The sequence below is a fragment of the Palaemon carinicauda genome, chromosome 20, assembly GCF_036898095.1.
Source record: "Palaemon carinicauda isolate YSFRI2023 chromosome 20, ASM3689809v2, whole genome shotgun sequence".
NCBI classification, from domain to species: Eukaryota; Metazoa; Arthropoda; class Malacostraca; order Decapoda; family Palaemonidae; genus Palaemon; species Palaemon carinicauda.
In genome coordinates, this window is record NC_090744.1 from 19,786,978 (window position 1) to 19,853,458 (window position 66,481).

The 66,481-nt window shown below is 37.6% G+C and overlaps 2 protein-coding genes across 6 annotated transcripts; one reads left to right on the top strand and one right to left on the bottom strand.

The window, feature by feature from the left end:
- Positions 1-2,090: 2,090 nt before the first annotated feature.
- LOC137660187 (outer mitochondrial transmembrane helix translocase-like) lies at positions 2,091-25,240 on the bottom strand. The gene is made up of 7 exons (XM_068394892.1): positions 24,745-25,240; positions 23,655-23,699; positions 21,748-21,925; positions 19,315-19,515; positions 10,198-10,394; positions 7,807-7,976; positions 2,091-6,185 (listed from the first exon to the last, which is right to left on the bottom strand). Exons 1-7 carry the CDS (start codon positions 24,931-24,933, stop codon positions 6,023-6,025), a joined length of 1,143 nt encoding a protein of 380 aa, XP_068250993.1. The 5' UTR covers positions 24,934-25,240; the 3' UTR covers positions 2,091-6,022.
- A 3,905-nt stretch (positions 25,241-29,145) lies between these two features.
- LOC137660188 (protein RER1) lies at positions 29,146-60,706 on the top strand. Of its 5 annotated transcripts, XR_011047651.1 has the most exons (7): positions 29,511-29,643; positions 42,761-42,848; positions 52,180-52,384; positions 54,362-54,492; positions 58,372-58,455; positions 59,287-59,963; positions 60,056-60,706. XR_011047651.1 is itself a non-coding variant. In XM_068394896.1 (6 exons), the coding sequence occupies exons 2-6, from the start codon at positions 42,768-42,770 to the stop codon at positions 59,374-59,376; spliced, it is 591 nt and encodes a 196-aa protein (XP_068250997.1). In that variant the 5' UTR covers positions 29,146-29,168; positions 42,761-42,767; the 3' UTR covers positions 59,377-60,706. The 5 variants fall into 5 exon arrangements, 4 of the variants coding, with proteins under 4 accessions (XP_068250997.1, XP_068250996.1, XP_068250994.1 ...); XM_068394896.1 differs by lacking the exon at positions 29,511-29,643 and adding an exon at positions 29,146-29,168 and having other exon boundaries at positions 59,287-60,706; XM_068394895.1 differs by lacking the exon at positions 29,511-29,643 and adding an exon at positions 29,175-29,439 and having other exon boundaries at positions 59,287-60,706.
- The last annotated feature ends 5,775 nt before the right edge of the window (positions 60,707-66,481 follow it).

Here is a 66,481-nt window from a genome sequence, read left to right on the forward strand (position 1 = left end):
CGTTTGCAAGACATGGTTAGGAAAGCTCCTCTGTTTACAATAGAAATTGGATGATAGAGAGTTTTACATTTCCCTTCTCTCAATGGCATTGACTTTACACAGACGTTCTCCTTAGTTATTATTGTTGTTTACTTGAATCAGCTGTGAGAAGGCATTGTCGATTGTGGGCTGAGTATGTTGAAGACGAGGGGCTACACCCTGTCCCTCTCCAATCCTACGACAACTGGCAGGATCAACTAGGTAGTTTGCTTAATTTCTTTCTAAAACAAGGCCATGGTCCCCATCCTACTACCACAAGTACACGGACGTACACACTACCTTCTCTCGCAAAGACAGTCGTGGTCTTGCTGCTCCAGCAGTATTGACAATAGTAATAGAAGCATTTACCTCTAAAAGTCTTCCCAGATTTGCCTCATTTCTTTGTGAATGAGATTGTTCAAATTTGCTTTCTCTGGTGCACCACTTTTTACAAACTTTATACCATTTAAAGATATTTGCTCTTAAATCATCTTAATCTTCCTAGTATGACTGAGGCTTAGAATGAACTCTACTAATATCATATAATGAATGCTAAAGGAAAAAAATGCTCCAAATTTCCATAAATTCCATCTACGGATAAAAATTATTTTTCCTCCCCAGAAACTTCCCAGTTGTTTAGGTCGTGGTTTCAACATAGTTCTGGTCTCAAATTTATGATTTTAAATTCGTTTAATGTTTCCTAACTAATTCAAACATTTGTCCATTCCTTTTATATATTTTTAATAAGTTTAGCGCTTTTATTTCAACAATCCAATGTAAATATAAATTTTCACATTTTCTTCTTGGCACTTGCAAAACAGACAGAAAAATTTCTTGTCCTAGTATGGATTTTTCATTGCATATACACAGTATACTACACAATTTTTAAAACAGAACTTTAAATTCATTTCCGCATCACTTGCTGTAGTATACACTTTGCATTGGAATACAACTGAGGCTAGTTTTACAGTATTTTCTTTTAACATGAAGTTTTCTTGTATCTACATTTGAAGGTAAATGGCAGTAAAGTAACGGCAAGCAACCTGGATGGAATGGATATACAAAATAAAATATAGAATAAGCAAAATGGAACAAACAATAACAGACAAGATGATGCTGATAAATGTGCAACAGGTAAAAGTCGCGCGACATTACTGCAAAAAAATTTAACTTAATCAGTACCTCTTTTTTACAATGGCTCCTATACTACTGTCAAAAGATATTCATTGAAATGCATAGGCTATCCTATAAATCATATTTTGTGAACGAGATAAGTTTAATATGCCTTAAAGAGTTGATCACCCGCCCCCACAAAAATATACAAAATAGTTAGAATTAATGTACAGTAATTGAACTATTAAATTTATCTCAATACAATCCTGTACGCCATTTATTGACAGATTAAAGTCAATAATAATTATCCTGAAGTGTCAATACATTTAATGTGATACCCAAGATCAGTTTAAGGAGACTGCAGTCTTCATTCACAAATGGTGTGACGCCCTTTGTAATTGCCGAGGATAAGTGCATGGTTCTCCCTCAGTTGGACAGGTCAATATTCTATAAATCTAAACCTCATGTCATAGTACCTTGAGTTATCAGTCCGTCAACATTGGACCCAACACTAGAAGTGTAGCTCGACATACAAAACTTTACCTCCGACCATTTATGCTACTTGAATTTTACATAATGCTGAAGAATATGGTCCGACGTGACCATCCTTTATGTTCTTGGAACAATCTGGGCAGCATAAGGAGAAAAAGGAGAGTTTAAAAGCCAAGATATCCTTGATGATTTAGCTAAAGAGCATCTTTTTCCAGCCAAGTTACGAATCAACTATAAATTACCATTCTCTGAAGGTCAAAATCAATGAATGGAAGCGTTTAAAATAATATCTGAAGTTCTGCAAGTTCGTACTTAAGACCATCTTTACCAATTCATGATTATGTAAATTCTATACAAAAAGCTAGAATTCATAGTTAAGTAGGAATAACTGGCTTAGTATTACTACCAAACTAAAATGACACATGGTGTAATTCAATGGATTTAAATATCAAGGATACTGAAACAACTTCTGTACAAATACAATAAGTAATTTACAGTAACAATATTTGAGCACACAGTCTAAAGGAATGTACAACAATTACAACAGGGTAAGAGTTGAAATATAAATTAACTAATTCCTTCTTGCTTCCAAATTAGTACAGCACATAACCCAACGTCGGTATTCCCTGTACATTGCGTAGTTATTCATGTGAATTAGGTATCTCCTTGAAAAAGTACTGTAGAACAAGGAACAGTAACCTAAAGCTATGAAATATTCTTTGTAATTCTTAAAGTATTAAATTTACATTATTACATATCGTTAACTTTATGTAATTTCATTCGTAATATGAATACTGTATAAGCTCTTGACTTCTATAATACCATGTAATCACAAAATTATAGACAAACGCCTTAGTATATTTCTTTAAAGATGAAGATTGGCAGAAAAGGTAATGATTCAAGAACTACATAATGTTTCATAGTAATGGACTGTAACGCAACAATCAATAACTTACGCATTAAGGTTTCCAAATGTGCTGACGAGTAATCACTAAATTAAAAAATGAAAACCAATCCACAAACATTTTTCTACTAACTTACTCTCATATCATTTAGTTCTAAGAAAATCTCACAACAGTACTGTACAAATTTACATGACCGACAAGTAAATACAATATTTATGGCAAAGCAGAAAATTAAACATTGGCTGAAACTGATATCAACCTGGATAAAATGAAGAAAAGTGAAATATCTTCTCGAGTAAAGTTGAAAATGGAACAAAAATGTTGCTGACATAAGTCTTTTTATAGTTTATATTGTCATTATTATTATTAACAAAGCTACAACCCTAGTCTAAAAGCAAGATGTTATGAGTCCAATGACTGCAATAGAGAAAAATAGCCCAGTAAGGAATGGAAATAAGGAATAAATAAATGAGAAAAAATTAACAATAAAATATAAAAAGACTTATGTCAGCCTTTTAAACAAAAACATTTGCTGCAACTTTGAACTTCTGCAATATCTGTTTTGATGTATATTTTATTTCAATTGTTCATTACTTCTTATATCGTTTATTTCCTCATTACCTTTCTTCACTGGGCTATTTTTCCGTGTTGGAGCCCTTGGACTTATGGCATCTTGCTTTTCCATCTAGGGTTATAGCTTAGCTATTAATAATAATAATAATAATAATAATAATATAGTCACTCCTTCAGACTCGCATGCTAATCAACTTAACTTCAGCGCTCCTCTGAAAATATATGTACAGTTATGCCCAGATCCACATAAAAGCATGCAGCGGTTTTAATTCAACGTTTACTCGGGGGCAGCATCTTATTTGATTTTTTTGTCATTAAGAGGCACTGTAAATGTAAAAGAAACGTAAAGTTACGGACGATGTCGCAAGAGAAATCTTTACAGAAATTCACTTCTAAAGCAATCTCTGTATTTCCTAGACATGCTGATCACAATTATATAAACTATGTAATATCAATGAAAGAAATAACAAAGGTGACTGGTGAAGGTCTCCTATTTACAAATACATAAATATCGAACGCTATTCTCATCAGCCAACCCAAAAATACAAAATATAAATTTTGTTTAATGTACATATATAAAATGCAACCCTCTTATTTTAGTTTTATAAACACAAGTACTGTGTACAACTTACTAATCTGACTTGATAATAATCACGATTAGATTTTACATGAGATTTAATCACAACATTACTGTCAAACTTATTATTGCGGGTAACCTTCACTTTTAGGTACATTAATATGTTGGTTTGAAACATTTCCAACCTGGAATTTTGACCTTGAAAAATCAAAAATACGGCGAGGAAAATGCTGTCAATGTAAAACTTTCTGATAATCGTGATATCAATAAAGTAGATCTTACACCATAAAATCAATCTTTTGTCAGAAGATGGTAATTTATCTGTTTACAGGCCGTAAAAGCCATTTTTCCATGGAAGTAATAATGACATATAAAAAAAACTCAGTATTTGTAATATATAAATAATTCTGTATATCTCATGAAATCTACATATAATCTTTTTTTTTTTTTCAGATGATAAAGGTAGCTCATAAGCAGGCCATAACATCAGACAGAAAGAGGGAGATGATTGTAACAATCCTTTGGCTATTTTCCCTATCTTGCTTCTGCAATACAATAACTCCTTTTTTGAGATACTGTACTGTAATGAGGAAAGTTGAAGGCAACTGAAATGAAGACCTCAAGCCACAATATTGCTGTTTACTTTGATCCTTTCTTTATTGTATGAAATATATTATGACAATAAAACATTGTATATAAACATTTTCTTTGGTTATTAATCTGGTCTCTTTTGGGGCCTCTTCTTCAAATTTTGCCTTTATCCCCTTATCTTTAATCATATCAGACTGTACAATACCTGTACACACAAAATAGGAGGTTTGTACTTTGTATGGATACATAAAAACTAAAGGCACTTGGTGACCTCATGGGACTGTCACAGTACCCAATCTCGGTTATTACCGAGTAATCACCACAAAAAAAATTCCGTTACGGACTTTCAATAAGAAAAAATAAATTTCTCTAGGACCGAAGAGGATCCGGGTTTGGGGGGCATCATCTGTTTTGCGGCAATCTCGACTGCACTTCTGGCTCCTGCCTCGTCATACTGCTGTCATCCCGCATCCTGTACGTCCTTCGTGTTCCTGACATGACCCGACTCTTTCACGAGATTACCTTACTTCGTGCAAGAGCCTGTGGTCCCCTTCCTTGTAGAGGGTCCTATCTAAAACAACGACAACCACAAAAAACAGGAGAAAGAGAGAATAAGAAAATTATTCCAGTGCAACGATGAATAGCTGAAAGATGACCATTTTGGAAGTTATTATCAGATTAAGGTCACAGCCTCTTTGAAAGAAAACAGTACAGTTTACCAAAAAGTTCTGAGCCTTTGCATAGGTATGTTTATAACATTACTGATGCAATTGAAATTCTTTGTGCATTCTCTTTGCACTAAAATACTTTATAATTTTCATGACCTAAAGGTACTCACATCCCACATACTTCATGCAAGAAAGTGCGATTTATCCAACCTGCTAAATATCTCTACAATGTCAATGAAATATAAAATATATTTCTAGAACTTACCCATTAACTCTATTCATATTCTCTCATTAAAAAGATACCGTAACTCCTAACTGCTAGTTAACATTACAAACTTAAACTGAACAGCAGATTTACATACATTACCAAGCAAGATATTCTGAATGTTATTAAATTCATGATATCAATTACAGTATATGCATAGCTCTTTCATAACTTCAGATTTTAGATTACCAACATGAAATTAATCAACCAGAAACCTGTATACAGTACAAAATTTCAGTTAATATATTTCTCTTGAGACTTACTTACCACACAATCTGTATGTTAACTGCATATAATGTTAGTAAGCAGAATGGGCTTATTGTTAACTAGAAAGACTTTTTAACATCATATTAATTTGAAACTTCCATACCATAACAAAGGATATGCCTCGGAGAGCTTAGAAAATCTAGAAGAAAACTTTGTTCCTGTTACGTGTAAACTATGCATAGATACTGTACCTGGTTTGAGAGTATACTAATTGAACTATTCAACTATATAGAGAGAACTCTGATAAAACCGATATTCCTGCACTTTCAACTAAGAGTAATTCCTGTACCTTTTTCCAGTACTTTCAACTAAGAATAGTATTTCCTTAATGCTAATTTTGTCTAACTTCCTGCATCAACACCATCGAGTGTCAAAGTAGCGTTCTTATAAATGCTATAAAGATGTGTAATATACTTTACATAATTCAACAACAAACTTTGAAGTTCATTCACTTTTTAAAAAAAATCAACAGACTGGAAGCATCAAAAGCACTGTGTAATAATCATCTGCAATTATTTAAAGCACTTAAAAATAAACCGTAATTCCCCAAGGTTCAGTCTAAATCCATTTTCAAAAGGGCATCCACTTGTCTATTGTAGACTCTAGATTCTCTCATTTTTGCCAAGGCTTGCTTGAAATCCATCAGTGATATCGGACGAAGCACCTCCTCCGGTTGATCCAAGCCGTTCACAATTTCGCTCACTTCGTCGGATTGCCTGTAAAAAGAATTTAGTATACAGCTGTTGCCTTTACAAGCTTCAAATGGTAATAAAGATTGCAATAATATTATGTACTAGAGTAAGCAACTCATTAAAAAGGACAGCTAAATATCTAAATAGATATGCACACACACACTGCCTCTCACCAGGGTTTGACTACGTCTTTTCCCCCGTACCCGAGGGACGGGGAGAGCTGAGCACTTGAAGGAAAAAAAAGAGAGAGAGAGAGAGAGAGAGAGAGAGAGAGAGAGAGAGAGAGAGAGAGAGAGAGAGAGAGAGAGAGAGAGAGAGAGAGAGAGAGAGAGAGAGAGAGAGAGAGTGTGTCTTGATATCACGGAATATCAGAATTGTACCTGTATTCTAAAAAATCAGTGAAACAACTCACAGATGGCCATCTCTTGGATGACAAAGGTTGGCTTTTAAAAGGCTATCACTTAAAACATATCAAACTATTTCACTGACCTACTAAGGACATGTCTTTATAGTGAATCTATATTTCACTTAAATGACCAATTCATTTGAGAAAAGTAGCAATGTTATATATATTGAATGGTAAGCACTATTACAATTTTCAGCATAATCCTTTGACTAGCCAGACAGTACCACATTGGATCCCTCTCCCTCGTTACAGCTCATTTCATCTTTGCCTACATATACACAGAATAATCTTGGTTATTCTTTACACATTCTCCTCTTTTCTCATACACTTGACAACACTGAAATTACCAAACAATTCTTCTTCTCTCAAGAGGTTAACTACTGCACTGTAATTGTTCAGAGGCTACTTTCCTCTTGGTAAGGTTAGAAGAGACTCTTTAGCTATGGTAAGCAGCTTTTCTAGAACACTCCAAAATCAAACCACTGTTCTCTAGTCTTGGATAGGGCCATAGCCTCTGTACCACGGTCTTCCACTGTCTTGGATTAGAGATCTCTTGCTTGAGGATACACTAGGGCACACTATTCTATCTTGTTTCTCTTCCTCTTGTTATTTTGAAGTTTTTATCGTCTTGTTATTTTCAAGTTTTTATAGTTTATATATGAAAGATTTATTTTAATGTTATTACTGTTCTTAAACTTCCTGTAGTTTTCCTTATTTATTTCCTCAAGAGGCTATTTTTGCTGTTGGAGGCCTTGGGTTTATAGTGTTCTACTTATCCAACTAGGGTTGAAGCTTAGCTAGTAATAATAATAATAATAATAATAATAGTATGATTCATCCCAAGCTATACATCGTAAAATATTAATACTGCATGCGATCAATGTGAGCTAAAATACCATATCCGTCACTATCCTGAATACCATATGAAATTGCCTCTATTGCTAAGTTAATAAATTTCTATCTATCTACCATGGCACTTCCCCTAATTTTAGGAGGTAGCCGACATAACAAAAGGAACAAGAGGGGGGATTTTTCTTCTCATTGTTACTTCCTGCCTGATGAGGGACTGTTCACCCTCCCATGCTTTACTCCAAAAATGAAGCTTCACATGCTGACTCCCCTACTGCCGCTACCTCAGCGGCCCTCGGTACCATCAGTCCCTATCGAAACTGCGTCACAATTGCTCGCCATTCCTTCTTATTTCTAGCATGTAGTGATGCATCAGCAAATACTACTAACTCGTTTAATAAATGACGAAGTCTGTAGACAGCAGCCGTTCTGCACAACTCCATCAAATCCGAGCCGGAAAAAGTCTCCGTTTGTTTTGCCAAAGCTACCAGATTTATATCTGGCGATATGTTTTCATCACGTAAAACCAACTTCAGGATATCTTCTCGTTGCTCTAAGCCCTGAGAAACAAAAGAGGTAAAACATGAGACATCATTGAAATTAATAAGTATCATACTAGGTCAAAAGGAAAATTAATTTCAATTATCTTGCAAGGTAATCTTAAAATTTATCACAGCTTTATAAAACAAATGAAATACTTCACCAGTCGTAACCAATAGTTCTTTTGAAAATCGCATAACAATGAACAACCTGAATACCCTATAACACTTATCTTCTATGTAATAAGTTCAATTACTAACAGATTATTACTTAAAGGCTACCGAGATATTTATCAAAAGTTGAATATTTATTACCTCCACCAACGAAGTTGGAAGGAAGTTAAGTTTTAACCCCTGTTTGAGTATTTGTGTGATGTGTGTTTGTTTGTGAACAGCTTCCCGGCCACAATCTTAATCATAGAGTAATGAAACTTGCAGGAATTAACTGTTATGTAAAAAGCTGGAAATGATTAAATTTTGAAAGGTCAAAGTCAAAGGTCAAGCAAAATGTCCAACTCACGTAATCAGCCATTAGTTTGGACATCGTTATCACAGAGACTTCAAACTTGGTTCATATTTGAGTGTATGAAATTCCACGCCCATTAATACATGCTACGGTCGAAGGTCAAGGTGGAGGTCGAGCAAAAGGTCAAGTAATAAGCTGCGTGGTGGAAGTCAGCGCTCAACCGAGTGCCTCTCTAGTTGTGTGTGTTTTTCTAACTAATGGAGATCAGTTTTTTACTCAAAAAGCTCCGCGACCTCTAACGTTTATTGACATTTTTTTGTCCTCTATCGATTTCAAGCATACATTCACAATTATGGAGACCCATGGTTTACAGGGTGCAGCACAAAGACCGATGTGAACGTTCACTATCTATGAGAGATGGCAAACAATGTAGAGGATAAACGGCAAGTAGCAAGAACAATGATTATGATGGAATGTGATCAGACTTAACAGCAAAGGAAGAGAGAAAATACTCTGGATATTAAAGGGGTTGTGGGGAGGAGGGGCGAATAAGGCAAAGAGTATAGAACAAATTAAGAGAAAGGAATATGGGAACAAGGAAGATAGGATTTTGAAAATATTGTAAATTATGAGAATGAATGCAATTTGTAGGATAGCATTACAGGAACCAACAGAGATGGATTGATGGATTTATGAATTGAAGGATGAGAGATTGAAAAAGGCTATAAAAAAAGGCTATATAAAAAAAAAAAACAAGAATTACTTAAACACCAGGCCTCCTTGCCAAAAGAGCAAACTTAAATGATAAAAACCAAATAATAAAAAGAATATAACGAAAGAAGGGTCAATAATATGGTATTGTTTTAGTAAAAGATGATGTACTGTACTATAGTTTGAAAGTTAGAGGAACATATGTTATGAGCATAATATGAAAATAATAGAAAAGGTCAGTTAGACTTAATAACAGATAAATCAACAACAGAATTAGTCTTTATAAAGTAACCCCAAGAAAAATACTTAGTGAAAAGGTAGAGATTATAGCCCATAGCTTTGGTCATTAGATGGCATTTGACAGAGTACCAAGGCAAGTAATTAAAGGGAGATTATAAAAGCAGATGGAACTGAAATCTCAATGAGCTAGAGAAGTTACTGCATCATAGCATAAAAACCTATGCGGAAAACAAAAGCAGATGTCTTAGAGTTTGAAATATATAGTAAGTTTTTGTCCATCTAAGAACCAACATAAGTACTTTGTTCTTATCATTATGGTATAGGTGAGTGCTAAACAGAGTGCAGGACAGCAGGTTCTTAGAAGTTGGTGTAAACGGACGACCTAGTGCCGAGGGCAGAATCAGAAGAGGTCGCAGAAATATTCAAAAGATAAAAGAGTATAATGGGAAGAAGATTGAAAATAAAATGCAAGTCAAATTTATAGTGACTGGAAAAAAAGCAAAGGAAAAGGAACAGAAGTGAAAATGGCCATATGAGTGAGCCCTACTATTGTCTCAAATGTGTGAAACTGAAGAAAGATTTATTTAGATCTGTTTGGTTTAGCTATGGATCCAGTGTGATAAATATTTTCTATCAAAGTATTTTAGACTTCAAGTTCCATCTACGATCGCTACTAATGTTTCATTCTTCTAACGATGAAACTTGACAGCTCAGAAGTGACAGACAGCGGGGTCATTATTTTACCTTTTTAGCATAAAAAGAAAGATAGCAATTAAGGTCAAGATACAAATTTCTCTAAATATTTAATATAAAAAAATAACTTACCGGCAAAGGGACATGAAAGGCCGCTGGCATACGCCGAAGAATTGCACGATCGACATCCTGAGGTCGGTTCGTGGCTCCCATAACGATGACACACCGGCTGTGATCTGTAGCGAGGCCATCCCACTGCTGCAAAAACTGTGCCTTCATCATCGCCGTTGCTTCATGATCACCGGAAGCTCGGACTCTCAGGAAAGAATCTGTTGAGATAAAAATAAAAACAAAATTCCATCAACAAGAATACATATGACCAGAATGCAGTAAATCTATGCACCAAATGGGTTTTACTTACATGTAATGGTAAATATTTGCACCCTCCTTGCTACAAAGGCAAGCTAGGAAAATAAAACAGACACCGATGTCAAGGATACGAGACCTAAATACCAAATTAAATTAGGAATGGTTTTGGTGTCAAATCGTACCTCAGCTCTTAGTTTCAAACTATGAATTTGATAATGTTATAAAATTCAAACTTGCTGCAAATGTTTTTATGTTGAACAGGCTGACTTGAGTCTTTTAATAGTTTATATATGAAATATCTGTTTTAATGTTACTGATTTTAAAATATCTTATTTTGATTGTTCATCATTTCTCTTATCATTTATTTATTTCTTTATTTCCTTTCCTCACTAGGCTATTTTTCTATGTTGGAGCCCTTGGGCTTATAGCATCTTGTTTTTCCAACTAGGGTTGTAGTTTAGCAAGTAATAATAATAATAATAATACTAACTATAAAAAGACTTATGTCCGCAACTTTATTGTTCCTAACAAGGATGCTCACGAATGAAAAAGGTAAGGAACAGTGACATTACCCTATCAAGCAGCACAATGCCCTAGAGACTGACCACGTATATCTAAGATCAACGCCAAAGCCCCCTCTCCACCCAAACTAGCACCAAGAAAGGCTAAGCAATGGCTGCTGGTGACTCAGCAGATAGACCTATAGGCTCCCCTAAACATCACCATCCTTAGCTCACAAGGATGGTAAGGTTGCAGCGACCAAAGGAACTAACGAGTTTGAGTGGGGACTCGAACCCCAGTCAGGGACATTACATCATCGGCCACCACAACCTTGTGTTTAACTAGTATGGCCATACATTACATTAACACGGCTTTCTAAAAATCTTTTTCCAGTCTCTCTGACACACGTCTAGACAATATAATATATACTGTACTTCCATGTGTAAGATCTTTGGATAAGATGAGGTTGAAAATGTGGGAAAATTCTAATGAATTTATCTCATATCTGTAGGATAAGACATCTGATAAATTACAAAAACATTTGTGTACAGGCTAGCTTTTGCAAGAACAGGTACCTTACCAATTATTGGTTATGTAAAGATAATGTTTACTTAAAAGTATACAGTACTTGGAAATTCAAAATAAATGACATAAGGCCAATTATGATATTTTGATTATAAAATAGATTTTTTAATATACTTACCCGGTGAATATATAATAGCTGACGTCTCGGACGGCTCGACAGAAAAACAAAAACTCGCGAGCGATCGCCATGAAGGTTGCGGGTGTGCCCACCAGCGCCAACTATCGGCCAGATACCGCATATACATGTAAACAGCTCCAGTTCTTCTCATCCCGCTGGGTCTCTATCGGGGAGGAAGGGGGGGCCTTTAATTTATATATTCACCGGGTAAGTATATTCAAAAATTTATTTTATAATCAAAATATCATTTTTAAATATTAAACTTAGCCGGTGAATATATAATAGCTGATTCACACCCATGATGGTGGGTAGAGACCAGTATTAATACAGTTTACGGCGTATATGCTTAGAGTTTTTGACAGTTATATCATAACAAAACCCAAATAAATATAGGTACCTGGTAAGGAAGCTGACTCTGACGATTACTCTGCCTTGTTAGTCTGCTTTCCTCACGAAGCCCAGCCATCCTCTTAGGATGCTGAAAGACTCCCAGGAGCTGAAGTATCAAGGGCGGCAACCCATACAACAGGACCTCATCAAAACCCCTAATCTGGGCGCTCTCAAGAAATGACATTTGACCACCCGCCAAATCAACCAGGATGCGAAGGGCTTCTTAGCCTTCCGTACAACCCAAAAACAAGATTAAAAACATTTCAAGAGACAGATTAAAAGGATATTGGAATTAAGGGAATGTAGTGGTAGAACCCTCACCCACTACTGCACTCGCTGCAACGAATGGACCCAGTGTGTAGCAGTCCTCATAAAGAGTCTGGACATCTTTTAAGTAAAATGACGCGAATACCGACTTGCTTCTCCAAAAGGTCGCGTCCATAATACTTCGCAGAGATCTATTTTGCTTAAAGGCCACGGAAGTTGCTATAGCTCTTACTTCGTGTGTCTTAACCTTAAGCAAGCAACGGTCTTTTTCACTCAAGTGAGAATGAGCCTCTCGGATTAAAAATCTAATAAAATATGACAAAGCATTCTTTGACATAGGTAATGATGGCTTCTTAACTGAGCACCACAAGGCCTCAGATCCACCTCGTAAGGACTTAGTACGAGCTAAGTAGAACTTAAGAGCTCTAACTGGACACAGTACTCTTTCAAGTTCGTTGCCTACGATCTCTGACAGGCAAGGTGTATCAAATGACTTAGGCCAAGGACGAGAAGGCAGTTCATTTTTGGCCAAGAAACCAAGCTGAAGTGAACATGTGGCTTTATCTGTGGAAAAGCCGACGTTCTTACTGAAGGCATGGATCTCACTGACCCTTTTAGCCGAAGCCAAGCACACTAAGAAAAGTGTCTTCAGGGTGAGATCCTTCAGGGAGGCTGAATGTAATGGCTCAAACCTATCTGACATTAGGAACCTTAGGACCACGTCTAAGTTCCATCCAGGAGTTGCCATACGACGTTCCTTAGAGGTCTCGAAAGATTTAAGGAGATCTTGGAGATCTTTATTATTGGAAAGATCTAAGCCTCTATGTCTAAAGACCGAAGCCAACATGCTCCTGTAGCCCTTAATAGTGGGTGCTGAGAGGGAGCGAACATTTCTCAGATGTAAGAGAAAGTCTGCGATTTGGGCTACAGAGGTACTGGAAGAGGACACAGATGCTGACTTGCACCAGTCTCGAAAGACTTCCCACTTCGACTGGTATACTTTGATGGTAGAAGCTCTCCTAGCTCTCGCAATCGCTCTGGCTGCCTCCTTCGAAAAGCCTCGAGCTCTTGAGAGTCTTTCGATAGTCTGAAGGCAGTCAGACGAAGCGCGGGGAGGCTTTGATGAAGATCCTTTACGTGGGGCTGCCGTAAGAGATCTATCCTTAGAGGAAGACTCCTTGGAATGTCTACCAGCCATTGAAGTACCTCTGTGAACCACTCTCTCGCGGGCCAGAGGGGAGCAACCAACGTCAACCTTGTCCCTTCGTGAGAGGTGAACTTCTGCAGTACCTTGTTGACTATCTTGAATGGTGGGAATGCGTACAAGTCCAGGTGAGACCAGTCCAGTAGAAACGCGTCTATGTGGATTGCTTCTGGATCTGGGACTGGTGAGCAATAGATTGGTAACCTTTTGGTCAACGAAGTGGCAAAGAGGTCTATGGTGGGTTGACCCCAAGTCGCCCAAAGACTCTTGCACACGTCCTTGTGGAGGGTCCATTCCATGGGTATCACCTGACCCCTCCGACTGAGACAGTCTGCCAAGACGTTCAAGTCCCCCTGGATGAATCTCGTCAACAGGGAGATGCCTCGATTTCTTGACCATATGAGAAGGTCCCTTGCGATCTCGTACAGCGTGAGGGAGTGTGTGCCTCCTTGCTTGGAGATGTACGCCAAAGCTGTGGTGTTGTCTGAGTTGACCTCTACCACTTTGTTTCGAAGAAAGCTTTCGAATTTCATCAAGGCCAAGTGGACTGCTAATAGCTCCTTGCCGTTGATGTGCATGCTCTTCTGACTTGAGGTCCACAGACCCGAGCATTCCCGACCGTCCAGGGTCGCACCCCAACCCAAATCCGACGCGTCTGAGAACAACACGTGGTTTGGGTTCTTGACTGCTAGGGATAGTCCCTCTCTCAGACTGATATTGCTGTCCCACCATTTCAGGCATGTCTTTACTGGTTCGGAGACTGGGATTGATACCGTCTCTAACGTCTTGTCCTTGTTCCAGTGAGAGGCTAGATGGAACTGGAGAGGCCGAAGGTGTAGTCTCCCTAGCGAGACAAACTGCTCCAGGGATGAGAGAGTCCCTACGAGACTCTTCCAACTCCTGACTGAACAAAAGTTCTCTTTTCAGCATTAGTTGGACTTTGAGCAGGGCTTGTTCTATTCGGGTGGCAGACGGAAAAGCCTGAAAAACTGGACTGCGAATCTCCATCCCCAAATATAGAATAGTCTGGGATGGGATCAGTTGGGACTTTTCTAGGTTGACCAAAAGTCCCAACTCCCTGGCCAGACTCAACGTCCAATGTAGATCCTGCAGACAGCGATGACTGGACGATGCTCTGAGAAGCCAGTCGTCCAAGTACAGGGAGGCTCGGATTCCGGATAGATGGAGGAATTTTGCCACGTTCCTCATGAGCCTCGTAAACACGAGAGGAGCAGGACTGAGGCCAAAGCACAGGGCTCGAAACTGGTACCCCACATTCCTGTAAACAAACATCAGAAACGGTTGGGAATCCGGGTGTATAGGAATGTGGAAGTATGCTTCCTGAAGGTCGAGAGACCATCCAGTCGCCTTCCATTAATGCTGTCAAGACAGCCTGGTAGACTTCATCGTGAAGTTTGTCTTGACAATGAACACATTGAGCGCACTTGCCTCTTACGTACTCCTGCAGTGAACGTGGCTGCCAGATAATTGGAGCCATCCCTGATAGTCTTGTTCCTGCAGAGAACGTGGCTGTCAGATTATTGGAGCCATTCCTGATAGCCTTGTTTATGCATGACATAATTGTACAGCAAAACTTCAAACGCTCGAAAAAAAACTCCTAACAGGAGATGGTCTAGCTCTGAAGCCGACCATAAAATCTTGAAGCGTCTCATGGCCAGGCGCCAGGGAGAGTCTATGAGGTTTGAGAAGTCTCCCTGGGCAGAGGCAGGAACTCCCAAGCCGAGAACTTCTCCCGTGTCATACCAGACTCTCGCTCTATAAGCCAGTTTAAAAGGAGGGAAAGCAAAGGCTGTCTCCCCCAAACTCCTCCTGGTGATCAACCAGTCGCCTAGCAAACGTAAAGCTCTCTTAGAAGAAGAGCGAGAGAGCACTAGCTTAGAAAACAACGGCTTCGAAGTAGCTAGGCCTAGTGTAAACTCTGACGTTTAGGCGAACGAGGAGCAGCAGTTACAAAAAGATCCGGACAAAGATCCTTAAAAATCAGCATGATTTATTTAAAGTCCATAGAGGGCTGAGCAGCTTTAGGCTCCTCTCCGTCTGACAGTCCCCAAGGGAATATCAGTAGGAGGGGGATCAGCAACTTCCTCATCTGAAGGAACCTTGTCCGACAATTGCTGAGTCTCAAGCAAGGGAGAGACCTGCCGTGGTGGCAATGCTTGACAAGCAGAGTCCACACGCAAAGGAGCAACAGTAGCAGTCAAGGACGCTATGTCATGTAACTGCTTAAAGGACTGACCAGCAACAACAACAGGTGCGGGAGGACGCTCGACGTCAACTCGAGACTGCCTTGACTGCCTAGACTGAGCAGTCAAAACAACTCTTGACTGCGGTGCTTGACGCTCAACGTCAAAACAAGTCAACTTCGCTGGTTGGCGACCGTACTGAACGTCAACAAGAGCAAGCGGCAGCGGCTGAACGTCCACAAGCGGCTGAGAATCAACACGGGACTGTATCGAGTGAGGCTCTACAAAACGTGATTGACGTGACTTTGTAACGTCAATGTCAACAGGACGAGCAAAGGCTCGTTTGGGCGGCTGACGGCCAGGATCTCGATCAGCTAAGCGGCGAGGATCATCGTGAACCTGCTCAGCAGAATAGTCCTCCATAAGAGAGGCAAGCTTATTCTGCATGTCTTGCAGTACAACCCATTTAGGATCAACGGGAATGGGTGCGGTAAGACACGAGGGTAACGTCTGTGACTGCAAAACCTTGCCTACAATAAGACTCTCGGAGCCTGTGTTACGCTTCTGTTTAGGCGTCGAGCAGTCTTCCGATGACTGCACAGGGTCAGAGCTGTCCCAATGGCTACAACCAGGACGCTGGACCTGTCCTGAAGGGACTGACTTTCGCTTTAAGGGTCTCGAAACCTTGCTCCACGGTTTCTTACGCGATAAGCCTTCGGATGACGAGGAGAAAACCGGCTCGCTCGTCTTATGGTAGGGGCGGTCTTGACGAGACACGCCTGAAACCATAGAGGGAACGTCTGTTCGTTGGTTAAAGCCTCTCGAACCCATAAGTCCTACGACATTACTTCTCCCTGGGGCATGGGAGCTTGCAAGAGGTCTCGGACTAGGCGAACGACAGGCACGAACAGACGAACCCTCTGTCGCAACACTGATAACACTTTGCGCAATTATCACTTTATCACTACGATTTTCTGTTTTGCACTTACTTCACTGAAATCGAATTTTTCAATAATTCACATTAGGCATGAATAAAACTGATTTCTACCTGAAGCACGCAATTCTACCCTACATCAAAAGGTTATAATTGCGAAATAAGTCGTATAATGTAAGCACATTAATACAAGCAAAAAACAGTACTGTAAACATATAAATCGAATAAAACGGTAATATATAAAGATAAAAGGATCAGTGACTGGGGAGGAGACTAAATACTAGTTCATTCAAAACTACGTTTTCAATCTCTCACCGTACAGTGCCTTGGGACGAGAATAAAAACTAAAAACGTTTTATCCTTTCTCCCCGTACAGAGACTTGGGACGAGAGTAAAAAACTGACTCGAGAACAACGTTACTCGCTTGGGACGAGAATAAAGATCGGAACGTTCTCTCTTCCTCTCTCTCTCTCTCTCTCTCTCTCTTGATTTCACACCGAAGAGAAAAGCCCACTCACCTTTCGTCAATAAACAGGTTATTTGACCAAAGGAAAATACTGAAAGGACTAAGAAATTGAAAATTAACAAGTTCCTTTAAATTAGTATTCAAAACATTTCAGTTTGAAAGAAGAATGAACAAAACGTCAGAATCGATTTACTCTTTCTGCAAAGTGAAACCGTGATTCTCTCTCTCTCTATCGTAACGATAGAGCGCAAACTGCGTAGCATAAATAAACCAAACGTTAGTTCATCTTTGAAACAGCACGAAGACTATTTAAAGAAAATCTTTCATAAAATATCAACTAAAAAATATTCATTTAATAAGTTTTAAATCATTTGCTCTGTAAAAGTCATTTACGATTGAAAGGGCTCAACGTTGTTTAACTTCGGTTTCCAAGTTAGGACCGCCTACTCTCGGATTAGGGGAGGAATAGGTAAGGCCGCATATAAACAAATCATTAAAATTTATCTTGATGTTTATTATAAATGGAAAGCTAATCGAAGAGGCCTAATAAAGGCGGGTGAGATATAAAATATATAGAGGAAAATCTATAATTAACAACAACAATTTATAACGTGATAAGATAATTGCTAAAAGCCTAAAACACACTTCCGTACTAAGGGAAGGGTCGGCCATTTTGAAAAGTCAAAGAAAGTCCAAAAAACAATCCAAAGTCATCAACAATTAAATCTATCCAAAAAAGAGTTCAAGATTTAAGTTGAAGATAAAACACCTGCACTGTGAAAGCTCAAACCAAAAGGAAGTACTTCACCAAGACTGTTGAAAAACTCCAGGTTAACAGCGAGTAATGGTACGTCTTGTCGATCAGACCGACAGAGAAGAATTGGAGCTATTTACATGTATATGCGGTATCTGGCCGATAGTTGGCGCTAGTGGGCACACCCGCAACCTTCATAGCGATCGCTCGCGAGTTTTTGTGTTTTTCTGTCGAGCCGCCGGAGGCTCAGCTATTATATATTCACCGCCTAAGTTAAATATTTAAAATTGAAAATTAACAAGTTCCTTTAAATTAGTATTTAAAACACTTCAGTTTGAAAGAAGAATGAACAAAACGTCAAAATCGATTTACTCTTTCTGCAAAGTGAAACCGTGATTCTCTCTTTCTCTATCGTAACGATAGAGCGCAAACTGCGTAGCATAAATAAACCAAACGTTAGTTCCTCTTTGAAAAAACAGCACGAAGACTATTCAAAGAATATCTTTCTTAAAATATTTTCTAAAAAATATTCATTTCATAACTCTTACAGAGCAAATGATTTAAACTTAACGAAAATAAAAGTTGAATGGGCTCAACGTTGTTTAACTTCGGTTTCCAAGTTAGGACCGCCTACATCTCGGACTAGGGGAGGAATAGGTAAAGGCCGCATATAAACAAAACATAAAATTTATCTTGATGTTTAGTATAAATGGAAAGCTAATCGAAGAGGCCTAATAAAGGCGGGTGAGATATAAAATATATAGAGGAAAATCTATAATTATCAACAATAATTTATAACGAGATAAAATAATTACTAAAAGCCTAAATACACACTTCCGTACACTGAGGGAAGGGTCGGCCATCTTTACTCTATGGAAAAACCAGCGATAAAAAAGCAAGGGCAAAACACTTTTACTCTCCTTTCAAAAGCATTTCTTTTGAAGATAGTCTTGAATAATCCAACACGGCGAAAGCAATAAAACCAAAACCAAGTACTTCACCAATTCGGTAGAAAACTCGAGGTCATAAAGCGAGTGGAATCGACTTGTCGATGAAACCGACAGAGAAGAACTGAAGCTGTTTACAAGTATATGCGGTATCTGGCCGATAGTCGGCGCTGGTGGGCACACCCGCAACCTTCATGGCGATCGCTCGCGAGTTTTTGGAATCTGTCGAGCCGTCGGAGACGTCAGCTATTATATATTCACCGGCTAAGTTTAATATTTAAAAAGAGAATGTGATCATACGATAATTCAGTATACTGTATTATACGTAGTGTATTAGAAAGTTAAATATCTGGAAAAATAACAGCCCATGGAAAAACTAAAGAGAATGATAGAAATCCTGATTCATTTAGCAACATATAATGCCACAACGACTCTGGATTGTGACTAATTTTGAAACAAAAGTTACTAATGAAAGTGAAAGAATTATTCTACGATAAAACAGATATTTACCAATTTCATCTATGAAGACAATGCACGGTTCTATTTTGGAGGCCAGGGAGAACACGGCAGATGATAACTTTTGAGATTCTCCGTACCATTTATCCGTAAGCGCTGAAACATCGAGGTTGATAAAGCGAGCTCCGGCCTCTTTTGCAACTGCCCTGGCAAGAAGGGTTTTGCCACAGCCTGGTGGGCCATGCAACAGCACTCCTGGAAATTATAAATGGTTTAATAAGTTGCCTTTGCTACTGCGTATACACTTTTTGAAATTTCCTTTATTTTATTCAAAATTTTCAACATCTTTGAATCTTACAAAATAAGAAAAGTGCACAATATATTTTCAAGTATAATACTGTACTGTTAAAGCACTCATCTTTGAATCTTAAAAAATAAGAAAAGTACACCATATACTTTAAAGTATAATACTGTACTGTTAAAGCACTCTATCACCTTCCTATTCTATTATTTCAAAAGGAAATCAATGAGTCGTGCTTTTACTCATGAAGTACAACTTGAGAGATGTAGAAAAAAAATCAATAATTTTTCATGACAACTCCCAAGACCTAATACAATCATCATCACTATTGTAAGCGCACACACAACGCATGTTTCTCCAAGATTTCCAGTACGTTCCCATTGATCTCTATGTCCTGCTATTGACATAACTACTTTGCTAATATATCTATCTATCTCACTGCTACTAACAAACCCACAAATGTATTTCTGAAACGCGCATATCCTCTCGCTTCTCATCACCTGGGTTTAATATCTAGCCTTATGGAACCTTGAATAGTCTTCCATATTACATACCTCTTTCATGCATCTCTGCATTTTGTTATCATATACATTTAAAGTTCCTTTATTTGAGATATTTAGATGCAAGGGCCAAAGATGCTTCCTTCAGCAACTTAACTGACGGAAAACCTTATATTTGCACTATGAAGTAAAAAGTTGAAGTGGAAGCAGAATTAGATAAGGCTAAAAAGTAGTTGTAGCTAGGGGACGAAGGGACGATACAAAGACCCTTTAGTAATGATCATAGTCAACAATGTGAAGCACACTGGCGTAAATTCTTCCCTTGTAAGAGACCATGTCTCTAATGAGTAAAGAATGACTCATTTTAGACACAATAGCATACTTCTGCTGTTTACAAATGGGATACATTTCGAAGAAGCAGTGCAGACATTAGCTTCCATTTCAGCCAGGCTGCTGCTACTTATTTTCAGATAGGATTATAAAATCCACAATTCTGTTTCCTGCCAATATTAAAAAAAAATCTACCGATTGCCTTTCTTTACCTTCAACTTTTTATACACGTTCGGTAATTAATCCTTTGAGCACAATTGGACATATTTTAGGTTCGGTTTTCATACTGTTTTCGGTGCCATTGGACTTACGGTATTTTACATCCCGTAATTACCTTTTTATTTTTTTCTTATCATTTATGTATATGAAACTTTTATACACTATGGAACATATATAAACATAAAGGAAATTCATTCTGCTGTATATGTTACTGCACATATCATGTTCATTCCAAACAGTCTTAAATTATAAAGTAACCTCACTTCAACGAACAAGTATATTTATGTGCTTTAAGTATATCTATATGCTTCAACATTATTGTCTTCATGAAACTTTTTTTCTTTATAATTTTATACTGTATCTTTCCTAACATTGCTCATCGGTGCATAAACGTGAAAACTTATCTTTACTCCGATCGTGTATTGCAATTCTGATTCTGTTCCTCTCAAGCCTGTCTTTGACATAAGTCTCTCTTCCATTTAGACCTTTCTCCCCTCCTTACTTTACTCTGCCAGAGCTTACAGCCTCACTCCTGTGTAACTAATCCTTGTCTCAATGTCCTTAGTCATGTCTGGGGTTTGGATATTATCATCACCACGCTGGCCACTGCAAATTGGTGATTTTGGGAGACTTTAGTCTGACCACACACAGAAAACTAACTTAGTATGAGTGGCCCTGATTAGTACAGCTTTGCAGATCAAAGCGATGCACAAACCCTCTCAGCATCATATATATGCCTCTCCTTCTATCTCTCACAATACCCCAAACCCAAATATCATACCACACACTACTTTCCTTGCCTTTTGTATGGATGCCACCACAGACTTCCACATCTCACTTACCTACAATTTATTTGATAGACACCTCTCTATTCTCTTGGAATTAATTTTCCATTTGCTGTACTTTCCTTAGCTTGACTGTCACTACCTTCAACTACGGCACTTCCCTCACAGTATTATTCCCCTGTAACAACAGTTTGTGTTGTATTAAGTATGTTGTTCCTTGAAATTCATACAATGCTAGGCACAAGAAGTGCACCAATTCATTCACGTCCAATAACACCAAATAAACGTCCGAGTTGACCAGGTTAGTGTACAGTAGAATTCTTTAGAAATAAAACTATATCAATAAGAATACCTTTAGGTGGCTGAATTAGCTTGGACGACTGAAGTCGATTACGCTGCTGAATAGGGAGAATGAGCGTCTCGCGCAGTTCCCGTATGACCGAGGACAGACCGGCTACGTCGCTCCAAGAGGTGTTCATGCGAGAGGGCTCAACAAGCTGACTGGCAATCATCATCTCATATTCGCTTAACTGGAATGAAAAGTACACTGCAGAAGGTATCCAATGTACCAATGTTCGGATATACATACACAAATCCAACAGAGAATAAGAGATAAAGAAATACTCTAATAAAACAATATTATATCATTTAGTACAGTAAGCAAAACAACATTTGTAATAACCTGACATCTACTTCATATGAAACTTGAGTATTTGCTCATTTTTGTAGCTGAAAAACATAGGGATGGAATTCAGGTTAGGCCTACCTTAAGACAAAATTTAACAAAATTAGACTTGAAAACCATTTGATTTATAAACAGCTTCTTGGGACCAATTAAGTTCATAAATTGAGGAATTCATTTATTAATGAGCCTTCCACTTAAAACACAAATTGGTGGCAAATTGCAAATAAGTTATATAGTATTTTCTCTGTAAAATATAATTCAATTTTACTTATTAACTAATTTCTGTTACAGCTGGAGAAGAATTCCTATTGTTTACATGTAAAGTGGAGAGACATTTAAAAACGATCTGTTATTGCAAAGGGTTTTACCAATAAAAGGTTTGGAAGAATGAAATCATTCATTATAAAATATGAATCTTTTTTTTTCCTAGCTTTACACATCCTTTCATCCAATAGATACCATTTATAAAATAATTGTTTAACATGGAAATAATACTGAAGATCTCAAAATGCTGTATTGGCTTATTGGTCAAAGTTGCAAAAAAATTGCTTTATTTTGAACTGACTGACGTAAGTCTTTTTGTAGTTTAGATATGAAATTTCTGTTTTAATGTTGTTAATGTTTTTAAAATATTTTATCTTAATTATTCATTACGTCTTATATTGTTCATTCATTTCCTTCTTTTCCTCATTAGGTTATTTTTCCCTGTTGGACCCCTTGGGCTTATAGCATCTTGCTTTTCCAACTAGGATTGTTCTGTAGCTTAGCTAGTAATAATAATAATAATACAGGTAATAATAATAATAATAATAATAATAATAATAATAATAATAATAATAACAACAATAACAATAATAATAATAACAATAATAATAATAATAATAATTTTAAACAGAACTGGGTTGGTTGTTATTCTAAACCTGAATGAAAAGACTTTGAGAATTATACAAAAAATATATATGAAAAAAAAATTAATCAACTGAAGTAAGTCTTAATGCTTTTGGCATTCTAACCTTTTAAAGTTTTTAGGTCTCATATACTACGCAAATAATCCCTAATTACCTCTGCCAACGAAGTTGGAAGGAGGTTATGTTTTCACCCCTGTATGCGTGTTTGTAATTTGTGTGTTTGTTTGTGAACAGCTTCCGGGGCACAATTTTAATCGTATAGTAATGAAACTTTCAAGGATTAACTGTTATGTAAAAAGCTGGAAATTATTAAATTTTGGAAGGTCAAGCAAAATGTCCAATTCACATAATCAGCCATAAGTTTGGACATCCTTGTCACAGGCTTCAAACTTAGTTCACATTTGAGTCTATGAAAATTAACGCCAATTAATACATGTTAGGGTCAAAGGTCAAGGTTGAGCAAAAGGTCAAGGTTGAGCAAAAGGTCGAGAAATAAGCTACCGAGGCGGAGGTCTGTGCTCAACTGAGTGCCCCTCTAGTAACTGCTTCAATTTTTCTCCTTTCATTCATAATCAGCATATATATTTTCACATTCATAAAGAACTGTAGGCTGAAAATGAGTTATTATTCATAAATAAAACAAACAGATACTTGTTTATAACTCACCGATACTCTTTCTTTGATTCCCAGTCTCTGTAGTACTTCCTGAGCCTGGAAAAAAGAACAGCCAAATAAAATAAATATTTATTAATCTTTAGTTACAGATGATTTTTAATCAGCTATATAATCAAGTCCTATTTGCTCATGTACTGTCATACATCTGATAAAATTTATATGAATCACATAGATATGGCAATAATTTTGGCTAATAATATACCCCATATTTCATGTAAAACACACCAATCATACAAAACGGTATTATTGTAGTTAAGATTGGGAAAACCTTTCCCAGTAAAAACAAACTTTTTTTTCTATATAAAACACCCGTTTCATTCGAAAATGACACTTATTTTTGTCGCAAATAAATACTTAACGTATATATATATATATATATATATATATATATATATATATATATATATATATATATATATATATATATATATATATATATATGTATATATATCAGTCAATAATGGGGGACCTCCAGTGGGAACTCGGGATTTTGGGTGGGGAAAACATACTGGGGCAACGGTATATAATGGTGAAACAAACCTTGTCTTCTCTAAATATTATGTTCTTGGACGTATAATAAAAACATGGAAAACTGCACAAATGATCTATTACCTATATAACGGTATATTTTTCATTTATTTGACATTCTATGGGTAGGTTTTATTCATCGTTTATTTATTTTTCCGTGTTGGAGCCCTTACGCTTACAGCATCTTTCTTTCCGACTAGGGTTGTAGCTTAGCTAGTAATAATAATATTAATGACACGTAGTCATAAGTTATGTTAAAGCAGATTTCAGTTTACAAGTGCCGGTGCAAGGATAAATATTTACAAAATAAAGTACCAATTTTAAAACTAGGATTACCTGGTAGGCGAGAAAGGGTAGGATAGGCATAGAATCATATTATTCTAACCTTCACAGAGATTTATTACCCAAATCACCACTAATAAAAATCCAATTGGGGGTTCAATCAAGGTTGGATAAATGCGGCAGGGCTTTTGATATATTTAACAGGGCTTTTAATATAATAATTTGAAAGATAAAATGACAAACCAAAGAATAAATATACAAACAAACAAACCTTGCGTTTAGCATCCTTTTTTTGATTGGAAGTGGGATCCATAGCAGAGACGAGGAGCTTCACAGTAAAGTATGAAGCGGCCGTCGCAAAAGCCAGTCTCACCAGCAAGGACAACACTTCTCCCCTGGTCAGCTCGCCTCCCTCCATCTTGCCGCGACTGTAGTTCGATAAAATCAATCGGAAAACCATGAAAGCATTCCAGTTATTTCGAAACTTTGAGATAATTGGAAGCAGTCGTTCCAGAGGTACGGTCGTCTGCAGGTCGATTCGGTCACTTGCAGGGTCGAAGAGGCATAGTCGTTTTAACGGCGCCTCGATTAATATTACGACGTATTTTAGATTATCTTTCTTTTATGTTATATTGTCCTTTTCCTCCACATTAGATAAAAAAACTTACTTGTTTCACTTCTATATTTCCTTCACTAAATAAAAACGCTCCTATTATCGTTCGATGATGAAATGCTTACGGCGACGAGGAAGCGTACGACTCATGGCAGATCATCAGCTGACAATTTCACGTTCGCATTATATAATGTTGATTTGATAATTAACGCTGTATAATCTAGGTAATACTCTAAATAACTAAGAATGTATATGAAATACAGATCGTGTATATCCTGTATGGTACATAGTTTCTTTGTGTAATAGGACAAGAAAAACAGCGCTTAAAATAGGTAAAGTATATCAGTTTGCTGCCCGATAGATTGCTGATATATTTGATAGCTTATCGTCTTAGTACCAAAACAATCCGTTTGAGATACGAGCTGAAGTCTTGCTGAATATTATAATTAAATCTAATAGAATTAAAATAATACGGATATCTAATCTCATTTTGATAGGAAGTATAAATAATAAGCATTGTTTTTTTGGAATATCCATATACTTCCGTAGTAACTATTCATAGTCTCTTGTAAGTCAATATAGATTTAGAAATTAGATTTTTTGTTCAACATATGTTTATTGAACTTAATATTGAGAGGTTAAATGATCTCATGTGTAGGATCCTGCAGAATATTAATGTTTCATTATTTTCTTACAAAATTAATATTACGGTAGTGCTGATTATATATATATATATATATATATATATATATATATATATATATATATATATATATATATATATATATATATATATATTATATATATATATATGTGTGTGTGTGTGTGTGTGTGTATGTATATATACATACATGTATATATATATATATATATATATATATATATATATATATATATATATATATATATATATGTGTGTGTGTGTGTGTGTGTGTGTGATTAAACGTGATACCAAACAAGTTTATATATATATATATATATATATATATATATATATATATATATATATATATATATATATATATATATATATGTATAAACTTGTTTGACCACGTTATCATATAACAAAACAGTACACGTTTATACCTTGATTAAAACCATGACACAGTCTCGTATCAATCTTTAAAATGAAGATTATAGCATGATAGCATTAGCAATCTTCATTGTTGCCTCACAAACACTTCTATATAGAAACTAGATAAGAAACTATAGTGTATAGATAATACTACACATTCTCGTTCTTACGTATCACACATATCCATAAGCATAACTTTTCATAGTATTATCTACAACAGATTATACTGTTTCATCCTACTCGTATTATTAGGCATGCAGTTAATATTCAGGCCTTTTCCATCATGAGGCTCAATACTAAATAGTATTTTAGTTTTATTCCAGCTGTGGCCAAGTTGTAGAATGATCTTTCTAATCGGGTAGTTAAATCAATAGAACTTTAAACGTTAAAACTTGCAGCAAATGTTTTTATGTTGAATAGGCTGACATAAGTCTTTTTATTAGTCTATTTGTGAAATATCTTTTTTGATGTTACTATTTCTAAAATATTCCATTTTAATTATTCATTATTCCTCAGATCGTCTCGAACAGTAGTCCAGCAGAACGCCTAGATGGATTTTAACTTTTGCTAAACGGGCTCCAATAGGCAAAAATAGCCCAGCGAGGAAAGGAAATAAATAAATGATGAGAACAATTTAACAATAAATCATTCTAAAAACAGTAACAACGTCAAAACATATACGTCATATATAAACTATCAACAACGTCAAAACAGATATGTCATATATAAACTATTCATGATGATACGACAATGGGGTTTCCTAAAATAGATTTTCTGACATGATTTCTTTATATATATATATATATATATATATATATATATATATATATATATATATATATATATATATATATATATATATATATATATATATATATATATATATATATATATATATATATATATATATATATATATATATCTTGTTAGAAATAGCTCCTTACTGATATGAACAATTTTGGATTCCATGTAACACTTAAAATTTTTAATTGTAAGTCTAATATCCAGTCGAAATTGATGTTTAGCTGTTTTCCTAGTCATATGCTGCTGAAAAATCTCAAATTGCTTTCACAACTTCGATTGGCTTTTGTTTTTTTTAGTCAAATATTTTCTTGCTGAATTATATAATATGTATAAAAAAGGACCCAGTCTGTTATACAGAAATCCCCAGAGAAAAAAATGATAACACGCTTCATTGATCTCGACATCATTAATGTCGACATCTCATCGATTATCAATAAACGCCAGCTTAAATAACAGATTTCATTGATTCCTCCAAATCAAAATGTAGTCTTCAACATTCGCTCATTATATGTATTCATGGAATCGACTTGAAGCTTATAAAAAAAAAATTTAGTATAGGGATACGGCGAAAAGATATCATGATAAGATATCTAGCTGCAGATAAGACGAGAAATTATTACGTAAATAATAGATTGTGTAATATAGAGGTTAAAGATAGAAATAAAACCCCGTAGCTCTTTTGGTTATTTTATATAATTTCCTAAAAAACTATTTCTGTCCTGATATCGGATAAAGTTGTACCGTAGGCCTATTCTTGCTACATATATATCAAACACACTGACATACAAACACAAGCAAGATGAAAGTATAAATGAATTCATGAGTGACGAAGTACCTCTCATAAGTTGCATCATCAAAGTCATGTGAGTATTGTTAAGAAATAATAATAAAAAAAGGTCGGCCCATCTACAGTAGAGTGACGTTTACTTTGTATCTTTTCATAAATCGACATTATATCTTGTTTATTATAACATAACGCTAACTACGATTTAATTATTCACTTGTAAATGCGTTATTTATCCTCTGTTTAGTTCCTCTCTCCAGGTATTTCTATTCTGATCAAATATAAATTTAATTGGTTGAAGAATGTCTTTACGGGGTATGACATCATTCGCTCAGCTGATTCATTTGGTACATCGGCTGGGATTGTTGGCAGAAGGGTCACTCAGGGGATTTTTGTGATACGCCACTGATATTATTAAACATAGATCGGCTTTTTCTACCCATACTGACGCCATGATGATTTTTCTTTTTATTATTATTTGTGCTGAAGAAATATTAGGTATAATGCTTTGTCACTTGGGAGGATCGTATTACGGCTTTGAAAATGCTTTGGTAAAGTTTCAAAGTTATTTTTGTTGCAAAAAGCTTGTGATGGTAAATGATAAGCGGATTTCAATACCTAGTTATTTATTCAGCCAATTAGCTGAATCTGGCTAATTTGAAATTTCCATGAAAAAGATAAAAGATACATTGCATCCCGATAATTCTTTGTACAGTACGTGTTATGCATTTCCAAAGTTGGTACTGAATATAATCCAGGAATAAGTATAGATGCTATAGGCATAAAGTACAAATTTAAACATTAATCTTCTGAGGAACGATAAAGAATTGCTATTTGCTTTTCACTCTGACAAAAGAACTATAACTCTAATTCTATACATAATGCATAATATTCCAGCTGTTACCAAGTTGTGGAATGATCTTCCTAATCGGGTGGTTGAATCAGTAGAACTTCAAAAGTTCAAAGTTGGAGCAAATGCTTTTTTGTTGACCAGGCGGACATGAGTCTTTTTATAGTTTATTTATAACATATTTGTTTTTGATGTTGTTAATAGTTTATATATGACATGTCTGTTTTGACGTTGTTACTTGTTTTAGAATGATTTATTGTTAATTTGTTCTCTTCATTTATTTATTTCCTTATTTCCTTTCCTCACTGGGCTATTTTTCCCTGTTGGAGCCCCTGGGCTTATAGCATCTTGCTTTTCCAACTAGGGTTGTAGCTTGGATAGTAATAATAATAATAATAACTACAGATATAAAATAACAATTAGAAAATCTAATTGAATGGACAGAATAAGGAAGACTAGCGCCATCTATTGAGTGTGAAGCCAACCCCTGACACTTATCAATCTCCAGCGAAGTTTCTTCCCATCACCACATCTTCTTATGACAGTCGGATGTGACGTCACGAATGGAGGTAAATGTTTTCCCTGCCCTGTAATAGATGGAAAAACTGTTGATCGCCTCCTAAAGGATATATAAATCGAGTGACGGATCTCCAATTATTGCGATTTATCGTTATTGAAGGTGAAATGAGGATAATACGCACGTGAAAACAATTGTTTGCGTACGGAGCGTATATGTGGCACCTTGTCATTGGAAGAGACACGTCCTTTCCGGTGATTCTGAAAAAAGTGCCACAGTTTTTTTCCTATTTATTTAAAATAGCCTATTTATTTCACGAACAGGTGAGCCTACTAATGCCAATTTACCATTTGGTTGTTTTAGTTACGGGTAAGGTTAAGGAATTGCCCGAGTTTTAGTGATACGGTTGTAGGTCGTCAACATTGCATGTGGTTCATCTCATGTCAAAGGCATAAATACGAACAACTGAAGGGTCTCCCTGGCCCGTGCTCCTGGTTTAGTGTGCTGAGGACCCTGTATACCATCAAGTACGACTATTCACTTTACTGGCTTATAGTTATGGTTGTTTCTTTTACGATTGTGGTAGCCTATACCGGCAGACTACATTCCATTCTGTAGGTTCAAGTAGGCTTTTAAGGTAGGTTACGTAGGTTAAATTCTATTCTGTAGGCTTTTAGGCGTCTTGCGTAGGCTGCATTCCATTGCAGGTTTGGAGTAGGCTTTCAAGGTAGGTTATGCAGGCCCCATTCCATTCTGTAGGTTCAAGTAGGTGTTTAGGACAGGTCACGCAGGCTAAATTCTGTAACGTAGGCTTAATTCTGTTCCGTAGGCTTTAAATGTAGGCCTTTTAGGCATCTTACGTGGGCTGGATTCCATTGCAGGTTTGGCATAAACTTTCAAGCTAGGTTATGCAGGCTACATTCCATTCTGCATTTTCAGAGTGTAGGCTTTTAGGCTAAGCTAGGTAGGCTATATGCTACTCTGAAGGTTTGGGGTAGGCTTTTAAACTAGGTTATGCAGGCATATTTTTTTATTTTAGATTTTGAAATCTGTAAACGGTGCACGGGTAAATGGCAGCAAGTTACTCTGGCCCCTCGTTTTTCCGGCCCGTAGTTTATTCTGGCTCCGGTCACTCCGGCCTCCCCCGTGTTCGTCCCAGGTCACTCCGGCCTCCCTGACGGCACGCACGTGTGTAAAGTTAGCAATATATATTGTTGGGTTGTTTGAGTGTGTGTGTAATTATACTTGTTTACAACTTTTATTGTACATTTGTTATGTCCACGGAGGCTAGAGCGTCATTCCCCGGCGGAATGAAGCCATATATGTATACAGAAATATTTTAGTATCAGTAGGCTGCCTGATTTTTTTTTTCACTTAGACGCATACCTTTGTATACAGTTAATTTTTCATATCATTTAAACTATTATATTGTACTATATTATTGTATTTTATGTAATGTTAATAGCACTGTATTGAAAAAGTAAAGAGAAGGCAAAACTAATTTGTTACTATATTATCAGAGCTTTGAACTAGGAAGGCGAGTTGTTTACATCACGATAAAGCCAGTCAGCACTCCCATGTTGTGGTCAGGGTGTGGTGAGCCTTGTTTGGTTATTTCTGTTATTACATATTCTTTCTAGATTACATAGTATTATGTAGTTATTGTGTATGTGTATGACTATACTGCATAATTATTTTATAAAAGAGAGAGCCTGTTATTATATATTCTTTCTAGATAACATAGAATAATTAGTGGGCCGGAGTGACTAGGGTTGGGGGCCAGAGTGACTGTAAACCCTGGTAAATATAAAGGAATTATAGTGTTAAGGTCTTCATGGTCTACCACCGCAGCATAGAAAAGAGAGGATCGACACTATTTTCTTGGTTCTGATAGACATTGTCCGATGGTGTTGGCAGCGTCGTCTTCAGTGAAATCCCATGGATATATGGTAGTCTAAGGCAACCTAACCTGATGTAGGCATGGTATTATTTATTATTTGCTAAGCTACAACCCTAGTTGGAAGAGCAGGATGCTATAAGCCGAGGGGCCCCAACAGGGAAAAATAGCCCAGTGAGGAAAGGAAATAGGGAAAAATTAAATATTTTAAGAACAGTAACAACATTAAAATAAATGTCATATAAACTATAAAGACTAACAAAACAAGAGGAAGAGGAATTACAGTAGATGGAAGTGTACCCTAAGATAACCTAACCTGACGTAGGGTACTATGACCTTTACCCCTCTGTAGACCTATGCCCCATGCAGACTTCTTTGTCCGAACCTGACTGAGGAACACTTATTCATAGTGTTCTTTTGATACTAAAATTTTGGTGATATTTCAAATTGGGAATACAGTGATTGAAAGTTGAGCACATATTTGGAGGTTTGATAAAATGCAGAATAACTTGTACTACAGGAATTTTTTTTTTTATAGAATTGTATTACAATATATGGAGGGCGGCCACCTTTCTGCGTTCTGCCTGTAGATTATATATTGTTGTAAGTTGGTAACTAGACTCAAGTTAAAGACTCGCATTTTGTCATTCTAAATATTGTTTTGGTGTTGTTTTAGTCATGGCCAGGTCAGAATTTATTTATTTATTTTTTTTTAACTTTTCATCCCCCAAATTTAGTCTTATAGTGTGTTTGAATGCATGATAATTTTTCATCGATGTGGAAATATCAATGGCTGGTTAATGTTTGGTATTTTTCTCATGAGGAATATGACTAGCAGATGTTAATTACCTCCGCCAGCGAAGTTGGAAGCAGGTTATGTTTTACCACCAGTTTGTGTGTTTGTTTGTGAGCAACTTCCTGGCCACAATTTTAATCATTGAGTAATGAAATTTACAGGGATTCACTGTTGTGTAATAAGCTGGAAATGAAGTTTTGGATGGTTAGGGTCAAAGGTTAAGGTCGAGAAATAAGCTGCCGCGGCGGAGGTCTCCGCTCTGTTGAGGGCCCCTTTAGTTAGATTGTTTGTTCCAACGCAATATACAAACCTCGTAATCATTTAATGTAGGAATTCGCTTCAGCTCAGCTGACACAGCCGAAGAGAAAGAAAACCAGGCAGTTGTGCTGAATGGTTGGCTGGCGGTACAGGGTGGAGCTTAGCTCCATGCACGGCAATCGCACTTGAGGGTGTAGGTATCGTCTCCCAGAGCTCGGTGACGGAGTCCTGGGGCTCCGAGCTGCTGCCCGGACTTGATTTGAACCGCTCTTGAGCAGGGAAATGAGAGTCCCGGCTTCGCCACGAGAAATCACAGCTGTGGTCTCTCGTGAAGAATCTGCGGTACGCACGACTACCTCCATGTGGTAGCCACGTGGACCGACTCCACGACTCGTGTGTTGCGTGAGCAGGGAGCAGGCCCAGACAGCCGCGCACTCGACCCGCACGACTCGGGCCCGGCATGGAGCCACCTTGCGGCTCAGCCTGCGACATGGGGGCTGGTCGTGCATGACCAGGCTAGCTCTAGCGCATACCAGCTGCGTGAGGTGCAGCCAACCCCCATGCTTTCTGGCCATGGAATAGATGAGGCCGCACACATCACTTGCGCGACTAACCTATCTACAGCTTCTGGTGTGAGCGCTGCAGTTTCCAGCGACCCGCTTCGCGCTCGAGCTCCTTCGGGAGCTTTGTGGGGCTCGCAGCGACCAGTCACGCACTCGGTCGCAGTGGGAACCTCGATGCATTCCGTCGGGGATGAACCCTGCCAGGGTCCTTCCTCGACTCCTGAATACACTGGTTCAGTCATAGGAGAAACACCTGCACATCAACGTGCTAGAAATGATGGCAGTCTTGAGAGCGCTCCTTCATTTCCAGGCCCGTTTGAGAGAGCACTCGGTAGTGCTGATGAGCGACAGCACGTCCGTGGTCGCGTACGTCAACAAGCATGGGGCACGCTCTCACGTCCCTTGCAGCAGTTGACGAGGCAGAGCCAACACATAACCTTGTCAGCCAGGTACATTCCAGGCAAGAGAAATGTTATGGCAGATGCCTAAGTTGCAGAAACCAGGTAATAGGGGCAGAATGGTCTCTTCACAATCGGGTAGCGACTCGAGTACTCGACCTCTGGGGAGAACCATACATAGACCTAATCGCATCACGGCACAACGCCAAGCTTTCCGTGTTTTGTTCTCCAGTACCAGATGCCGCGGCTGCGTTCGAGGATGCACTGCAACATCCTTGGGATCGACTGGGTTGCTACTTGTTTCGTGCAGTTCTGTCCCGGGTTCTATTAACCCCAGGACTCGGGATGACTCATTGCTCCACTATGGCCACACATGGAGTGGTTTCCCGATCTGTTGTCGCTACCACACTGGCCCAATCTCCTTTGGCAACCCTTGTCGAGCAGTCACCACCAGGCGGTGCAGTTGCTCAGACTTCACGCGTGGAGACTATCTAGCATCTTCTCAGAACGCAAGGCTATCCAGCATCTCCTCAGAACGCGAGGCTTTTCGCGACTCGCTGCGAGAGATGTTAGGGTACCTTAAAAGATCCTCCTCCTCAGTCTACCAGGGGAAGTGGTTGGTCTTCTGTGATTGATGTAGTGGAAGGGGTATCTCCCCGGTCGGAGCCTCTCTGACTCGGATCGCAGACTTCCTAGTCTTTCTTCATAGAGATAAGCTCCTTTCAGTTTCTGTTATTAAAGGGTACAGGTCTGCCCTTGCAATGGTGTTCCATGTGAAGGGCATAGATATCTCCAATGGCCTGGAGATTTCTATGGTCATCAAGAGCTTTGAACAGTTGTGTCCCCCGAGGGAACTTAGAGTTCCCCAGTGGGATGTAACTCTAGTTCTGGGGTCTCTTACTTTTGCTCTGTACAAACCCTAGAGTCGTGCCTCAGACAGGTACTTGACCCTAAAGACTGTTTTTCTGCTAGCCTTAGCATCGACGAAGAGAGTCGGGGAGTTACACGGCCTCTCTTGTAATATCACTCACGCAAAGGGTTGGAAGGAGACCTCCTTGAGTTTTACGCCAGAGTTCATGGCCAAGACTCAACCCAGCGATCCACGATCCCAGGTTCGAGGCCCTCACTATTTATTCCTTACCGGATGCGGCGAGTGGCGGTTCAGGTGAAAGGCTTCTCAGTCCCGTCAGGTGTCTCCGGCGCTATCTTTAGCGAACTCGGCATCTCAGACCTGAGCTCTTCGTTAGCACCGGTAGAGCCAAGAAGGTGGTGTCGAAGAACACGATATCCTTTTATTTCCGTGAAACCATCCGCAAGGCGTATGAGACTTCCTCAAGTCCAAGCACCAGCGAGGGTTAAAGCTCACGAGATCAGGGGCATTGCCCCCACACTCGCTTTCAAGAGATATCTTGCAGTGGGCCAAGTGCTGAAGGCTGGCATTTGGAAACGCCAGACCACCTTTACGGGCTCTTACTTAAGGGAGTTTACGCACAAGTCCTGGGACACCTTTGTTCTTGGCCCTGTGGTAGCGGCTCAAGCTATTGTCCGACCTCTCCAGTTCCTCCGGGACAGGGAAGTCTCGTCTTGATTTTTGTGGCATGTTTGGCAGTGTGAAAGCTGTCTGCATGTGATCCACCTTTCTCTCTTGTCTCCTCCCTTGGAGTTTGATACATCAAGACAAGTCTTCCCAGTTAAGATTGCTAGAGTTTGTTTACTGGTATTCTCCCCCCGTCTTCTGCTAGGCAGGGAAGACGGTGGATGTATAAATCCTTTGCCTGTTGGTTATGGAGTTTCATCCAGTCACTGTGACCCCAGGGTCAAATGTCTCTTGCATTCACGCTCTCAGGTCACGCAATGCTCTTACCCATCGCACGACCCGGCTCCCAGTCTCTCAGGCCCCACCATCATCATTTTGGGTCAAGAGACAGGGGCAGGTGGATTTAGTCCTTTGCTCTCATTCGAGACCAGGTCTATATCTGGCCAGTTAGCTGTTCACAAGCAGCAAAGGCAGACCTCCCACTAACCAGTGAGTCTTCCTATATTAAATGATTAAGAGGTTTTTATATCGCGTTGGAACAAATGACAATTTGTCCTAAATTGTGTTTTTCCTAACAAACCTGTAATCATTTAATATAAATGCCCGCCCTTACCACCCCTCTCATGTTCCACATTGAGCTTAAAGCGTTTTAATGAGGAAAGCAGGCTGGCGGGGGGGGGGGGGGGTATCAATAGCCAACCATTCAGCACAACTGCCTGGTTTTCTTTCTCTTCGGCTGTTTCAGCTGAGCTTAAGCAAATTATTATTTTAAATGATTACAGGTTTATATAGCTAGGAAAAATACAATTTAGGACATTGTCATATTTACTGACAAAACATGGAGTATTTATGTATTAAGAGTGGATCATTATTGTTTTCAGATAGGATGGAAGCTTATTGAATTACCGCTATTGGTTACGGATTGGAGCTTTATTTTTGTGACTTTAATTTTTTATCACTTTTCATATACTGTACTGTACTATAGTTTATTTTCTTATTTCCTTTCCTCAAAAGGCTATTTTTCCCTTGTTGGAGCCCTTTGGCTTATAGAATCCTGCTTTTCCAACTAGGGTTTTAGCTTAGCTAATAATAATAATAATAATAATAATACTGTTGGGGAAATTCAAGAGGCTGTATCTAATTTGAAACTTTCGTATTCTTTGTCAGTAACATTACCTGTATTAATTTTCACTTATTTATTCCTTGTCAGCTACACTATTACACTTGTTTTTTTGTGTGTAGATTTAGTAGTCGATGAGGGTCTTTGTCATGGTTCAAGAGAAAATGAATATAGATAAATACCCTGTGTCTTTTGACTGCTCTGCGATTGTTAAACCTTTTACCCCCAGGCTATTTGGAAATTTCTAACCCTTAACCCCCAAGGGTTATTTTTTATTCAAGCACATTTTGCAGTCTATATTTTTCAAATTGCTCTAACAGCGTCAATTTTCGTCATAGAGAGGTCAGGTTGGTCTCATTCTCTTGGAAAATGCCTGAATTTTTTCAAAAATTTATCAAAAAAAAAAAAAAAAATTGTAAATAGTTGTTTTTTGCAGGGACGTACTGGTACGTCCATGGGGGTAAAGGGATGTCTTTTGTGAAACGTACCAGTACGTCCTTTGGGGGTAAAAGGGTTATATGTATAGAACCTTTAATGTTATCATATTTTGATGTATTATGAAACTAGAAATTTTAAATATTTAACTTAGCCGGTGAATATATAGCTGCAACTCTGTTGCTCGACAGACAAACTCTACGGAAAAAACTCGCTAGCGATCGCTACACAGGTTGCGGGTGTGCCCAACAGCGCCATCTGTCGACCAGATACCCAGCTCTTATGTAAACAAAGACTCAATTTTCTCTCTGTCGACGTGTCGACAAGACGTACTTTACTCGCTGTTGAAACCTGGAGTTTTTCCCATCATATTTGGTGAAGTACTATATTCTGGTTTGAGCTTTCGCAGTGCAGGTGTTTTTTCTTCATCTTAAATCTTGAACTCGTTTTGGATAGATTTAATTTTGGTGACAAAGAGAGTATGTACTTTCTTTCACTTTTAAATGGCCGACCCTTCCCTTAGACGGAAGTGTGTTTAGGCTTTTAGTAATTATCTTATCACGTTATAAATTAATTATAGATTTTCCTCTTCGATTAACTTTCCATTTATAATAAACATAAAAAATAAATTTTAATGTTTTGTTTATATGCGACCTTTCCTGAGAGTAGGCGGTCCTAACTTGGAAACCGAAGTTAATCAACGTTGAGCCCTTTATATCGTAAATAGCTTTTAAAGAGCTAAGGATTTAAAACTTTTTAAATGAAATATTTTATGAAAGAATTTCTTTGAATAGTCTTCGTATCTTTTTCAAAGATGAATTAACGTTTAGTTTATTTATGCTACGCAGTTGTTGACGTTCAGGACGTTCAACATGCGCTCTATCGTTACGATAGAGAGAGAGAGAGTATCACGGTTTCACTTTGCAGAAAGAGTAAATCGATTCTGACGTTTTGTTCATTCTTTCTAAGCTTAAATGTTTTAAATTCTATTTTAAAGGAACTTTTTAATTGAAAAACCTTTCAGTTTTTTCCTTTGGTCAAATAACATGTTTTTTTGACGAAATGTAATTGGGCTCTTCTTTTAGGTGCGAAATCAAGAGAGAAAGAGAGAGAGAGATAGAGACGGAGGGAGAGAGAGGAGAGAAAACGTTCCGTTCAACCGGGTAACGTTGTTCTCGAGTTGCTCTCGTCCCTAGTCTCGGTACGGGGAGAAAGGATAAAACGTTTTTAGTTTTTATTCTCGTCCCCAGGCTATGTGCGGTTAGAGATTGAAAACGTAGTTTTGAAGGAACTAGTGTTTAGTCTCTTCCCCAGCCACTGAAATTTTTATCTTAAAATATGTTTTCTGTTTTTTGCTGTTATTAATGAGCTTGCATTTTACGACTGATTTCGCAATTACTACCTTTTGATAAGGGTAGAATTGCGTGCTTCAGGTAGAAATCAGTAAAAGTTTCGATTTCAGTGAAATAAGTGCAAAACAGAAAATCGAAGTGATAAAGTGATATTGCGCAAAGTGTTACAGTGTTGCGTCCGAGGGTTCGTCTGTTCGTGCCTGTCGTTCACCTAGTCCGGGACCTCTTGCAAGCTCCCAAACAGGGGAGAAGTAATGTCGAACGACTTATGGGTTCGAGAGGCCTTGATCAACGAACAGACGTTTCCCTCTATGGTATCGGGTGTATCTTACCAAGATCTCCCCTACCATAAGACGAGAGAGACGTTTTTTTTCTCCTCGTCATCCGAAGGCTTTTCGCATAAGAAACCTGTCACAAGGTTTCGAAGCCCTTAAGCGAAAGTCAGTCCTTTCAGGACAGGTCCAGCGTCCTGGTTACAGCCATTAGGACAGCTCTGACCCTATGCAGTCATCGGATAACTGCTCGCCGCCTAACAAAAGCGTAACACAGACTCCGAGAGTCTTTTTTGTTGGCAAAGTGTTGCGGTCACAGACGTTACCCTCGTCTCTTACCACAACCATTTCCGTTGATCCTTAATGGGTTGTATGGCAAGACATGCAGAATATGCTTGCTTCCCTTATGGAAGACTATTCTGCCGATTAGTCCGTTGAGTCTAGCCGTTTATCTCATCAATATCCTGGCTTTCAGCCAACCTAACGTTCCTTTGTGCTTACTGTTGACGTTGGCGTAGCTAAGTCACGTCAGTCAGGTTGTTTAGAACCACACTCGATGCGGTCTCGTGTGGATTTTCAGCCGCATTTGGACGTTAGGCCACTTGCTGATGCTCCTGTTGACGTTCAAGACGTTCGCTAACAATCGGAGTTGACTTGTTTTGACGCTGTGCGTCAACCTCCGCATTCTAGAGTTGTTTTGACTGCTCAGTCTAGGCAGTCAAAGCAGTCTCGAGTGGACGCTGTGCGTCCTCACGCACCTGTTGTGGTTGACAGTTCAGTTGTTGACAGTTCACAGACTGTCAAGCAGTTACATGACGTTGCGTTCTGGTCCGCTACTAATGCACCAGTGAGTGTGGACTCTGCTTGTAAAGCATTGCCACCACGGTAGGTCTCTCCCTTGCTTGAGACTCAGCTTTTATCGGACAAGGTTCCTGTAGATGAGGAAGTTGCTGTTCCCCCTCCTACTGATATTCCCTTGAGGACTCTCAGATGGAGAGGAGCCTAAAGCTGCTTAGCCCTCTATGGACTTTAATTAAATCATGATGATTTTTTTTTTTTTTTTTTAAGGATCTTTGTCCGGATCTTTTTGTAACTGCTGCTCCTCGTTCGCCTAAACGTCAGAGCTTACACTAGGCCTAGCTATTTCGAAGCCGTTGTTTTTAAGCTAGTGCTCTCTCGCTCTCCTAGAGAGCTTTACGTTGGCTAGGCGACTGGTTTATCACCAGGAGGAGTTTGGGGGATACAGCCTTTGCTTTCCCTTCTTTTAAACTGGCTTATAGAGCGAGAGTCTGATATGACACGAGAGAAGTTCTCGGCTTGGGAGTTCATGCCTCTGCCCAGATAGACTTCTCAAATCTCGTAGACTCTCCCTGGCGCCTGGCCAGGAGACGCTCCAAGTTTTTTACAGGTCAACTTCACAATTGTTTTCGAGCCTTTGAAGTTTTGCTGTACAATTATGTCATGCATAAAACAAGGCTTTCAGGGATGGAAAGCGGTACCGCCTCAGTCGCTAACCCCGTCTGTTGCCGCACCTGCTCCCGTAGACCCTAAATGGGCTTTGCTGCAAGACATGCAGTCCAAGCTTGCGTCCTTGATAGAGGACTTTAATGCGGAGAAGGTTGCTGCCGAACCTTCTGGCCAACAACCTTCCAACCGGTCGGTTGTGCGCCCTGTTGACGCTGAGGTAACCTTCTCGCGTCTGCCAGTTGAGGTGGTTCCTCCACCGATGCGACCCAGTGTGGGTTGCCAGCCGCACGTTGACGTTAAGCGACGCTCGGAGGTGGTTGTTGACGTTCAGGACGTTCAACAACCAGCAGAGGTGACTTGTTTTGACGCAGTGCGTCAACCTCAGCAACCCGGTATGGTGTTGACTGCACAACCCAGACGGTCTAGACAGTCTCGGGTGGACGCTGTGCTTCCTCGCGCACCCATGGTTGTTGACAGTTCACAGACTGTGCAGCAGTTCCATGATGTTGCGTCCGGCTCCGTCACGCATGCACCAGTGCGACCGGACTCAGCGAGCCAGGCGTTGCCCACTCCGTTGCCGTTTCCTCATCAGTTTTCGGATGAGGAACCCTCTGATGAGGACGTTGCTGAACAACAAGACGATCAGCCCCCAGAATAGATCAAGCCCTGCTATCCATCCAGAAGATGCTGAAGAAGGAACGCTGCTCAGTCAGGCTGTGGATGAGTCTGGTAGGGACGCTGTCATCCGTGGAACAATTTGTGTCACTAGGAAGACTACACCTCCGTCCTCTTCAATACCATCTAGCTTTTCACTGGAAAAAGGACAAGACGCTAGAAGCGGTCTCGATCCCGGTTTCCGAAAAGATAAAGTCTTGTCTGACTTGGTGGAAGGACAATATCAACCTAAGAGAGGGTCTTCCCCTGGCTGTTCAGACTCCCAACCACGTTCACTTCTCGGACGCATCGGACGTGGGCTGGGGCGCGACACTAGACGGTCGGGAATGCTCAGGACTGTGGAACTCGAGTCAGAGGAGCATGCATATCAACTGCAAGGAGCTGTTGGCAGTACATCTGGCCTTGAAAAGCTTCAAGTCTCTCCTTCGAGGCAAAGTGGTGGAAGTTACCTCGGACAACACCACGGCCTTGGCGTACATCTCCAAACAAGGAGGTACCCACTCACTGACGTTGTACGAGATCGCAAGGGACCTGCTCATCTGGTCAAAAGGTCAAGACATCTCCCTAGTAACGAGGTTCATCCAAGGCGACTTGAACGTCATAGCAGATTGTCTCAGTCGGAAAGGGCAAGTAATTCCAACCGAATGGACCCTCCACAAGAATGTGTGCAAGAGACTTTGGGCCACTTGGGGTAAACCATCCATAGATCTCTTTGCAACCTCGCTGACCAAGAGGCTTCCAATCTATGGCTCTCCAGTCCCGGACCCAGCAGCAATACATATAGATGCTTTCCTCCTAGATTGGTCACATCTGGATCTCTACGCATTCCCACCGTTCAAGATTGTCAACAAGGTACTGCAGAAGTTCGCCTCTCACGAAGGGACAAGGTTGACGTTAGTTGCTTCCCTCTGGCCCGCGAGAGAATGGTTCACCGAGATACTTCGATGGTTAGTAGACGTTCCCAGAAGTCTTCCTCTAAGGGTAGACCTTCTACGTCAGCCACACGTAAAGAAGGTACTCCAAAGCCTCCACGCTCTTCGTCTGACTGCCTTCAGACTATCGAAAGACTCTCGAGAGCTAGAGGCTTTTCGAAGGAAGCAGCCAGTGCGATTGCTAGAGCAAGGAGAGCGTCTTCCATTAGAGTCTACCAATCGAAGTGGGAAGTCTTCCGAGACTGGTGCAAGTCAGTTTCTGTATCCTCGACCAGTACCTCTGTAGCTCAAATAGCTGATTTTCTCTTACACCTGAGAAAAGGACGATCCCTTTCAGCTCCCACTATCAAGGGCTACAGAAGAATGTTGGCATCGGTCTTCCGGCATAGAGGCTTAGATCTTTCCAACAATAAAGATCTGCAAGACCTCCTTAAGTCTTTTGAGATCACCAAGGAGCGTCGTTTGGCTACCCCTGGAAGGAATTTAGACGTGGTACTAAGATTCCTCATGTCAGACAGGTTGGAGCCGTTACAATCAGCCTCCCTGAAAGATCTCACTCCTAAGACTCTTTTCCTGGTATGCTTAGCCTCGGCTAAAAGAGTCAGTGAGATTCATGCCTTCAGCAAGAACATCGGATTTTCGTCGGAAAAAGCCACTTGTTCGCTGCAACTTGGTTTTCTAGCCAAAAATGAGCTGCCTTCTCGGCCTTGGCCTAAATCTTTCGATATTCCCAGCTTATCGGAGATCGTAGGCAATGAACTAGAAAGAGTCTTATGCCCTGTTAGAGCTCTTAAGTTCTATTTAAAGCGTACTAAACCTTTACGAGGCCAATCTGAAGCTTTATGGTGTTCAGTTAAGAAACCATCCTTGGTTATGTCAAAGAATGCTTGATCAGACTTTATCAGTTTGTTAATACGAGAAGCTCATTCACATCTGAGTGAGGAAGACCGAACTTTGCTTAAGGTGAAGACGCACGAAGTTAGAGCTGTAACAACTTCCGTGGCCTTTAAGCAAAATATATCTCTGCAAAGTATAATGGACGCAACCTATTGGAGAAGCAAGTCAGTGTTCGCGTCATTTTACTTGAAAGATGTCCAGTCTCTTTACAAGAACTGCTACACACTGGGACCATTCGTAGCAGCGAGTGCAGTAGTGGGTGAGGGCTCAACCACTACAATTCCCTAATTCCATAACCTTTTTAATCTTTCTCTTGAAATGTTTTTATTGTTGTTTTTGGGTTGTCCGGAAGGCTAAGAAGCCTTTCGCATCCTGGTTGATTTGGCGGGTGGTCAAAGTCATTTCTTGAGAGCGCCTAGATTAGGGGTTTGATGAGGTCCTGTTGTATGGGTTGCAACCCTTGATACTTCAGCTCCTAGGTGTTGATCAGCATCCTAAGAGGATCGCGAGGCTCTGTAAGGAAGACGTACTTAAAAAGGCAGAGTAATTGTTCAAGTCGACTCCCTTACCAGGTACCTATTTATTTTGTTTTTTGTTATTTTGATAACTTCTAAAATGAAATAAAAAACTCTTAGCTCATAAAATGTAAACATATATTACTGGTCTCTACCCACCATCCTGGGTGTGAATCAGCTATATATTCACCGGCTAAGTTAAATATTTAAAAATGATATTTTAATTATAAAATAAATTTTTGAATATACTTACCCGGTGAATATATAAATTAAATGACCCTCCCTTCCTCCCCAATAGAGACGCAGTGGGACGAGGAGAAAATTGAGTCTTTGTTTACATAAGAGCTGGGTATCTGGTCGACAGATGGCACTGTTGGGTACACCCGCAACCTGTGTAGCGATCGCTGGCGAGTTTTTTCCATAGAGTTTGTCTGTCGAGCAACAGAGTTGCAGCTATATATTCACCGGGTAAGTATATTCAAAAATTTATTTTATAATTAAAATATCATTTTAATGACTTTTCCTTTTAGTTTCAGGATGATGCAAGATGTGCTAGAAGCTAACGACTCCATCTCACAGCCGGGTCTCATCCAGAGATTAGGCACAAGTGTCAAAAGGGTCAGTTTCTCCTATTTTTTTATTTCTTTCAATGGCATAATTGACTTCAAGGTTGAGCAAACAGGCTTTAGTCATTTGCTTCTTGGGTGCTTTTAACGAGTGCAGGATTTTCTTGGTGCAGAATTGCATAATATTGTCGGCTTCATTAATTCCTTTACACTTGTAGTGAGCTAAGGAGTCTATCATTATTATTATTTTTATTATTTTTTTGTATTATTATTATTATCATTATTTTTATGCTGCCTGTAAAAAAAAAATGGTGTGCTTGTAAATATGTTAGCTAAAGTATTTTTATCAATTTTACAAAGTGCTGTTAAGCAAACTTTATTTTTCTATAGAGCACTTCGTAAAGTTAATAAAAAAAAGCTCTTGATCACGTGTATACGAGCTCAGCGACTTTTACAAGCAGTGTTGCTAACAGTTTATCTTTTGCTAAACACATGTTAGCTGCTCTAATGTGTGCTTTAGTTAATGAAGTCAACTATACCACCACTTTGGTATTCACTAAATTTGGGTTACTAAATATTTTTATGTATGATGAGTTGCTTTAAAAAGAAGTGATTGTTTTTATAATGAAAAATATCTGTACTAGAAAATCACTCGACAGGAAATGACTTCTAAGTGTTACTGCATGATCGGCATTAAAAACTGTAAAAACTATCGTGAATAGTTTTTGGTACATTCCCAAGAATTTTATCCCTTTTACCCCCAAGGTTAGGTTAAATTTTGAGCACATTTTGCTATATATATTATTCAAATTGCTCTAACAGCCTTAATTTTTGTCATAGAGAGGTCAGGTTGGTCTCATTCTTTTGGAAAATGCCTGAAGTTTCTCATAAAATTATAAAAAACGTGTTTTGCAAGAACGTACCGGTACATCCTTTGGGGGCGAAAGGGTTAAGTTCAGAGAGAGGTGGAGGTTTTAAATCCTAGTGGATTATAATTATTAATTGCTTGGCTTTTTAAAATTTCAAAATATTTGAAAGTTTTGAAATTACCAATGGTACCAAAATACTAACGTTTTGGAAATTAAATTTGATTGTTTATTCCTAAACTTATCCAATGCTATCACTGAGAAAACAAGTTGTGGGAAGGTTTTCAACAGCTTTGGCATGGGTTAAATGTTAAATGAATGAATTATTTGAAGAGCTCTGGCATTGGTTGAACCAAATTTTCATTTACTCTTTGGGCACATATTTATGATTAGTCTTCTCTAGACTACACTTAGAAGCAAAATATTCTTTGGACAATTTTTAAAAATTAAGAGTGGTAAGTTGAATATAACATAATTTATACCAGAAACCTATTAAATTTATATGTGTTTTTAGGTTCATTGAATGGTTTACGTATACTAGAGGATCTTTTTTTAGTTTTTGTATTTGGCTATAAATTGAGGCTCGGCATTTTTCACTATACAGTATTTGAAAAGTGACTAAAATGAAAATCTTTGATTCCTATTGAACCTGGTAGATTTTGAGTGTGTTTCTCTATTGTAAGAATATAATGGCTATTTGTATAACACAGTAAGAATGAGATATTTGTATAATATAGTAAGAATATAACAGCTGTTTGTATAATACAGTAAGAATGTAACAGCTATTTTTATAATACAGTAAGAATATAACAGCTGTTTGTATAATACAGTAAGAATATAACAGCTATTTTTATAATACAGTAAGAATATAACAGCTATTTTTATAATACAGTAAAAATATAACAGCTATATGTATAGTACAGTACCCAGACATGTCATGAGGTAAAATTAAATTGGTCTAGATTTGTATAACTTTGAAATTTGTAACAGTTTGTCTATAAATCTTTCCAAGAATTCATAGGGCAAACACTCTCGTAGGGAAATATTCTCTATGAAAAATCAAAACTATGGAGTTTTGATCTTGTAGTAGTTTGATATGCATAAGATACGAGAAGTGTGTAGTGCATTCTAGGGGAAATTGCATCTCATTGTAGCATAGGAATGCGGTAGCCTATTGGAAGTCTCTGCCTTGCGATCTGCTGGACAGGTGTTCGAGACCCGCTCAAGGTCGATGGTTTCTTGCAGTGTCTGCAACCTCGCCATCCTTTTGAGCTAGGGATGGGGGTTCGGGGGAGCCTATAAGTCTACCTGCTAAGTCATTGGCAGCCATTACTTGGCCTTCCATGGTCTTAGTTGATGGAGAGGGGCATTGGTCATACGTATATGTGGTCGGTCTCTATGGCATTGTGTTGTCTCTGCCCTTCATGAGTCCTTTATAGATGACTTCTGTTTTAACCCTTTTACCCCCAAAGGACGTACTGGTACGTTTCACAAAACTCATCCCTTAACCCCCATGGACGTACCGGTACGTCCTTGCAAAAAACTGCTATTTACATTTTTTTTTTTCATAATTTTGATAATTTTTTGAGAAACTTCAGGCATTTTCCAAGAGAATGAGACCAACCTGACCTCTCTATGATGAAAATTAAGGCTGTTAGAGCAATTTAAAAAAAATATACTGCAAAATGTGCTTGAAAAAAATAACCCCTGGGGGTTAAGGGCTGGAAAGTTCCAAATAGCCTGGGGGTAAAAGGGTTAAGAGTATTGCTGTATGTATGAGATTACCCAGTTACGTTGTCATTATCCTGATTGGTTGTCTACATTATAGACTCCTAGAATTGAGGTTAATTTTGTTCTTGAATAAAAAAGTGAAATTTGTAGCAAGAAAGTGTAAGCACTGATGTTCTTTCCAAACACGGTTACGAAAGATGCTGTGAGGTTGTAGATAAATCTTTCTTATAGAAGAAAACTGTTTACATGAAGGAAGCAGACCTTTCAAGCTTTTAGTAGTGGTTGCATAAGTTTTGGAAGACGGCAATGCGCATGTGTTGGAGTGGCAACACTTGAGGGTGATAAATGAAATGAGCTGTCATGTTAGGTAATTTATAAAAAAGCCTTGAGGACAGGTGTTTCATTGATGTGGGCAGGCTAAGGAGACAAAGCAGGTGTGCAGTATTATGAGTAAAGTTTCGCACCTGTGGAAGATGGTCGTAAATTGCAGATAAATCCATGGAACTGCCAACTAACCACATTCTCTTGTGGCTTCATGTATCTCCTCTTGTAAAGTAAACTAGCGCCAGTTAACGTATCTGTATAGACTTCTATCACATAAACCATTTTCCACTTAGACCAGTGTGCACCCTTTCAACTTTGTGTATCACTGGAATTTTTTAAGCAAAACCAATTTATTTTCAATAAATTCTGATATTAGAAAAAGGCCCTATCCCTCGCTACCTAACTTAGACACGAGATTAAGCCAGTTTATGCTTACGATTACAGTGTATGAGCCAATGATCAGGTACATTTATTAAGAATATAAAACTTCTTAGACCAGAATTTGATTGGTTTTCCCATTTTTGGTTAATTTAACAATTGTTATTTTGTCAGGGTAATTAATCATGAATAGCAAATCTGAAACTTGTGAATTAGAAGGCTATTGTTTTACCAATATAATATTATTAGTAGGGACTTTCTTTTGTGTCATATTAATTTTTAGTAAGATTTTCTCATCAAGTTGTTTTTAGAAATTACCATTTTGAATATTTAATTTGTTTTGAGATAAGGTGGAGGAACGTACATGTTTTGAGGGCTTACTATCGAGATGTTAGTTGTTGTAATGAAGATATGGTTTATCATTACCAGGATGCAAAGTACAGTACATTGATTGATAGCACTGCAACTATTTGATTTAACACTGAAGGCATACAGTATAAGCATATCAGCTGAATGCTACTCTTGTCGTTATCAGTGTAGTGTAGTGTTTTGTACTTTAAACAGTACAGTAAAGGATTCATCAAGGCTTGACTTTTAATCTGGTATTATTTCTATAAGGATTTTAGTTAGAAAGTTTATTAGAATTGTTATATTGGTAGATCATTTATCATGGACTGTTCGCACTGTGTACATATTTTCAAAGCAAATTTAATTTTTAAAAAGATAAATCTGAGTGGCTGTAATCTTGATAATGATTTGGTCAGAAATTAATCGCCCAAGGCTCTTGAGATAGATTACGATAATTTATAGGTATAAACACGCTGCTATCAAGTACGAGTCATGGAGGGTAAGGTGTTTTATCTCGTAGAGTAAGGAATTGGTACGGCAGTAAACATTAGTGTCCCCATTCTTAATAGAGTGGAGTTTGTACTTGGCAGTTGTTACTGTAGATGTAAACACCATCTGATACCGCATAGTTATGAAGTGGACACAGAGGAGCCATTCGTAGATCAATAGATGGGATGGTTGAAAATTGACACGGTAATCATGAATAACCGGTTTAGGTCTTTTACTCCTGTTGGGCACCTGAAACCCAACGCTCCCGTTCTGCAACGCTTGAACAATGTAAGTTTGATTTACATAATAGATACGGTTGTTATTTCTATCATGACTTTAAGAGCTTCACTCCATGATTTATTTGCCTCTTTAGCTATGGTAAGCAGCTCTTGTAGGAGCCACTCTGAAAGCAAACCATTGTTCTCTAGTCTGGGGTAGTGACATAGCTTCTGTACCATGGTCTTCCACTGTCTTGGGTTAGAGTTCTCTTGCTTGAAGGTACATTTGGGCACACTATTCTATCTTTTATTTCCTTTCTTCACTGGGCTATTTTCCCTGTTTTTTAGCCCCTGGGCTTACAGCATCCAGTTTCTCTTAGCATGTGAGACATGTGGAGATCTTGATAGTGTGGATGTGAAAAAATTAACAAAGGTATAAGATAATTTTATGGAAGACCATTGGCTTACTTTTAAGCTTTCTTTTTGTTTGTCTCGAGAGGAGTAAATTAAAGTCAAGTGAACTGTAAAACTGCAGGTATATAACACCAAGTACTGCATAATTCTGGGAGCTACTTGTGTCCACCAAAATGTGTGGAATGGCTTCTCTTGCCCCTATATCTGTTCCAGCATTGAACTACCGAGATAGAAAACTATTAAAATAATGTTTAATCCCCGAATGGGGAAGCTGACATAAAGCATTTGTGAAAGTGATAAGTATCTAAATTTACTTTGGTCATCAAATTGTATTCTGTATCAGGGATGTAAAAGCACTTGTAAGAATATTTCTCTATATGTCTTGGTTGTTAAATATAGCTTAATTTCTTTTAACCTACAGTTGGTGCAATAAACTGTACTAGTGATATTTTGCCTTTTTTCTTAATTCTTGTCTCCAGTTTACTTTTTCATATTAAAATCATAAAAACCTGCTTATAATGATATCACTGCAGCACAGTATTTAGTTCTTAACTTTCATCTCTTAGTGACAATGTATGTACATTTTTTTTTTCTCCATCTTATGGTGGTGTTACTAAGGATTAATATCTTGTTTCATTTGTAGTATTTATTTATACTGTGTTGTTAAGATGATTTAAAATTGAAATGGAAAGGTATTTAAAAAGAGGTAATCATTCACAGCCTTGGAATTTTGTGCAAGACTTATTCTTGAATTGCATGAAATATTTCCTATCAGATTCGTTTTGCATTATCCATACGTCTTGGAAATAAATTTATTCAACATATTTTTGGGCAGTAACATCAGACATGTACAGTAGGACACATGAATTTCTGGCACACTTTGCTCTGAAGAATTGCACCCTGTCACACTCTTACTGCATGGCAAGTAACCAGACTACTGGTGTAGGGGGAGATGGCAGAGGTTGTGGGGGGGGGACTAAACACAAGACCTCAACACATAAGCGTGTGAAAGGGTGCATTTCCTCAGGGCGAGGTGAGCCAGGAATGCCTATGTTCAACCCGTACCTACTTGTCAGACTACGAGTAAAGAGTTGAAATACTGTTCAAACTTGCAGTAAATGTTGATGTTGAACAGGCTGACATAAGTCTTTTTATAGTTTACACATGAAATATCTTTTTAATATCGTTAATGTTTTTAAAATATTTTATTTTAATTGTTCATTACTACATTTGTCATTTATTTCCTTATTTCCTTCCATCCTGGGCTATTACTTATATCACTTACGGTATTTCCTTATTTCCTTCCCTCACTGGGCTATTTTTCCCTTTTTGAGCCCTTGGGCTTATAGGATCCTGCTTTTACAACTAGGGTTGTAGCTTAGGTAATAATAATAATGATAATAATAATAATCTAGCATTAGATTGCCATCAATTTAGAGAATGATAATCAAACAAAGGTAATTGGAAGAAAGTCTGACAAATGAAAAAAGTAGAAGATTAAAGAACAAAGGTAATTGGAAGAAAGTCTGACAAATGAAAAAAGTAGAAGATTAAAGATTATTGGTTTGTGTCTAAGTTTGAGTTGGTGTGGGAACTTGGTACGGATGGGTTAGGGAGAAAGAGAGTTGGGAGTATTTGGGTGGAATCTTCTCGGTATGAAAGGTCAAGAGATCTGCAAAGGATTAGATAGTGTGATGAAGTGAAGGAAGATAATTTTGATAGAAATATTTGGTGACAACACATGAAAGAAAGGTAATTGACCTTTTAGTTTTAAGGTCAGTTAAAGTTGGTCTTTGAGCTTTAAGATTTGATGGGGAGATGGGGAAAGAAGGGGAAATGCCAAGGCATTACCAACTCGGTTTGTAATAAAAGTATTTAGGATTTATCGAATATCCGATGACAAATTTCTAGAATACTGAATAAGCCCCTCTAAATTCTCTTAAAATTAGGCTAAATTCTTCCATCAAGTTTTTTTTTACTTCTGCCAACGAAGTTGGAAGGAGGTTGTTTTACCCCCTGTAATACTAGGCAGGCAGTTAATTCTAATAGCCAGGCCTTCTCCATCATGAGGCTCAATACTACATAGTATTCTAGAAGTTTTATTCCAGCTGTTACCAAGTTGTGGAATGATCTTCCTAATCGGGTAGTTGATTCAGTAGAACATCAAAAGTTCAAAGTTGAAGCAAATGTTTTTATGTTGACCAGGCTGACATGAGTCTTTTTATAGTTTATATATGACATATCTGTTTTGTAGCATCTTGCTTTTCCAACTAGGGTTGTAGCTTGGCTAGTAATATTAATAATAATAATAAATTTGTGTTTTGTTTGTGAACAGCTTCCTGTCCACAATATTAATCATAGAGTAATGAAACTTGCGGGGATTAACTGTTATGTAAAAAGCTGGAAATGATTAAATTTTGGAAGGTCAAGGTCAAAGGTCAAACCAAAGGCCCAATTCTCATAACCAGTCACAAGTTTGGAAATCGTTGTCACATAGACTTCAAACTCGGTTCATATTTGAGTGTTTGAAAATCCACGCCAATTAATACATGTTAAGGTCAAAGGTCAAGGTTGAGAAATAAGCTGCCGCGCAGAGGTCTGCGTTTATAATGTACTGTAGCCATGAAAATTTATTTATTTTTTGTATTGCTGGAACTTGAACTGTTCTCCAATAAGAAATAAGATAGGAGACTAATTTTTTAGTGGGTGGGATAGTTTATATTTTTTAATTGAGCATTATTATTATTACTGAGTAACAATTGTAGTTGAAAAAGCAGGATGCTAAATCCCAAGGGTTCCAATAGGAAAAAATAACCCAGTGAATAAAGGAAATAAAGAAATTAACTATATGAGAAGTAATGGATAAAGAATGGTTAAATGAAGGAATTTATGAAGTGAGAAAGGTTCGCTTTATAGTGACTAACCATTGGTCTGTGTTTTTGCTATTATCACTGTTCTGTACTATAACCTTGATAAGAGTGTCAAGTTATCTTGCTAAAGATAGCGTGAAGATAAGCTGAAATGATTAAGATTTTATATAAATAGTTAGGCTTAGTTTTTCATATTTGTGAGTAAACAGTAATATTTAGGACATTTTTTTTTGTTCTTATTTAGATGACACTTTATCTAGTCTTATTTTGTAATTGGAAATTGCTGATTCATGGCTATTCATTTTCATAATTTCCAATTCTAGTTCTTTAATAATTTTTTTAATAGGTTGAATTTAGATCCTTCACATATAAACTATAAAAACTTAACCCTTTTACCCCCAGGGTATTTGGAACTTTCCAACCCTTTACACCCAGGGGTTATTTTTTTTTTCAAGTACATTTTGCAATATATTTTATTTAAATTGCTCTAACAGCCTTAATTTTCGTCATATAGAGGTCAAGTTGGTCTCATTCTCTTGGAAAATGCCTGAAGTTTCTGAAAAAATTATCAAAAATATGCAAAAATAATTATAAATAGCATTTTTTGCAAGGACGTAGCGGCACGTCCATGGGGGTAAAGGGATGGGTTTTGTGAAACTTACCAGTACGTCCTTTTGGGGGTAAAAGGGTTAAACAAGATAAGAGGAAGAGAAATAAGATAGAACAGTATGGCTGAGTGTACCCCAAAGGAAGAGAACTCTAATCCAAGACAGTAGAAGGCCATGGTACAGAACAATACCAGAGAACAATGGTTTGATTTTGGAGTGTCGTTCTCCTAGAAGAGCTGCTTACCATAGCTAGTCTCTCTTCTACCCTTACCAAGAGGAAAGTAGTCACTGAACAATTACAGGGCAGTAGTTAACCCCTTGAGCGTATAAGAATTGTTTGGTAATATCATTGTTGTCAGGTGTATGAGGACCGAGGAGAATATGTAAAGGATAGGCCAGACTATTCGGTGTATGTATAGGCAAAAGGAAAATGAGCCATAACCAGAGAGAAGGATCCAATGTAGTACTGTCTGGCCAGTCAAAGTACCCAATAACTATCTAGTATTATTTCAATTGGTGGCTGGCACCCTGGAAAACCTTTTTACATAGAAAGTCACCAAAGTAAAAAAACAAATTCTGCCTGATTTATATTGAAGAAGGGTCTTCTCTCTGTAACTATTCATGATTTCTGGCTTATCATTCATGGAATTCCAAATGGCTGATTTTAGCAGGAAGGTGTTATGCATGATAACATACTCCTTTTTGAGTTGCTTCAGTTTTCTGAAATGTAAGAATTAATCATTTGGTGATAACAGCCTTGAGAAACTCTGTCAGGCTTGTGACTATTTTGCTGTAAGAAATGTGTCAACCTAGTAATGTTGACGTTTTGTAGCGTAGGTATTAAATAAATAGAGAAACTGGAAATTGCGTCGTCAGGTAACCTTAGGGTTAAAGTGGCAGCATGAATTTTATTTATCTTAAAGCTTATTCATTTATTCACCTGGATTTTATTGGGTATTTCGAGAATATGATGATATTGTTCAATAATTTTTCTCATTAGTTATACTGTAATTGGATTTTCATAATACTTTGTACTGTATTAACTTTCCACTTAGAGTAATATAAATTAGAAATATCTTAAATTAGTTTTTTTACTTATAAAAGTACAGCAATCTTATAATTGTTCTCTCCTTACAGATATATCAATACTACCTAGACAAATGGACACCTCACACTGCTTCTCGCTGGGTTTTTACAGTGGTCATGATCGCGGGGTTTGTGCTCCGCATCGTCTTGAGACAGGGATGGTACATTGTGTGTTACGCGCTTGGCATTTACCATCTTAATCTCTTCCTTGCATTCCTCACTCCAAAAATTGATCCAGCATTTTCACAAGATGAGGGTGAGTCTTCTCTGATGGTGTATTTACTATGTGTTTTTGTGGTTAGTTCCCGTGAGTTGATAGCTGCAATATTATTATAGTACACGGTTCTTTATCTCCGCCAACGAAGTTGGAGGGTTGCTTTCCTATTCCCTGTTTGTGTGTGTGTGTTTGTGAACAGCTTCCGTGCCTTAATTTTAATTGTAGAATAATGAAACCTGCAGTGATTAACTTATATGTAAAAAGCTGGAAATGATTAAATTTTGGGAGGTCACAGTCAAGCACAATGTCCAATTCACGTAATCAGCCATAAGTTTGGACATTGTTGTCACAGAGACTTCAAACTTGGTTCATATTTGAGTATATGAAAATCTTCGCTAATTGGTGTCCTTTTTTTTTTTTTCCAGCTTAAATTTTCTATGGATCTGTAAAGATTGATTATTACTTGTTACCAAACTTCATGTAAGGGTATAACGGTACTCCTTTGTTTCTTGTATTAATAGTTTTAAAAGCTCATCTCTATTGTTGGTTCAGTCATACAGATTGATAATTAAATAGCTGCAAAAATTAACAAGCCAACGTGATACAATTTTCTGAACTTTCGACTCTCAAAATCCAACGATGGCTGTCATGTTAATGATACTAAAATTTATGTAAAACTAGTAAAGGCCATCTCATCCAAGTCTTGGCAAGTTTGTTTATAAGATGTAAGAAATCTTTGTGATAGACCTTTTAAGAATCAATAAGGACAGGGCTTATTTGGTAAGATCAAGAGTGATAATTTTTAGTGATACTCCTTTTAAGATGGTGAGATCAAGAATGATGATTAAAAAAAAAAAGTTGGTAAAGTATATGAAGACAATAGAAAAGAGCAGAGTTTACTTATTAGAGGAGTATAAATAAAACATACTAAGGTATATAGGGAAGGTATAGGCAACTGAATTATTAAACTAATGATAATGGGCTGTCAAAAATTGTGTTCCCGAATTGGAAACAAATTGGTGGTCAAGGGCTTTTGAGAGTCCACATTCATGGATGCCAGTGGGGGTATTGAGATGTTTAAGTTACAAAATTAGTTTCCTCCTAAGTAAAGTGTAGTAATACTCCACAAAGTTTAATAGTTTTGTAAAATTCATGAAAGCAAAATTTAGCAATTATATGTAATGAAATACAAAAAATTTAAACTTCAGCAGTTACATTCCTGTGTATTGTATTGTATCAGTAGAAAATGTTCTTGCCATTCACATTAAATATAAGTACAGTACGTACATTAATTAGGTAGCTTTGCAAAGATTTTTAGACATGTCAACCCCTGCAATTGAAGAGGAAGGACAATGTTTGGTGCACAATCAACCAATTTTAATAATGAAAGATTTATTTTCCTGTGGGTGGTTATATGTAAAAGGCAAATTGATTTTTGTAGTACAGTAATATACAATATATAAGCTTGGATCATATACATTTTTTCTCCTCATTCTTGGGGGAAATTAATGCACAATATTCAAACAGTCAATACTTTAGTTTTTATTCAAAGTCATTGTTATGTTTGCACTTGTTTTGGGTTTTATTCAGTCATTGTTATGTTTGCACTTGTTTTGGGTTTTATTCAGTCATTGTTATGTTTGCACTTGTTTTGGGTTTTATTCAGTCATTGTTATGTTTGCACTTGATTTGGCCCCGAGCAGCATTTGCTTTTCAGCCTTCTCTTATATCTCCTTGCTTGTATTGCAGCCTCTTTAACATTTACTTCATTGTGCAATTGTGGGGGTTTGTGGCCTGGGGCACAGGGGGGCTCTCAGGCTCCCTTTACCCGTGGTCCCCCTCAAGTACCTGAGATCGTCCTCTTTTGCAATTGGGATACGAATCGCTTAAATTCATTCAATTTTGTGTAGCATCCTTCAATTAAAAAATAAGGCAATTTGTTAACTAAGGAAATTTGGGCACTTTCTCCCCTAGTGAAGTATACCTTTGAATTTTAATTGCTTTTCAATCTTGCAGATGATGGACCAGGCTTACCCACCAAATCTAATGAAGAATTCAGGCCCTTCATGAGACGTCTTCCAGAATTCAAGTTCTGGTATAGCGTCACAAAGTCCACTTTAGTCGCGTTCTTTTGTACATTCTTTCAGGTAAGATTAAGATTTTTTTAACTGATTTATTCATTTACAGGGGATAAGTTTGTGGTATCATACGAAGTGTATATTAACTATAGAGGTATTTTACTTGGCATTAGAGAAACTTTCTCATTTTCAAGTACAATTATATTTATAGTGCAGTACCCCTGTATATGGAATTTGGTTAATTTTTAATTGGTTCTTAAGTAGAGAAAATACTGTACATCATGGTCATGCTAAGAATATATTTATAAATCTTTTTATTGGGTAAAGTTATACAAATACACAAAGGTTTTTATCAATATTTTGACTGATTTTTTAATAAGAGTTTGTAGAAAACATTGATGCCATAATTCCGATGAATGTAACAGCTCTTAACAAGTTGAGAATTACTGACAGCTTGGCTTTTATGAAATATCTTTGTAGAACGGAGTATTTTTGTGAGTAAGTTGTATTATAGTAGTAGTAGTTTGCGACTACTGTGACTTAAGTTTGTATATCTATGAAAGTGTAATTCACAAGTACTGTATTGCAATTTTGAACTTTGCCATTACAACTGTCCTGCAGAACATGCGTCCCCTAGTGATCTCAAGCCTGACATGCGTCCCCTAGTGATCTCAAGCCTGTGGGCTCTGGTCGAAGCCGTTGTGCCAATTGGCGATTTTGCTTTATTTTAAACCGTATTTTGTGTACAGTACAAAGTCATAGAGAAGTATGAAAAATATAGAGAGAAAAATGTGGAAGTAAAGCGCAAGGTACGTGAGGCAAAGAGGGCAGCTGACCTGAGGTGGGGTCAGGGATTGAGTCATTCATATGAAGAGAATAAGAAGAAGTTTTGGAAAGAAGTGAAGAGAGTAAGGAAGGCTGGCTCAAGAATTGAAGAGACAGTGAAAGATGGAAATGGAAGGTTGTTAAAAGGAGAGGAGGCAAGGAAAAGATGGGCGGAATATTTTGAAAGTTTACTGAATGTTGAGGATAATAGGGAGGCAGATATAATTGAAGTTGCAGGTGTTGGTGCCAGTGATGGGAGATGAGAATGAGAGAGAGATTACAATAGATGAAGTGAGGAGAGCACTAGATGAAACGCGAGTAGGAAAAGCGTCTGGTATGGATGGTGTAAGAGCGGAGATGTTGAAGGAAGGGGGTGTGACTGTACTTGAATGGTTGGTGAGATTGTTTAATGTATGTTTTGTGTTGTCAATGGTACCAGTAGATTGGGTTTGTGCATGTATTGTATCACTATATAAGGGTAAGGGAGATGTGCATGAGTGTTGTAATTCAAGAGGTATTAGTTTGTTGAGTGTAGTTGGAAAAGTGTATGGTAGAGTATTGATTAATAGGATTAAGGATAAAACAGAGAATGCAATCTTGGAAGTACAGGGTGGTTTTAGAAGAGGTAGGGGTTGTATGAATCAGATTCTTACAGTAAGGCAGATATGCGAGAAATATTTAGCAAAAGGTAAGGAGGTGTATGTTGCGTTTATGGATCTGGAGAAAGCGTATGATAGAGTTGATAGGGAAGCAATGTGGAATGTGATGAGGTTATATGGAGTTGGTGGAAGGTTGTTGCAAGCAGTGAAAAGTTTCTACAAAGGTAGTAAAGCATGTGTTAGGATAGGAAATGAAGTGAGTGATTGGTTTCCGGTGAGAGTGGGGCTGAGACAGGGATGTGTGATGTCGCCGTGGTTGTTTAACTTGTATGTTGGAGTGGTGAGAGAGGTGAATGCTCGAGTGCTTGGACGAGGATTAAAACTGGTAGACGAGAATGACCATGAATGGGACGTAAATCAGTTGTTGTTTGCGGATGATACTGTACTGGTTGCAGACACAGAAGAGAAGCTTGGCCAATTAGTGACAGAATTTGGAAGTGTGTGCGAGAGAAGGAAGTTGAGAGTTAATGTGGGTAAGAGTAAGGTTATGAGATGTACAAGAAGGGAAGGTGGTTCAAGGTTGAATGTCATGTTGAATGGAGAGTTACTTGAGGAGGTGGATCAGTTTAAGTACTTGGGGTCTGTTGTTGCAGCAAATGGTGGAGTGGAAGCAGATGTACGTCAGAGAGTGAATGAAGGTTGCAAAGTGTTGGGGGCAGTTAAGGGAGTAGTAAAAAATAGAGGGTTGGGCATGAATGTAAAGAGAGTTCTATATGAGAAAGTGATTGTTCCAACTGTGATGTATGGATTAGAGTTATGGGGAATGAAACTGATGGAGAGACAGAAATTGAATGTGTTTGAGATGAAGTGTCTAAGGAGTATGGCTGGTGTATCTCGAGTAGATAGGGTTAGGAACAAAGTGGTGAGAGTGAGAACGGGTGTAAGAAATGAGTTAGCAGCTAGAGTGGATATGAATGTGTTGAGGTGGTTTGGCCATGTTGAGAGAATGGAAAATGGCTGTCTGCTAAAGGGTCAATATAATACTGAATAAACATTGAGGATGGTTGTAAACAAGTGTTGGCAATGAAGGTTTTTTTAATTAGTAACCTTAGTTGAAAGTTTACCATTGGAAAGGAATAACTATAAAGTAATTTTATCTGGTCTTCTGTGGAAGAGTAGGGAGCTGTACTGGAGTTTCGTTCTTTTATTAAGTAGGGTTACTTACTGTAAGCCTATAGAAATCATGGGAAAGAATTGTATGCACCTATCGTAATACAGTTTGAGACCAAGTCACACTTAAGACCTAAGAAGTAACTTAAAATTGGAGCAAGTTGGATTGTTTAAAGGTCACTCGTGAATGGCAGAGGCAGGGGACAGGACAGTGTTCTTGAGACTGACCATTTACACACATGATCAGTGCCCAAGCCGCCTCTCCATCAAGCTGGGATTAGGGAGGGCCAGGCAGTGGCTGTTGATGACTTGGCAGGTATACATATATGTTTCTCCAAGCCCCACCCATCCCTTGCTCACAAGGATGGTGAGGTTGTAGACACTACTAGAAATTATCAAGTTTTAGTGGGTCTCGCACCCCCATTCAACAGATTGCCAAGCCGGGCCATTTCCAATAGGCTACTGTTACACTATAGTCAATTTCTTTTAGCGATGCAGATTTGCACCGACTCGCAGCGGTGCCCTTTTAGCTCGGAAAAGTTTTCAGATCGCTGATTGGTTGGACGAGATAATTCTAACCAATCAGCGATCAGGAAAATTTTCCAAGCTAAAAGGGCACCGCTGCGAGTTGGTGCAAATCTGCCTCGATAAAATAAATGGACTATAGTTAGATGGGATAAGACCAAAGGAAATGGAGGAAATTTGTAGACTCGTGAGTTGAAGCAGAGAGTCTATAGAGAAACTATAAGTGGTACATGCCCTGCCTCCAGAAAGGTTTGTCTATGCTGCGAGGATTTAATGTTTAACCCAGAATTTGATTGGGCAACTATGTATCAATACACTGTATTACAAAGGGGAGAAGGAAGAACACCTGGCATTTGTAAACTAAGTGAAATGCAGTAGAATTACAAAATCATTTATGTAGAATAAATTCTGTAATGCAAAGCACACTTAAAACCCCTATAAAAGTATTGTATAGTCTTACTACACCTGGTGTTTTACTCTATATCGTGAAACAAAACAAGCTATAATTGTATCTATTTTATTAATAAATTACAACTCGTGTAATATTTTTTATGTTCTTGCTATAAAGTACTGTATAGTCTTACTACACCTGGTTTTTTACTTTATATCGTGAAAAAAAAAACGAGCTATAAGCGTGACATAAATAGTCGTACTTGACATATTGTAGTGCTTTACTTGACATTAGCCTGTCAAAATATAAACTGAATTGCCAGAATAGTGTGTTTTATATGTAGGTTAATTGATAATTTTTTAAAAGATTCATAAGTTTTTGTTTATTATGTTTTATTATACAAAGAATAATGTGTAATAGTAAACCTCTGTTTTGCAGCTGTTTAATGTGCCCGTCTTCTGGCCCATTCTTGTCATGTACTTCATCACACTGTTTTGCATTACTATGAAAAGACAAATAAGGGTAAGTTTGTCTCTCTCATTTTTTTACCCATTGTTCAGTGGTTGTTTATCACAATTCCATAATCATAATATTATATGAGTTTTAGGATTTAAAATAATTTGGCAATAATCAAAGTAATGAAGCAGATCTTATCCGTGATAAAAGTTGAATTATAGAATTTCTATTGATTTGATCATTGGTGAGGGCAAGAGTCTAGGGTACATTTGGCTTCATTAATTCCAGTACATATCACAAGAAGCTAAGGAGACATCTGACAGCTGTGTATTGCAGTAGGTAACTCTTTGTTTGGCAAAAGAGAAATTGTTGGCAACGCTGCCTGTAAATAAGTCGCCGAGCTTGTAATCACGTGATCAAAAGCATTTTTATTTTTACAAAGCGCTCTGAAGTAAATAATGTTTTTTCTATACAGCACTTAGTAAAATTAAGAAAGCAAATAATGTTTTTCTATACAGCACTTAGTAAAATTAACAAAAGCAAATAATGCTTTTCTATACAGCTTTTTAAAGTTAAGAGAAACAAATAATGCTTTTCTATACAGCTTTTTAAAGTTAAGAGAAACAAATAATGCTTTTCTATGCAGCTCTGTAAAATTAACAAAAGCAAATAATATTTTTCTATACAGCACTCTCTAAAATTAAAAAAAAAATGCTTTTGATCACGTGTTTAGGAGCTCAGCGACTTTGTTTTACAGGCAGAGTTTTTAACAGTTAATAATTCAAACATAGTTACCATGCTGGAGTACACAGCTTCCCATTAAATGTACCAGTATTAATGAAACCAAATGTACATTTGGTATACCAAAATTGATTGTAATATTCAAATTTCTTTCAGCACATGATCAAGTATAAATACCTACCATTCTCATTGGGTAAACCCCGCTACAAGAGCCAAGAGAACACTGTCAAACCTGCTGCCCACTGACCCTGTCACAGGATACCGACGCGTATCGAGCGTAGCCCCGCTGCATAGTGCTGCTAGTTGTCGGCTATTAACATCACTGTGGAAGTTATTTTTGGAAGTGTACATAACCAGCTGCAGTTGTTACACGAACATATAAAAGCCATATTGGCACCAATTCACCATATATATGACTACTGTGCTTAAGTACATGGGATTTACTCTCCTCATATTTGATGCCAACTTTTTGGCTTTCTGGATTTTTTTTTTTTTCCAAGTTTTGAAACATTCATAACAGAATTTTTGTAATGGTCATCATGTTATCAGCAGTGTTTAAGTCTGCCTCCGTTCTTTAGTTTTATGCTTTTATGTTAACTCATCATTCCTTAGTTCTCTATTTACAGTGGGTGTTTGTACTATACCTGTACAGTAATTTCATATAGCTGTAAAAATATTTTTAGATGGTTTAATCTTGTATTTGTCAGAAGTGAATGTTAAATATCCTATTACAGTAATGGGGGAATAAGTAGTGGAATGCACTTCAAAAAACCAGGTCTGTTCTTTGGGAGGGAAAGCGGCACGTGTTCGCGAGGGGAAGCGGCACGTATTCGGTAGGGAAAGCGGCACGTGTTCGGGAGGGAAAGCGGCACGTGTTCGCGAGGGAAAGCGGCACGTGTTCAGGAGGGAAAGCGGCACGTGTTAGTAAATCTTAAGAGTGTTGTACAGGTATAAAGAAATGGAAATATAGTATCAAAAGTTATGGTTTGAATATGGTTAGTGCAACTACTAGAATTGGTATTTATTGTACAGTATATTATTGTTATTGAAGACTTCCTATGATTTTACATTATTGAGATTGGAAAGGAAGATGTGTTTTACAGTAATGTAACTTAAATAAATCCTTCTTAAAAGTGTCAAAAACAATTTTTTTAGAAAGATGAAATAGGTCTTTTGTTTTCAAGTTATTGGTTACATTATAAGGAAAAAAGGTAAACCAAAATATTTGTAAAGTTAAGATGAAATTTGTTACATTTGTCAAGTTTCAAAATGGAGGAAATTTTGTTTTATCAGGCCAGTAAGAATTTTTTTTCCCTATTTTCTCGAAAGACTATGAACGATATTGTTTCGTAAAAGTTCGTTGATTTATGATTAAACCCAAAAAAGGATATAATAATTGAGTTGTAAATATGTGCAATGTTGAAATATAATCTAAAATATTTTTAGAGGGGTAAAAGTGTATGGGGAAGTGGGCACTACTACTTTAGTCTTTTTCTAGATGTTTTTGATGTGAGAGTCGTGTCTCGAGAGTAAATGATGATGATAATATGATTTAAGTGAATTTTTTGGAAATGTTTGCTTTCTCTCCTTATCCTAATTATATATTAATATTTATGAGACATAAGTGACTGCTTGGATGCAGTTTCCTTAGGCCGTTCTTTTCTCAACACGAGGTAATGACGCATTGTTGATGGTCTGCCTCAATTAGTGGGACTTGAGTAACTCCTAATATCGGAGTTAATGAACTAAAGGCTCCGTTCTTCTGTCAACATGAGGCAGTAATGTGTACTGTTGATGGCCTTCCTCTGTCAGTGGGACTTTAAATAACTCCTAACAGACAATGCCATCTATATAAGAGTTAATGGAATAAAGGCTGGAATATTTGGAAGTCGCATATAAGATTGCTCATTATATATTGGCAATTGTTAGTAATATTTTTATAACAAACCTGTAATTATACACTATATTATGAAAGTTATTGTATTTCATATAATCTCAAGTCATGTTTAATTGAAATTTTGCCCCAATTGATTCTTGATTCAAAACAAACACATAGATATCCCACTTTCATAATCTTCTTAAAGCTTAAACTCATTTTACATACTTTAAACAGAAAATGACTCACTGGCTGAGAACAATAAGCATATTAAGTGGCCTAGTAAGTGTCGCCTTACCACTAATAATAAACCGGAACCTATAGCCTACAAAGGAGAGATCTGTGGAATTTGGGTCATACAGAAGGTCCTCAACTTGAAGTGAATTGGTTCCAAGATGCTGTTTGTAAATGAAATTTTGATGCAATTTGGCCCAGGGTAAGCCTAACCAGAATCCCATGCCTATGATTTCCAGCTACAAAACGCAACAAATAATCGGGTTTCATATGAAATAGATAGCAGGTTATTACAAATGTCATTTTGCTTACTGTGTTAAATGATATAGTAGTGTTTTATTACAGAATTGATTTGGTATTTGTTAATTTACAGTTGTATTTGTTTCTATCTCCAAATGTCTGTATTTGTAAGAAGACCTCCAGTAAAGAGCACAAAGACCAGGAAGGGCATCCAATGCTAAAGAGTGAAAACCACAGTTGTAGCTTAATAAGTTAAAAATAGGTTGGACAGCACAATGGGAGAAAGGAAGTGCGAACGAAGAAGTACCACACTGTACAGTAATACCGCTCCTTACCCCGTCTCGACTTACGTTAGTCCTGACTTTACATCACTCGCCCTTGAGTATTAAATACAAAATAATCCAAGTTTCATTCTACTCGCGGCATTCTGTTGGTTTCTATCTCGTAAGATGTCGACTGAGTGCTGTAATGTACAGTATTGTAAATCCCATGGAAGTTTATTAATGTAGGTATCTGCTTTTTATAAAATTATATTATTATTACTAGCTAAGCTACAACCCTAGTTGGAAACGCAGGATGCTATAAGCCCAAGGGCTCCAACAGGGAAAGTAACACAATGAGGAAAGGGAATAAGGAAATAAAAAACTACAAGAGAATTAATGAACAATTAAAATAAAATATTTTAAGAGTAACATTAAAATAAATCCTGCATATATAAACTATGAAAACTTCTAAACAAACAGGAGGAAGAGATATAAGAAGAACAGCATGCCCGAGTGTACCCTCAAGCAAGAGAACTCTGATAGGTTATAAATACTTTTAGGTGTCTGTTCATGGAACATTCAACCTAGGTTGAAAATTGCCTTACGTCCGCTCTTTTAGAAATATTTAACGATGTGAGGGGGGGGGGGGGAAGAATAACTGTACTTTAATTATGAACATGCATCTGAAAATTGATACAGCAGTGAGGTTAATTATGGTTTAGATTGGAATGATATGAATTTGATATGTATAGTCGTTTTATACGTCACACCAAGTCCAACTATTCGATATCTATCCCACAGTTTAAAAGTTATCTGATGTTCAAAATGGAAATAGCAGAAGTAGTTGAAAGCAAGAGCGTTTCTTTGTCCTGGGAAAAATTCCAGCATAAACAGCCCGTAATAAAATACAACAATTAAGAAAACATTGTATTTAAATGCAGGGCATAACAGGGACTGATGCCTGCCAACATTTATCCAATACTTCATAATGCATTTGGAGAGATTATTCACATGTAATTGTTATTATTATTACAAGCTAACCTACAACTCTAGTTGGAAAAGCAAGATGCTATAAACCCAGACGCTCCAACAGGAAAAATAGCCCAGGAAACAAGGAGATATAAAACTACAAGAGAAGTAATAAACAATCAAAATGAAATATAAAAACTAACAACACAACCTTAAATTAGATCTTTCATATATAAACAATAAAAACTTTAACAAAACAAGAGGAAGAGATAAGAGAAAACGTGCCCGAGTATACCCTTAAGCAAGAGAACTCAAACCCAAGACAGTGGAAGACCATGGTACAGAGGTTATGGCACTACCCAAAACTAGAGAACAATGCTTTAATTATGGAGTGTTCTTCTCTTAAGCCGTTTCCATATGATCGAGCATGCCCGACGGGCAAACAATGATACCAGGCTACAGTATTTAGTGAAAATGAGGGTTGATGTCAGAAGCGGGAAAATTAAAGGCCGGGATCTGGCAATACTGTATGATGCCAGAACCCTGTCTGTGGTTTTCCGGCTTTTGTCGTCATTAACCTTCATTCTTACTAGCTATTGTGGTCTGGAATCACTGTTTGCCGTTGGACATGCTCGATCGTGAGGACAGGGCTTTAGAAGAGCTGCTTACCATAGCTAAAGAATCTTTTTCCCTTACCAAGAATAAAGTAGCCACTGAACAATTACTTGTTTGGTAAACTCAGTGTTGTTAGGTGTATTAGAACAGAGGAGAGTGTGGAAAGAATAGGCCAGAGAGAGGGATCCAATGTAGTATTCTCTGGCCAGTCAAAGGACCCAATAACTCTAGCAATAATATCTGAATGGCCTACCTGGCCCCAATGCTGGTCAACTTGATCCGTAAAATGAGAACGATTATGGATTAAATGAGAACGAGCAACCTTAGTGGGAGAAGATAAAACTAGTAAGCAATTGGATAACTTGCTTGAATCATTGGATTGGATTCATAAAATTTTGGCTGGGTCCTGTAGGACCATTCAGATCCCAAGTGCAACTGACGGTGGGGGGGGGGGGGACCTTGGGGGAGAGACCCTTAAGTTACAAAAATTAAAGTTTAGGAGAAAGGAAACTAGTCATTGACAAAAACCGAATACACCAATGAGTCAATCCGTTAAATATACACAAGTAAATCAATACAGGAAATATACACAAACGGGAAATATGCACAGACAAGTCAATCAGTGGAAAATACACTAATAAGTCAATCTGAAATATGCAGTAATGAGTCAATCAAAGAAATACTTTATACACCAATGAGTCAATTCGTGAAATATATAACAATGAATTAATCTGTGAAAAATACACCAATGTGTCTGAACAATACACATATGAGTCAGTCAATCCATGAAATATACACCAATGAATCAATCCATCAAATATACACCAATGAGTCAATCCGTGAAATATACACCAATGAATCAATCCATCAAATATACACCAATGAGTCAATCCGTGAAATATACAGCAATGAGTCAATCCATGAAACACAGAAATTAGTTATCAGTGAAAGATACAGCAATGAATCAATTTGTGAAATATACACATATGAGTGAATCTGTGAAATACACAAATAAGTCAATTCGTGAAAAATACACAAATGAGTCAATAAGTGAAATATCCACAAATGAGCCAATCTGATGTATACACTAATGAACCAATCTGTGTGAAATATACACCAATGAGCCAATCCGTGAAATACACATCAATGAATCAATCCGTCAAATATACACAATTGAGTCAATCTGTGAAAAATACACCAAATGAGTCAATCAATGAAAATATACCAATGAGCCAATCTGTAGAAAAGCACACCAATGAGTCAATCAGTGAAATATACACCACTGTGTGAATCTAAAATATACACCGAGCCAATACTTGAAAAAAATTATTTATCAAATTGCCAACACTCACCCCATCGCTATTAAAAAGTATTCACCATTTGTCTTTAAGTATTTTAGATAACGAATAGAAAATTACCAAATGAAAATAAAACTTTGGCAATCACAGGTTAAACAACAACAACAACTACTACTACTACTATTATCAACACATGGTGGCTTACTTTGCCAATCATGTAGTAGTAACACATGTAATACAAAGAGTTACAGAAGAATTGTTAGTTCAACAAAATACAGTTCTATCAATGCATTAAAAAATGTGAAAAAATGCTTACACGTCCCTGAAAAAACTAGAACTAGAAACAAATGTTACCATAAGACACATGAGTGACAAACATAGGCTATCTGAACCAAGAACAAATAGTAAATTTGGTGAATGGGCTTTTAGCTACTGTGCGCCTAGACATTATAATTAACTGCCAACTGAAATGAAGGACCTAAAGGGAGCAACTGAATTTAAGAAGAAACTAAAGACATTACTTTTCACAAGATCATATGATTTGGAAGATGCTACAATCAAAGAATTGTAAAAGTTATAATGAAAATGTTTCGTTAGATGATTAATATGGACCCACCCGAGAAGTAGTTCACTCGACTTCAGTGGAGGGTTGGATTTTAACCCAAAACAAGTAAAAGAAGTCCCTCCAGGTGTTATTTATGAAATCACATTGGTTTTAATAAATTCAAGGCCTAGAGTACAATATGAAAGATGCAGGAAAAAAATACAGTACTTTAACCACAAACGGTGCTCTGTAGGCATTGCATAACGGTTTTAAGTAATAGGCTTATATGATTTATAGGAAAAAAACGGCAAAAATTAGGCATAATTGCGGCCAGCATCGAAGAAATTAGACTTGAATATAACGATACGTGAAACTTACAATTATCAATGACACTAAATTAAAGTTTACGATCAAAATGTTAATTATCAAAAGTTCACTGGTATGCCAGTTGTTGTTATTATTATTATTACTTGCAGTTGTTGTTATTATTATTATTACTTGCTAAGCTACAACCCTAGTTGTAAAAGCAGGATGCTATAAGCCCAGGCGCCCAAACAGGGAAAATAGCCCAGAGAGGAAAGGAAACAAGGACAAATAAAAGCAATACTTCTATATAGCCTAGACATAGTGTTGCTTAGATTACACTTATGAATTTTAGCTATACGACCCGGTGTTGGATCCTAGGAGATCACTCGCTACTCACATGCACCTGTGTGTGATTTAAACTATTCAGTTAAGAAATGTGTAAAATCCTCAGAATTAATCTAATTACCTCAAACACCAAGATGGAGACCGGAACATAGGTGGGGGAGATGATGATGAAGATAATCCTTATAGTCATTTAACTGTTACACTATTATTCACCATAAAAGTTACGTTACCGACGAAACTAAGAAGTGAGAGATGTTGTAACTACGGAGTCTGAAGAAGAACTGACTGACACTGAGTCACTGACGTCAACTGGTGGGTATAATTGCAATTTGTAAATAGATATTTAGTGAAATTAATAATAGACTATAAAAACTATCAGTTATTTGTGAGTTAAAATCACCGATCGTTGGTCATTCATTTAATAGTTTGGTATTTCAAATTTAAATGTTTTAAGGTGCCCTATAGTCAAATGAAAAACTAACATTAAATGTAAAACGCCCATTTCTAAACAATGTTCAAAATAAGGCAAATACAGCCTCAAATCAAGTTAAAAACAGTTATGATTTATGAAATAATAAAGATGTGTACAGAAGATTTATAGTTCCAATGTTAATAAATTGACGAACCTGCGTTTTTTCCCCTGATGGAAGACAGCAAGGAT

Excerpts from the sequence above, each read along its gene's own strand:
- LOC137660188 (XM_068394893.1), top strand. The coding sequence starts at position 29,543 with ATGTGGTTCATCTCATGTCAAAGGCATAAATACGAACAACTGAAGGGT. Across the intron at positions 42,849-52,179 it reads TAGGCACAAGTGTCAAAAGG|ATATATCAATACTACCTAGA; the intron begins GTCAGTTTCTCC and ends CTCTCCTTACAG. Across the intron at positions 54,493-58,371 it reads TCTTTTGTACATTCTTTCAG|CTGTTTAATGTGCCCGTCTT; the intron begins GTAAGATTAAGA and ends TCTGTTTTGCAG.
- LOC137660187 (XM_068394892.1), bottom strand. The coding sequence starts at position 24,933 with ATGGTTTTCCGATTGATTTTATCGAACTACAGTCGCGGCAAGATGGAG. Across the intron at positions 21,926-23,654 it reads GAATCAAAGAAAGAGTATCG|TTAAGCGAATATGAGATGAT; the intron begins GTGAGTTATAAA and ends TTTTCATTCCAG. Across the intron at positions 19,516-21,747 it reads GCTAATTCAGCCACCTAAAG|GAGTGCTGTTGCATGGCCCA; the intron begins GTATTCTTATTG and ends TATAATTTCCAG.